The following is a 72,089-nucleotide window of genomic DNA, read 5'->3' as shown; positions in this document are numbered from 1 at the left end:
CCTTGTCGTGCCATTCATCCGCAACCGACACCACATGTTTCAGCATGATAATTCACAGCCCCACGTCGCAAGGATCTGTGCACAATTCCTGGAAGGTGAAAATGTCCCAGTTCTTGCATACTCACCAGACATGTCACCAACTATTAAGCACGTTTGGGATGCTCTGGATCGACATGTACGACAGCGGTGTTCCAGTTCTCGCCGATATCCAGCAACTTCGTACAGCCATTGAAGAGGAGTGGGACAACATTCCACTGGCTACAATCAACAGCCTGATCAACTCTATGCAATGGAGATGTGTCACGCTGCATGAGGCAAATGGTTGTCACACCCAGATACTGACTAGTTTTCTGGTCCACGCTCCTACTTTTTTTTAAGGTACTATATCTGTGACCAACAGATACATATCTGTATTCCCAGTCATGTGAAATCCATAGATTAGGGCCTAATTAATTGATTTCAATTGAGTGATTTCTGTTTATGAACTGTATCTCAGTACAATCTTTGAAATTGTTGCATGTTGCGTTTATATTTTTGTTCAGTGTACATACCCAGGGAGAAGAAGTCACACATTGATATATGACTCGCTGACAGATCCGAAGGGGGATTATCCAGATATTCCGATAGATGCCTGACACAGAGGCGAAGACCTGCAAATTATTGTTTGGTAAAAGACTGACGCAAGAAATGGAACAAGTCCCTTGGGTGTCAAGCTCAATAAGCTCTCTGATTTCCTTGGGCAAAGTCTTATATTACAACTAAGTCAGTAACTTTGTAAAATTAAGTGGGATGATCCATGTTAGTTAAAGTGGATTTAAATATGTTGATCATTTCTCTCAGTTTATTTAAAAAAATGTACAGTAGTTTTTTCTCTCGCTGAAATGTGCTTGGTCAATTGAAACACTTACAGGTTCAATGCAGCCATTTTTTTTTTATCTCAATATCAAATCCTTTCTGGGTAACAATAAAGTACCTTACTGTGATTTTTGTTCAATTAACATGGTCAAAAGGAAACAAAAATTGTTTCTTAGCAAAAAGCAATTTCTCGAACTAAAATGTCGCCAGGACTGTCTGGGAGTGTTCTGTATTTAACCTGAAAACAAGCTGTTATTGGCAGAGAGGTTCTAAACTCTCTTTGTTATTGGTCTATTAACTTCACCAGGCGGTCCAAAACCCCACCCATGCAAAACGACCTGACAATTTTTGTCTGTCTTTTCAAACAACTATTACACTAAAAGGGGATTATGCTGATTTTCACAATTTCACAGTATTGTTCCAACCTCAGTGTGGAAAGACATGGAAAACCCAGGAGAACCTCGTTTTTGACTGCACTGCCACTTTAAGATCATCTTTCACTTCACTTTAACTCAACAACGTATACTCAGTGGCTGTCTCAATGACCGTTTCCTTTTGGAGGACGAACAAAAAAGAAGGAAAAATCTGATATTCTTTCTACATTGTTAACTTGACCCAATGCTCTGTTCCTGATGCCAGTGGGTGGTTTTAGCTGGGAGCAATCCAAGCAATCCATGTCAAGGACATACATGTATATTATCTCAACAACTGAGAAGACTGTAGTTACTGGTCTGGGACACACACACACACACACACACACACACACACACACACACACACACACACACACACACACACACACACACAGCTCTGGTTACCCACACACGAGAGCAACAGTGCCTTTCAAAAATATTCAGACCCCTTGGATTTCTTCAGATTTTATTGTTACAAATTGGGATTCAAATTGATTTAATTGTATTTTTTTCGACACAAAATACTCTGTAATGTAATTGGAAGAAAGATTGAATAAAATAAAAAAAGATTAATAGTCATTAAATAACAAGAATCTAGAATTTACAGGACATTACTGGAAACACAATGGTTAGTAAACAGTTGTAGATTTAAAATTCCGGTAGCTAGTGCCAACAACGGGCAGTATTTCTGTTACATGTATTTGATATAGGTATTTCTATTGATATTACGTTTGATACCAGAACTCCGAGGCATGCTTTGAAATCGCTAAGCAGCTAACTTCAAAGCAGTGTGCTGATGTGTGTTTCCCTTTATCAGAAGTACTGTACTTCTGTATTTTGTACATATAGTTTAACCTGACAAGTAGAGTAGGGAACTACAGAACATTCAGGGTCTTGAGGGGGTATGTGGTTAAAAACCATTGAAGACACTCTGTTTTGAATTATAATATTTTGATCCACACCTTCTGCACTGTTGCTCAAATAATTTAGTATAAGTATAAGCTTCTGTCTTAACCTCTTGGCGCACCGATCCCTTTAGCAGGATCATTTTCGTCAACATCCAGTGAATTGCAGAGCACCAAATTCCAAATTCAAATTAAATTACTAAAAATATAAAATTTTCATGAAATCACAAGTGCTATATAACAAAACACAGTTTAGCTTGTTGTTAATCCACCTGGCGTGTCAGATAAAAAATAAAAAAAACTTTACGGTGAAAGCAAACCTTGCGATTATGTGAGGACAACTTTCCGCAGTAGATTTGTCACGAAAGTCAGAAAAGCAATAAAAATTAATCGCTTATCTTTGATGATCTTCGTATGTTTGCACTTACGAGACTCCCAGTTACACAATAAATGTTTGTTTTGTTCCATAAAGATTCTCTTTATATCCAAAGGCTCGTGCAGGTCACGACGGGCAGACAAAAATTCCAAATAGTGTCTGTATAGTTTGTAGAAATATGTCAAATATTTTTTATAATCAATCCTCGGGTTGCTTTTACAACAAATAATCGATCATATTTCAACCGGACGGTAGCCTTTTCAATAGGAGAGAGAGAGAAAAGGTCTCGCTCCAGGCGCTCGCACATGCACAAATCTGGGAACACCTAGCTATCCACTGACGTGATGTGTTTATTCTCGCTCATTTTTCAGAATAAAAGCCTGAAACTATGTCTAAAGACTGTTCACACCCTGTGGAAGCCATAGGGAAAGGAATCTGGTTGATATCCCTTTCAATGGAGGATAGACTTGCAATGGAACAGAGTAGTTTCAGAAAAACAGCACTTCCTGGTTGGATTTTCCTCAGGTTTTCGCCTGCAATATCAGTTCTGTTATACTCACAGACAATATTTTGACAGTTTTGGAAGCTTTAGAGTGTTTTCTATCCTAATCTGCCAATTATATGCATATTCTAGCTTCTGGGCCTGAGAAATAGGCAGTTTACTTTGGGAACGTTTTTATCCAAACATCAAAATACTGCCCCCTTGTTTCGCATCCTAAATAATGCCATAGATTCCGTACTTGAAAAACAGTAAACTTGAATGCAAAATAGGGAAGTATGATGTAAGATGTAAACCTGGTATTCCAACTGATTATAGGCTACTAAAGCCAACAAATCTTCGTAGCGTCACAGAGTGTTCCAGAACAATTTGGTGAAAGCACCAAAACCTTCAGAAAGCCTAACTGCAGGTATTTCTATACCTGTTTTGTCATCTGTTTTTTACTGGACTGAACTATAATTCATGCTGTCTACTTCGTAAGAGTTGAATTAGAACACACGTATTTTGTATTTTTTAATACAAATATACTTGCAAGTAGCACTACAATGTTCTCGGTAACGATAATGTATTGTTTTTTAACTTACTATGACTGTGGTATTGTACATTCTTATTTACCTTAGTTTAATACATTGACTGTAAGTTTCTCTGGATAAGAGTGTCTGCTAAATTACCAAAATGTAAATATAAATGTAAAAATGAACACTTGCAAAGCACACTGCCGGGTATTATTCTAATGAACACTGCCCACAAACAAAGCCAGTGTGAGGGGTGCGAACTGGCGGCAGAGAAGTCAGACGCAGGAGAGAAATAACTGTGTTTCCAACGGCACAGTTTATTCACAAAAACCCACCGGAAAACAGATGAATAAAATAAATGGGTACATAACCCAACGCACACCAGGACAGACGTGCACAAGCACTTACAACAAACAATCACCCAGGCTCCGTCCGGAAGCTCCATATGGAGGATGTGATGCAATTGTACGCCTCCCAATTTTTGTAACAATGCAGAGGACTCCGTGTAGCTCCACATTGACATGATTGATTGACGGTAGGTTGGGGCAGACGGTCAGTCGGTCTTGTATAAACACAAACTCACTTTGTTGACAACTTCCTTCACAACAGCTCTGCTCTGTGCCTTGAAGTGCAAGAAGTATGAATGCCCTGATTTTTGATTTTGACTGTTCATTACCTTTTATTTGATAAAAAAAATCTTTACAGATAAAATGTAAACTTAAAATTGAATCAACATTATTTTAACATTCAAAATAATAAACATTTCAAAACAATAAGCAATCAATTCAAATGAGGCAAACCAAATGGTCATCTAATCAAACAAAAGCAAAAACATAGCAATCAAAAAACAAAACAATCTGGAGAATAATTCCGTCAGTCAATCAGTCTGTCAGTCAGTCAGTCCACAATGTGTCTGTGTCTTTGTGTTGCGGAAGGGGTGGGATCTGGGCTGGCAGTTGCTGGATGAAGGTGGCACTTGTGGTTGGTCGGCACTGTGTCCAGGGTTGGTGCTGGTGTTGGGGCTGGGGCAGGGAGAAAACTGGGTTGATGCTGGTGCTTGGTTCGGGACTGGAAGTCATGGTAGTACCGGGACTGGAGACCAGGGGTTGGTGCTGGGTCTGGTGCTGGTACTGTGGACCGGGAAACAGGAACCGGGAAGAGGGAACTGGGAACTGGGGCTGCTGCAGGTTCTGGGAGTGGAGAGGAAGGACAACCTGAGGAGCAAGCCGACACATAAGGGAGCCCCAGGGGTCAGTGGTAGTACTCCACTGTGGACTGCCAGCTCTAGGTGAAAGTCTGATCTGGTCCCTCTTCCGTGCCTTGTCTGGTGGTCTGGTGCTGGAAACCGGGATCTGGTTTGGTGTAACTAGACCAGGACCAGCAGACCGCCACCCCCCCGGAGCAGACCAGACAGTATTAGCACCATATTAGCCTCCCGGAGGTCAGTGATGGTACTCCTCTCTGGCCTGCTGGTCCACCACACCTCTCTGGCCTGCTGGTCCACAACACCAGAACAGGCATGGTGGAAGGACCAAAGATCTAGACCTACGCCCAGAGCAAGCAGGCCAGAGAGGAGTACCATCACTGACCTCTGTGTACTGACCCGGTTCCTGACCTGGAGGTCAGTGATTGTACTCCTCTCTGGCCTGCTCGCTCTGGGAGTAGGTCTAGATCATTGGTCTTTCCGCCACGCCTGTTCTGGTATGGTGATGAATAGTTCCTGGTTCTGGTCTTGGTGTTGTCTAGTCTGGTCGTTGTTCTGTTCCGGTCCTGGAAGGGGAGGAAGTGTGAGCAGTAAGCAGACACACCTGGAAACCTGTGACCCGTAGGTCAATGGAGGCACTCCCCTGTGATCTCCTTCCTCCGTGCCTCTTGTTCTGGTGCTAATACTGTCTGGTCTGCTCCCGGGGGTTGGCGGTCTGCTGGTCCTGGTCTAGTTGGTGGTGGCCTGAGCAGGGTAGATGGAGAAAAAGAAAGGTAGGGGAGTAAGGCTCATCTAGGCAGCCGTCCGTTGTCTTTTCCTCAGGCAGCTGGTCCAGGGCTAGTTCTGAATGCTTGGGGAGGGGGGGGGGGGGGGGGGGGGGTCTGGTTACCTTTCCGTCTTCTCCAGTCCTTCTGGAGAGAGACAGGGCCATTCGCGATCAAGCCACTATTACCGTTGCAGACTCCTGGTCCATCCATTCCAAAGACAAGGATAGAGAAAGGGACACCAACCCAGAAAATCTCCACCAAGCAGAGATATGCAGAAAGAGAAACCATTTACAGTTTGAGACTTATTAGCACTCTGATTTGTCCCCTATATACATTTGATTTCTGGGCATCTACTACCACATATCACTTAAATTGGTACAGCACTCTCACTAACGGGTGCAACAAGTACAGCCTCCAACAAGGCACGCCTCAAAATGTGTTAATGAGCCACAACAACACTATGCACCCACAAAAGGTTTTTGGCGCCAAAAAAAATACAATTTGATATTGTATTCTGTGGGGGTGGTACTGAATTACAGTAAATTGGCAGCACATTAGCCAGTAATTTGCTGTTGAATCACAGGAAATGTTTTTTTTATTTTTTTTTATGGTATTGTTCTTTCCACTCTGTCATTTAGGTCATTATTGTGGAGTCACTACAATGTTGTTGACATTGAACTCTGTAGCTGTTTTAAAATCATCAACGTCCTCATGGTAACATCCCTGATTTGTTATTGATTTGTTATTGTTACCCATCTACCAATCACTGCCCTTCTTTGTGAGGCTTTCGAAAAGTTCCCTGGTCATTGTACTTGAATCTGTGGTTGAAATTCCATACTAGACTGAGGAACCTTACACATGTTTGATGTATGGGGACAGAGGAAGGGTTAGTCACTCAAAAATCACATCAACCCCTATTATTTCACACAGAGTGTGTCCATGTCACGTATTATGTGATTTGTTAAGACAAATTCAGTGGTGTAAAGTACGTAAGTAAAAATACTTTAAAGTACTACTCAAGTAGTTTCAGGGGTATCTGTACTTAACTTTACTATTTATATTTGTGACAGCTTTTATTTTTACTCCACTACATTCCTAATGAAAATAATGTACTTTATACATTTTACCTGACACCCAAAAGTACTCGTTACACTTTAAATGCTTAGCAGGAGAGGGAAATGGTCTAATTCATGCATTTATCAAGAGAACATTCCTGGTCGACCCTTCTGCCTCTGATCTGGCAGACTCACCAAACACACATGCTTCGTTTGTAGATCATGTCTGGGTGTTGGAGTGTGCCCCTGACTATCCGTCAATAAAATAGTTAACAAGAAAATGGTGTTGTCTGGTTTGCTTAACATAAGGAATTTGAAATGATTTACACTTTTACTTTTGATACTTAAGTATATTTTAGCAATTACATTTACTTTTGATACTTATGTATATTTTTACTCAGGTAGTATTTTGCTGGGGGACTTTTACTATCTTTACTTTTACTCAAGTATGACAAGTATTACGTACTTTTTCCACCACTGGCCTAAATGTAGGATTGCCTAAACAAAGGGGTCGAATTCCTATGCAACGTCTCTATTTGATTTATGAATTTCTTTTCTTTCCATTTTGACATTACAGACTGTTTTGTGTAGATGGTTGACGAAAAAAATTACAATTAAATCCATTTTTGTAACACAATAAAAGACAATACTTTATCCTTCAATTCTCATTTTCTGTTAACGGGGCCTCCGTTACGACACACCTGTCTTTGCGCGCTAGGCTCTTAAGACTTACAGTCCTCAAGAAACTTTCGGGCTGACGCAGGTCGGCCGCTGCTTCAGAACTTCTCTTGGTCAAATCTCAACAGATGGTTGGCACCATCAGGTGGTTTATACAAATAGCATTGGACGTGATAATAAAGGACCTCGTTAGGCATGAATTATTACCGTGGGTGTGAAGGTCAAACATACTGGTTGGGGGACACAACTATTTCGGGCACTCTAATTGTTGGGCTTTCAAGTGTAATCCTCTACTGATATTTCATTACCATTCTCATTCCTTTTTCCTTTTTAAGAGGACAAATGAGCAGCGTGTTGTTTGGCAACCGAAGCCACTAGAAGAATTGCCATTGATTGCTCAGCAAACAGCCTAACTAGGCTCCAGCTTTCAGAGCTCACAAAGATAATGCTCTTGCTTGTGCTTTTCTTTATTCATGGGGCTGGTGGGGATGAGGGAAGCATCCAAGCCTGATCTTGACATTTCAAATTGTTATTTATTTCAGGGGATGAACTGATGCTCTTCAATTTAGTTCAACTGTGCCTGGGTGAATATGTCCTTATAGCGTTTAATTTCTGTTACATATAGCAGACACTCAACCCAGAGGGACATACGAGGCAGATGACACCTGCTTTAACAATCTGTGGCATGTTAGAAATTTGCAACAGCCATCACAATAACACACGAAAGCACAACTCTTGTGATATGACACTGTTTTGTTTATGTCATTACCTCTTTTATAAGGGCACTGCAATATATATAAAAAATATATTTTTTAAAATGTATACCTTTATTTCAACAAGGAACATAGACTGAGACCAAGGTCTCTTTTACAGCTGGGCCCTGCGTACACATGTTTACACATACAGTTTAGGTACAATGATTAAGAAACTACACAAGACAAACAAAATGATCACAGATAACACAAAAAAAAATAGAGCAACAGATTACATTTACACACAGGTTATTCCCCTAACAGGTTATTCCCCTAACAGGTTATTCCCCTAACAGGTTATTCCCCTAACAGGTTATTCCCCTAACAGGTTATTCCCCTAACAGGTTATTCCTCTAACAGCACACGAACTTGCATTACCCAAAACAGTTACAAGCAATACAAAAATAAAAAAAGACAAGAGTCTTTAAGTTTAAGTTTAGTCTGCAGACTATTCCATAGGCAAGGAGCGTAACAGGAAAAGGCAGCCATACCCAACTCTGTGGAAATCGCATTAATCCATGCTTGAGACCTGGTTGTAGGAATTATAATTATAATGTTGATGAGTGATGATAAATAAGAAGGTAGCTTATTCAGAAGTGCTTTATAGACAAACACGCATGTTGTCCTCGTCTCATGGACAGCGAAGTCCAACCCACATTTTGATACGAAACGCAATGGTGAGTTCTGTAGCTAGCACCCATAATAAACATAAGTGCGCAATGATAAGTAGCATCCAGCGATTTAAGTGTTGATACCGTTGCATGCATGTAGATAATATCCCCACAATCTATAACAGACATAAAAGTAGCAATTTGTCTTCTCTTTATAGAGGACAAACATGTCCTGTTTCTATAGAGGAAGCCTAGCTGGATTTTTAGCCGTTTACAAAGTGTGACAATATGCATTTTAAAAGACAGTATATCATCCAACCATATCCCTAAGTATTTATATGCAGAGACCTGATTCATTTGAGAACCATCTATAATACATGTATGTGACCTGCACACTGATTCAGATAACATACAGGCTTAGTATAGCTGCTCTGTGAAATGACAAACAAAGAGTGCATTGCCGTGGTCACCTCACCCCAAATCCCCCTTGGGTATTTCCCAAGGCACGGAAAGACAAATCCGACCAACCTGACTCTTCTTCGCAGCTGTGACCCCTGCAAAGGGACAGAGGGGTAACGACCGAACACCCTCTCAAATATCAGCTCCTGTCCCTGTTGTGTTTCCGGAGAGGGGGGGGGGCTGTGAGGGGAGTAACGAGACAGAGCGAGAGAGAGGAGAGTCCTACTCTTCCCAGAAAACCACGGTCAACCAGTAAACAACACCACGACCACCAAGAGTGCCCCCACGTTGATCCAACTACATTGACAAGACCATCCTCCCCAAGAGATGTGGTTCAGAAATGTGTGAGGTGGATTGTAATTTGAAAGTAAATGCATTAGGAGTACAGCAGCTTCTCTTATTAGTTTCAGGGTTACCATCTGTTTGGTTTACTTCAAAAGGTCCCACACTTAAGGAGACATATTATCAGCCAATTGGTCATTGATTTGGTTTGTGAGGATTCTGATCTATACCATTCGGCCTCTTCTATACCATTCCAGACACAACCAATTAAAGAGGGAGAGCTATTGAGTCCATTAACCCATAAGAGTCTAGGCCCTGTCTTAGCCAGAGGAGGGGGGGAGTACTATATGGATTTTTTTTAAGAAGGTCATACCAAGGATCATTTAGCTATTTGATTTTTAATGATAAGATCCCTTGATGTATAAAAATCTATACAAATTATTTGATGAAAAAATATTTTTGGCCTTACTGCTATTAGCCCATACAAATGCTCAAAACAATAGATTCACTACATGGAACAACAGTCCCCCCAAAAGTATATCTGGAAGATATATGAAAGACCAGGAAACATTTGGTATATTAGTTTTAACATTATTTAGCATTTTACATTTAACCCCTTATTTTTTTGTCAGTTAACAGTCTCCATATACTGTATACTTCCATAAATGTTTTCAACTGGTACCAGAGGTCCTTCAGACAAGTCTTACGAGGCCTGTGGGCATGCTAGAGCAAAACAACTGACATGTACGTGTTCGAGAGAGTCTAACCTTCACACAGAGGGCTCATATTTTTGGGATGCTACATACAGAAGTTGGCAGATCGGCATTACCGACTTCATAGAAGTCCCAAGACGTCTACTTTTGTAGGCCAAACTGTTCGAATGATACAGACGATTTTGTGAGGAGACCGATTTTCGGGATGTCTCATGGTCTGCCAAACATCGCTCAAGCTCTGTCACCTTTCACCACGGAAGTGTTACATAGACGGTGGGTTGAGATGCATCTAATGCAAAAAAAACAGACATCTGTAGCTTAAACTGACCGATTTCTATGCTTTAAAAAATAATTATGCTAATTCGATTTCTGCAGGGGTGCAGACATCGACCTTTGGGAGGGTTTAATGTGTCCTTACAAAACCTCTCAACCCTGCTTACATAATGGCTAGATCAGCCAATCAAAAGAGTCCAATCATTAGTCTAACAGTTGCTGAAGTCCAGTTGCACCCAAGCCCGGCGATTGCTGTTCTTGCTCAAAAAAGTCTTGTTCACTTTGCATATAACCATTTCCAAAGTTCCGCAAGTAAACAGACCTTTCTCTCAATAACAAGTTGGCTCAGTTCCTAAGGATACATTGGAGCTATCAGCACAAGCCTTTGTAATTATTCTTATTGAGCAGAGACTCTCCCTTCACCCCATTTCCTCTTCTATCATAGAGAGGGGGTGATTAGATAGGAAAAGCATACACGTTGGCTCCTTCCTATCCTGTGTTTCCTGCCTTGCAGCTCTCAAGAGCCTGAGCAGGTCAGGACCTTTTTAGACGTGTTGCATAAAATCAAACTCATGGTTTGTCCTCTGTGTTCCACTGCGTCCATGTACAAAAGGGACTCTAGTAGAATATATTTTCCAAAATTAGACAAAGCAAAACAAGGAAAATGTCTCTACGGGTTTTAAAGCCATCCTCCTTATGGTGTGTCAAAAGTGATTGATGGCATTTTACTGAACACGTTTCACCACTCTTCAATAGATGATGTCATCCTGAGTCTCAGTAGGGTTGGACCGCTCTCCGTTATCCTCACTTAAGTGGTGGCCAGACCATAAACACTGGGTTTTCCTGGCACCGCCGTTATGGTGTTGCCCGATTGTTGATGGAGGACACCGGCGGTTGGTTTTCTCATGAGATCATGTGTTTGGTTTGGCCAATCGTCGACAGGTTCATCTCTGTCAGGCCAGAGTATATAGGAAGGTCAGTCTATCATTAACTACTAATCAAACACCATGCACATGGAGAGGCCATGCCTAGTTAGATCATTTCCTCACTGACTTGTACCCAGGCATCTTGTTTTATATATGGTCCTGCATTTTTTGACATTTGTTTCGGCTTGCTTTCAGTTAAACATCATTTTCTAAAATAGAATGTTTGTTCATGTTAAAATTATATATAAGGACGCAAGTCATCAAAACAGGTTTTGCACTACTTTCAACTTGAAAATAAAAGGTCTCTAAAGCAATCAACATCTCAAGCCTCAAGTTCCCCATTAACTGCAATGGATTTATTTGATATTCAAGAATGAACCACAGAATCCGTCAATACTATTTCCTCTTGTCCCGTCATCTCCAAAGGCCCCAAATTCATACTCTTAATCGGGGGGCAATATTTAACAGATATGTCAGTGGTACCATAAAGGTCAGAGACAGTCTCCAATGCACAGCTCTACAGACATTTCTCTCTTGGCACTTTTCCACACCTCTGGATGTCTCTCTTTTCCCCCTTTCACTCATTGCACCCAGCGATCAAGGCTCGTTAGGGAGCCGTGGGAGAATCAGAGCACTGATCCACGAGGGGAGAACCGTGGCTCTTTGACACGTTTCACTGGCGCTCATAGCAGGATGAAAACAGCCTCCAAATGGAGTGCACTGAGAACAATAGGAAGTTGGATAGGATGAGGGCAGCATTTTGCCATTTGGTTGCATTGGGCGCATGTGTTTTTTTGGCTGTTTCAGCAGCAGTGCGACATATGCTTTGTGTCTGTTTTAAACCTGTCGGCTATCACTAACAATACAGTCAAAGGTGCATCTCCTCCCTTTACTGCACTGTACCTATCAAAAGCTGTACCTATCAAAAGCAAGCCTACTTATATCCCACGCTGTGGCTGAATTTCTTGATGTTGCGGCTTAAAATGGGGCTGTTGGAGGACACATCGTTTTGGGAAATGATCTCTTGCAAGAGGAACACATTTGCAATGACATGAGGTAGAGCAAACATGAAACAAAAGAATGGGGCGCTGAGAACTGTGTTTGTTGTACCAAATCTCATCCCACGCATCGCTCTGTCTGTGGGTATCTGAGTCACTGAAACAGAATTTGCTGAGTTAAACAGAACATTTGGAGAACTATTTAACAGCAAAACGACGTGTACTGTATATACCTATGTGGTTTGAAGAGCAGGGAGACATCTACACTGAGCCTGTAGTTGTGGTTTGTGTAACGCCTGTTACGATCACATTTTGAAGCTAAGCGCAGGTGACAGTGGCCCAAAGTCAACCTTGTCCTGCTATAACCAACCATCGGTGTGGCAGTCCTGCTATATTCAGGTCATTCTGCAGGAAGACAAGTTAGCAGCAGGAGCATTGAACTGACATGAAAGTATTATCTCTCACGCAATAAATATACTGTAGAACTTTTTGCTTTATGCGGCCATTTAAAATGAAAGAACTAAAAACCTTCAATTTTGGACTGGTGTGAACACATAAGGAAGTGTTGAATAATGCCTGAGTTTCCCCTCCCATGCTAAAATCTCACAAACGGTCATTTGAAATTTCAGCCGTCAACTCCAGCTAGTCGTGGCCAGTCAAGCAGCAGTAACCTAGCTGTACAGGGGAGTTATAATTGGATAACGTGTGATATTGAAAGGGATTGGTGGTGAATACATCTATTTTGCCATTTTGGAAGAATAACTTTAAGCTAGTGTAGTAGCAGACATGGGTTTAAATACTATTTGAAATCTTTCAAATAATTGCAGCACTTGCTTTAGCCTGCCGTGAGAGCCAGATAGGCGGTGTTTGCATTTTTGTGACTATTCTATTGGTCCCACTGCACCAGGCAAGCTCAAATCAAGCCCAGCTATAGTATTTGAAATGATTCAAAATGGTGTTTGAACCCAGGTCTGTGTAGGAAGGTGTTGAACTGTTGAACTCCTCAGATAACTATTTGTGTAATGAAGATTAACCATTTCTAGCAGTGATTCTAACCCTAACCCTAATTCTAACCCTAACCCAAAACATAAACCTAACCGCTAAATCTAAATTAGCCTTTTTCAAGTGATGACATTTAAAATATCCTATATTCTCAGAATTTTAATTGGTTTACTATTCTTTTGGTACTCATAAATATAGTAAAACGTGTACAGACGCACACACACACACACACACACACACACACACACACACACACACACACACACACACACACACACACACACACACACACACACACACACACACACACACACACACACACACACACACACACACACACACACACAGTGAAGTTCAATTGATCATAACATGAATTATCATTCAGATTTTGTATTGCAAACCTATATGACAATGTGTATTATCTTCTCTTTCCACGCTTGATTGATTATACCCGAGGCATGGAAAGAGAGAACACATACAGTACAAGGAAACGGCTTGACAATGATCAGTGCTTGTGCAGAGTGATTTCATCTGGAACTTACATTGATGACAGTGTTTCAAAAAGCTAATTAGAATAATTTGTAGCAAGTGCATGGTCTGCCCCAGAAATAAGGTTCAGAGAACCATTTTGTAACTCATGAGGTATATTAAGTTGACTGTTAGACTTCCATTTGGCTTGTATTCATATCCCATTTGCAAATAACTGAAATAACAACCAGTAAGTTATTGGGAAATGAAACGTGTCCTCAATGACTTACTAGGCTAATGCTAATAAAAATTGAATAAAGTTGCATAAAGTACTGGATTGGATTGGTTAGTGTGATGCTTCAAATCTACCTATTGCCTTTGGCACAATCCAATACTGACTAGCTCAAAACCGTCAATAGCACATAATAGTCCATTTTTACCGTAGGCATAAAAAGAGAGAATTGACGCATGCCCAAGTTGTTGAAGCCCCCACAACTCCTCTGGTTACAATAAAACATACGGTGAAACAATAGCCTGTGGGTAGCAGGAAAGGCACTTGTTCTCCATTTGTCAAGCACTCTCTGTTTGTCACATCACCTGTTCAAGTGTTCCATTCTTTAAAAAATGGCTATCCACATTGTTGATAAAGAAAGTGGGAAGCTGGTACGTTACTGTACATCTAGCTTGAGTATGTGTTACTACAGATGTAGGATCTTAATTGTACCACTATTTTGTTGCTGAGAATTTTCTGCACAGCAGGAAATACAAACTTGTGGTGTATTTAGGTTTAAAAATGCTTTTAAAGTTTGTAATTTCCACAATTTCCACTTTTAAAAATACTTGATTTACTCTAACAAAAAACATACATTTCCTGTTGCTGCAGGATTATTTACCTGCTGTAGAAAACTGGCTCAAGTTAAGACCCCAAATCTGTACCAATCAATTCCCCTCTACAGAGGCAGAGCTGCTCATGAGAGCTATGATGTGACTGACAGTCAGTTACCAATCATTGTGTAAACCAGCAGTACACAGCTCCAGTCCTCAATGCCCACACCAGCATGCACTCTCCAGCCAATCAATAAAATTCATTGATCAATTGAGTGCAGAGGACGTAACTGAAACCAGCAGGACTGCAGAACTAGAGTCAATCAATCAAATGTATTTATGAAGCCCTTTTTACATCAGCCGATGACACAAAGTGCTATACAGAAACCCAGCTTAAAACCCCAAACAGCAATTTAATTTCAATTTCAATATCCATGAACACCCATCTGTTAAGTGAATTTTTCCGATTTTTTGTTGGTTTCTAAAACAATCTATAGGGAACTCAAAAACAGTGTGATCATGACAGGATTATTATAAGAATAATCCATCTGAAACAAAAATCTAAGTTAAATAATAGGACTAAATCAAATCAAACGTTAAATGGACTTTAAATAAAGTTTAATTTGATTTAGTCCTATTCATTTACTTACATTTTTTGTTGAGATGGAGACGTGAATCCAACAAATCAATTATTCATTTGTAGACAAACTGGAATTAAAGACAGACTACGTCAGTGGAACAGTTGGAACTATCCAAGCAGAAGATACCTCTCCTTCAAACATTGATACTTCGAGAGTTTAGGATATTAAGATGATTCTGAGAAAAATGGCTTTAAAGTTCAGAACCCTCATTGGTTTGAATAGTGTCAGCAATTTGTATATTGCCCAACCCTGGGCAGCAATGCTGCCCAACAATGCTACCCAACCCTTTATTTTTTCTGATAGTGGGATAAAACATTGAAAATCTGATATTGTTTTAAAGATACAAATTCAACATATTTTATACAGGGTTTGTCTATGTTGAAATGTCAAAACAATAGTTAACATTGATTTAAAAAAATTAATCCAATGTATTTTTCACGTAGATTCCATGTCACAATACCTTGACATTACGTGACTTTCCTATTAAATAAAAAAACGTCAGTGTATCTTATTTCTTCTGTTGAAATAGAGAATATAAAAGATAACAAAGAAAAATAAATGTTTCACAAATATATATTTTCACATCCAAAGAATAAAACACATACAAATTACACCCATACAGTCAAGTGGAGTCAGGGTGTGTAGACTTCCAAATATATATACACAGTACATTTTTAACATATAACACAGACATTATCCTTGAAAATACTTTTCTTCGTAGTAAGTGCTACTTCAAATGTCAAAGTCGTCTAATATGAAAACACCTCTGAATACAGTTTTAAGATATCATTAAGTTCTTCAATAAGAAACTGTCCTGCAGTCCACGTCACATTCTAACAAATGTTACGAAACAGGATGCATGGAATTTACTTGCCAGAAGTACTGGCAGCTAATATAGAGATGTATCTGAGAGTTGGTATTGACATGTCTTCTTGTCTCCATGCCACACTACACACACACACACACACACACACACTTGTGCTGTGTAATAGTATCTGTTTAGTTACCAACGGTCACTGTATGATTATGATTATAATGTTCAAGTGGTAGATGCCTGGGACGGCCAAAACAACTTTCCTTGTTAGGAATTTACAGATGCAATTCGGGCATCATTCACCCTCTATCAGAGTGCACTGGCAAAATGGAGGAATGGCTTTGTTTGTACCCTTGTGGAAAGCTAGCAGAAATGGCAGAGACAATTCATTTGAATGTCAGTCCGATGGCTAATGATCAGTAAAAGCATCAAAATGGTAAAAAACAACTTCCTGCTGACAACCTCCCACACACTTCTATATGACAGCTGCTTCATATTTGAATACCTCGTATACACCCGTAAATACAGCGTAAATATATACAGTATATGTACATAAAGCACTCACCTTAATTGCATTTCTGCACTGCAAGATTTACAACATACAAAAGTATGTGGACACCTGCTTGTCAAACATCTCATTCCAAAATCATGGGCATTAATATGTAGCTGGTCCACCCTGCACTCTTCTGGGAAGGCTTTCCACTAGATGTTGGAACATTGCTGCGGGGACTTGCTCCCATTCAGCCACAAGAGCATTAGTGAGGTTGGGCACGGATGTTGGGCGATTAGGCCTGGCTCGCTGTTGGAGTTCCAATTCATCCCAAAGGTGTTCGATGCGGTTGAAGTCAGAACAAGGTGCAGGCCAGTCAAGTTCTTCCACATTGATCTCGATAAACCTTTTCTGTATCACTTTATGCCCAGGGGCATTGTCATGCTGAAACAGGAAAGGGCCTTCCCGAAGCTGTTGACATAAAGTTGGAAGCACAGATTCGTCTAGAAAGTCATTGTATGCTGTAGTGTTAAGATTTCCCTTCACTGGAACTAAGGGGTCTAGCCCGAACCATGAAAAATATGGTTCCTTCGCCACCTAACTTCACAGTTGGCACTATGCATTCTGGCGCGTGGCGTTCTGCTGGCATCCACAAAACCCAGATTTGTCCGTCGTACTGCCAGATGGTGAAGTGTGATTTATCACTCCAGGGAACGTGTTTCCACTGCTCCAGTGTCCAATGGTGGCGAGCTTACCACCACTCCAGCTGATGCTTGGCATTGCACATGGTGATCTCAGGCTTGTTTGCGTCGGCTCAGCCATAGAAACTCATTTCACGAAGCTCCCGATGAACAGATCTTGTGCTGACATTGCTTCCAGAGGTAGTTTGGAACTCAGTTGTGAGTGTTACAGCCGAGGACAGACCATTTTTACTCACAAAGGGCTTCAGCACTAGGCAGTCCCGTTCTGTGAGCTTGTGTGGCCTACCACTTCGCGACTGAGCCGTTGTTGCTCCGAGACGCTTCCACTTCACAATAACAGCACTTACAGTTGACCCGGGGCAGCTCAAGCAGAGCAGACATTTGACGAACTCACTTTTTGAAAAGGTGGCAACCTGTGACGGTGCGACGCTGAAAGTCACTGAGTTCTTCAGTACGGGCCATTCTACTGCCAATGTTTGTCTATGGAGATTGCATGGCTGTATGCTCGATTGTATACACCTGTCAGCAACAGCTGTGGCTGAAATAGCCAAATCCACTCATTTTGAAGGGGTGTCCACATACTTTACATAATCTGATTGTGAGTCGTTTCCAGCATTTGGATGAAAACAATCATTTAAAAAGTAGTGAAATTCACATGAATGATTCCGATAGTGAACAGTGGCAATTATATGGAATTTAGAATATATGAGCATATAGTATGTGCCAGACATATAGAGAACACAATGTTTTATAGGCATACCGTTTGCCACTGAGTGGAATGTAAGGTGTAACCTATAAATATTTATTCCATAGATTTAAAACAGTGCCAGAACCAAACTTCATAATTGAAGTAACATTCAGTTGTACAGGACAGATATTGGCATAAATGACAATAGTTGATCATGGTAAAGCATGTACCTTTTCAAAAGTTATTATCTACCAACAAGGGACTGTACTGTATATCTGTGTAACTTTGCCCTTAACTTGAGCTTAAATTCAGCTAGAGAAACACAGATAATAGCCTCAAAGAGCCTAGTTCTTAGTGGCATAGATTGTTGTGTATAAAAATAGCCGACAAGGGTGGTTCTTGGCTTGGCATATCACAAATAATACTTTTGGGCAAACACCCAGGCTTTATCTGAACTGATAATATCTTAATTTGGATTGTCAAACCTCCTTTTTACATTGTTTATGTACAGTCATGTTAAAAGGACTGCGTAACACTTGAATGCTTTAAGATAAATTATCAGAATATAAACATTTGGCTTCCTCTGAAAAGCAGCAAAGAAGCTTCATACATGGATACTTGAAAAAGGTTGGCAAAAAGTGATTCTCACTAAGCTGATAAAACGATTAAGTGCCCATTTCAATGTGTTAATCGAAGGTAGCAAAAACATTTTTTCCCCAGTGCGTATACAAGTGTCCGAACGTTTCTGTTGTTTATCCCTTCTTTCTCCCTTCCCTCGGTTAACCCAGGAAACCTAGTAACAAACTGCAGCCTCCCCTTCCCCACCATTCCGAAAAAGAGTCATCCTATCCTCAGGTGAACGGGTTCTCTGATTTTAAGATGGAGGTCTCGATTTCGAGGCAGGCCCCCTTGCCGTTCAAGTGTTCTGTGTGGCTGTCGATGCTGTAGCAGCCCTGGACCTCAGTGATGGACGAAGCAGTGTACGAGGCAGACCGCATGGCATCTGAGTGGGCGAAGGTGCTTCCAAACTGGATACGGTACTGGTTCCAATGTCTCCTCAGAACCCCTTGCACCTACCAAGACACGATGTCGACCATAAGATTCAGCACACAGAAAATAAATCAATACATTTAGTAATAAATTACTAGTAATGAATGAACCCTAATTGCAAGACCGTATCCTCACACAGTGTTTTCCTGGCCCTCTCCCAGGCATTCACAATTACCATATTAACCCTTGACCACTTCATCTGTTACATAAAGCAACCCTAATCCAAACACAAATAACACATTTGGTAAGAAACCCTCTCAATTCAAGGAAACGTATAGTATTATGCAGAGTCATGAGTGCATAGAACTCCCTTCCATCTTATATAGTGTAAGGGAACAGCAAACCTGGTTTCAAAAAACAAATAAAGCAACACAGCCTCTCCCCCATGTGACCTACTTGTTGTGTGTATGTACTGACAAGTACAGTTGAAGTCGGAAGTTTACATACACTTAGGTTGGATTCATTAAAACTAGTTTTTCAACCGCCCCACAAATTTCTTGTTAACAAACTATAGTTTTGGCAAGTCAGTTAGGACATCTACTTTGCGCATGACACAAGTAATTTTTTCAACAATTGTTTACAGACAGATTATTTCACTTATAATTCACTGCATCACAATTCCAATGGGTCAGAAGTTTACATACACTAAGTTGACTGTGCCTTGAAACAGCTTGGAAAATTCCAGAAAATGATGTCATGGCTTTAGAAGCTTCTGAAGTCTGGTTCATCCTTGGGAGCAATTTCCAAATGCCTGAAGGTGCCACGTTCATCTGTACAAACAATAGTACGCAAGTATAAACACCATGGGACCACCCAGCCGTCATACCGCTCAAGAAGGAGACACGTTCTGTCTCCTAGAGATGAACGTACTTTGGTGCGAAAAGTGCAAATCAATCCCAGAACATTATCTCTGGTCTGATGAAACAAAAATAGAACTGCTTGGCCATAATGACCATCGTTATGTTTGGAGGAAAAAGGGGGAGGCTTGCAAGCCGAAGAACACCATCCCAACCGTAAATTACGGGGGTGGCAATATCATGTTGTGGGGGTGCTTTGCTGCAGGAGGGACTGGTGCACTTCACAAAATAGATGGCATCATGAGGCAGGAAAATTATGATGCAACATCTCAAGACATCAGTCAGTCAGGAAGTTAAAGCTTGGTCACAAATGGGTCTTCCAAATGGACAATGACTCCAAACATTCTTCCAAAGTTGTGGCAAAATGGCTTAAGGACAACAAAGTCAATTTATTGGAGTTGCCCTCACAAAGCCCTGACCTCAATCCCATAGAAAATGTGTGGGCAGAACTGAAAAAGCGTGTGCGAGCAAGGAGGCCTACAAACCTGACTCAGTTACACCAGCTCTGTCAGGAGGAATGGGCCAAATTTCACCAAACTTTTTGTGGGAAGCTTGTGGAAGTTCAACAATTTAAAGGCAATCCTATCAAATACTAATAGAGTGTATGTAAACTTCTGACCCACTGGGAATGTGGGAATGTGAAACTGAAATAAATCATTCTCTCTACTATTATTCTGACATTTAACATTCTTAAAATAAAGTGGTGATCCTGACTGACCTGAGACAGGGAATTTTTACAAGGATTAAATGTCAGGAATTGTCAAAAGCTGAGTTGAAATGTATTTGGCTAAGGTGTATGTAAACTTCTGACTTCAACTGTATATAGGGGACAAATCAGAGTGCTAATAAGTCTCAAACCGTAAATGGTTTCTCTTCATTATGCATACCTCTGCTTGGTGGAGATTTTCTGGGATGGTGACCCTTTCTCTATCCTTGTCTTTTGACTGGATAGACCAGGAGTCTGCAAAGGTAATCGTGGCCTGACCGCGAATTGCCCTGTCTCTCTCAGCGGACAATCGCCGGAAGGATTGGAGAAGACTGAACGGTAACCGGACCCCCCCCCCCCCCCCCCCCCCCCCCCAAGGTGCATGTAAACGTCCGACTTCAACTGTATGTGTAACTGACAGATGAATACACACACTACATGTTAATGTTTTTAAATGTATGTAAATTGTTCAGTATTTTGTCTGTAATGTCTTTTTTGTTATACGTCAGACCCCAGGAAGACGAGCTATCGCTATTGGCTATCGGCTAATGGGGATCCTAATAAATCAAATCAGCACTGCTCATACCACTCTATGGACTGTCCCGTGACTGTCTCTGGATGCCTGCCAATGCTTTAATGATCTTCAATCTGAGAGAATCATCTCCAGAGGCCCACAAGCTCCCATGAAATGCTTTGGAAGGTCAACTTCCCCAGATGCATCCCCAGGTCAGGTCACCTCTCGGGGAGGGTTTGCACAGAGGAAGTTGCCTAACCTTGGCTTGATCGCACAGGGAACTGAGGACTCAAATGTACAGGGGAGGAGAGGGTCGCAACATTTCTGAAAAGGTCCCAAAATGTCCTGTGAATAAGCTGCAAGGGAATCCTCCGACCTAAAATTCTATATCTGGGATTTCAGAAAACCTGATAAATGAATGTGGGTCAGAATCTTACCTCTCCGTTGAAGAAGCAGAAGATGGTGGCTACCAGCAGACCCTGAGAAAATAAAGCAAACAAAGGAGCCCAGTCAGTGCATATCGGTTATAAACCCATCGCTTTAACACCCTGGGAGAATGTCTCAAGCTCTCAAACACCCAAAACAGTCGAGCCGTGGGGCTGATTTTGCCAACTTTGATGCATTTTGGCAGCAGACCTTTCGAGGAACATGTAAAACGAGGGCGAGAGAGAGGTACAGAGAGAGAGAGAGTAGGGACAGAGAAAGGCGTTGTAATGTATTATTTATTGAGCTGATTCAGCCTGGCACCAGAAGGCACTGACTGTACCTCAACATGAGTTGCAGCACTCAACCCTCCTCCTCCTCCCCTGCCAGACAATGACATATACTTTCTTCCACAGGCCATGAGATAAAGACACAGGAGTCAAAGGCTAATAAGGCGCCGACCTGGTCTTAATCCAATAATAAGAAACGGTGGCTGCAGATGACTACTTCAGTTTTATTGTGGCAAAGGAAATGTTACTGCTGCTTACTTCAGAAGGGTTATGGTTCTCTTTTTCTCCCCCAGACACCTTAGTATGCACTTACCGACAGTACGTCACTCTGGACAAGAACATCTGCCAAATTACCATGCACAACATACACGAAAGTCACCCTAAACTTGGTTGGAAACATGAAAGATACATTACTGTAAGCCTAGAAAGTATAATGTTAGAGTCATATGTGAGCTAGGGTAACTAGCAGAGAATAGATAGTCTTACCTGATAATGCATTAAGATGTGCATGATGTAGTCGTAGATCTCAGAGGAGACCCGTCCCTCTGGTTTGTAGGGCAACAGGACGTACTGGATCCCCAGGAGAGGTACCAGAATCAGGGTGGCGCGCACCGCCTTCATGTAGAGACTGGACTCAGCCTGGTGGGTCACCTTCAGCTTAGTGATCAGGACACGCACAATGTTCAACAGGAAGAACAGGTTCACCTTGGAGGATATAGAGAGGAAAAGGCCACATTTGTCAGAATATAGCCATTGAGAGGAGATGTTTATCCAAAGAACCCTCAATCACCAAACATAAAAAACAAGGAATACTGTTCACGACTGTAAGCAATAGTGGGTTTACTTCTTGATGTCATAAAATGGTGCATTATGGGTAATACATACGTTTCTGAACCACAGATAAGTGTATTACTGGAGAGCAGATTAACATAACATTCATTATAATTCTCAAATTGACTAAACAAGGAGAAATCAGGCAGAATTCCTCAAAATAAAGAAACATCAGCACATCTGATAAGACATGCAGCTCTAAACCAGATTGGACCCAAAGAAAATAATTGCAAACTATAAGAGGATGCTTGATTGTCCGGTTTCCTTTGAAGTCAGACCAATGGTTTTATCAGGTCATTCCTAGAATGCCAAAGGCACGTGGTTCTGCCGAATGACTAATGGGCGGGTCACTAATCTATCAACCTACAGGATAGTTCTGTGAAATTACTTATCTAGATATTTGTTTCCTGGGCTAGTTGAACAAAAACAAGGTGTGGTCTCTTTTTGTCCATAGACTACGTTCAAGGTAAGGCAACAAAAATGAAAACAATATCCTTGAACACTGCAACCCCTTTCCACTTAAGTTTGCACTCAAGAGAAGCAGGAATATAGATCGATATAGATATTTGCATGTACTACAGACTTACCAACAAAGCAGCACAGATGGGCCCATGGATTATGTAGAGGAGTGAAGTGTTGGAGCTTATCCAACAACTGTAGGAGGGGAAGAGACAAATTAGCATTCAGGGTCTGCCGCCTTCTTTTATGGTTTAAATTAGATTTTTACAAGAGCTGCTTACAGGAAACATATTCATAAAATTGGATTGAAAGCTCTAGAAGTGTGCCAACAGGATTCTAATAGGCAATGGATACATGGTAGGGAATACTTGTAGCTGTAATAGAAACTAATTACAGCAAGATGTGTTATGCTGTATGAATAGCTTGTAGTTGAAGAAATGATAAATTCACTGAAAACAATTGTGGTACAAAATACAGTATCTGAACGTAACTCACTTGTCATTGTAGTAGTAACTGCGAGCGATTGCATGTATAGATGCTGGAATTAGAGGAAAGCCTGAAAAACAACAGATATCCATTGTCCGTGACAAACAGTGTTACTTCCATGAAATAACATCCAAACTTCACATCCAAATCATATACGGGTATACGGGGGGTATCCCCAAAAACCTACCCCAGCCGAGAAGATAGTACCACATCAAGTGCTGTTTCTCAGCAAACACAGCAACAACGATGAGGGTGTGCAGGTATATCCCTTCACAAAGCATCCAGAAATAGTTGCAACCAAAAAGATAAAGATGGATAAACTGGGACACTTTACAGCTTGTCTGGAAAAAAAGAAAATAAGGATGTTGCACATGCAGTTCTTCTGTGTTTTACTCTTTGAATATCTCGAAAGGCAGCAGCAAATTAGCAGTGTGTATACTGCCATTGCATTGGTGTGTGGCTGTAAAATGTACATCATACATCATAATACACATATAAAATGATCAATCACATAATATCCATCCACCCACCCACCCATCCACTTACAGGGTTTCTTTGTACTAGCTCCTGGTTATTCGCCACAGCGGTCAGCCAGATGATGGTAATGACCGAGTTCAATACAAAGGAGAAGAAGAGGTTTTTGTGGAGAGTGATTCGCTGACAACTTAAACTCCTACACGAAAGGGGAAAAGGTGTAGACTTTTTCATTGTGGCGTTAAAAACCGAAAGTCATTTGGCATCAACTGTCCGTGTCTAATAACAGATCCAGGAACAAAAACTTTGAATATTCAATTAGTTTTATTGTTTGGTTCATTTATACTCACTTGAAATAGAAAAATATTCCCAGGGAAATTAATAGGGATGTCAGTGATAAGCCATGACCAATGAGGGCCAAGTAGAATAAATTCATGGCAGTCTGAAAGAGAATAGACACAATAAGCCTCATATTGCCCTAGCATATTACTGTATGTGTTCTGAACTCCCTAAACCCAGCTATATAATGGCAATGCTTTGATGAATCAATACAACATTATAATGCAAGTCCCATAGCCCTTATAATCAAAGAGCAAAGAGTATTTTCAAGTACTTAATGTCCATTCAATAAAAATTTCTGCAGGAGGTCAAAGTGACATTCCTCACATGCAGCAAGCACGTGCGTTTGAATTAACAGAACATCCATTTGAGAGTTGTTGTTTTTTGGACCGCAACATACCATTCTGCCTTCATTAGTATGCTCGTTGCATCGTGTGTAGTTGGTCCATGTTCGGTTGCTCTCGGGATGCAGAAACCAGTGGCCGTTGTCACTGCATATTTTTGTCACCAATTCTGTAGAGCATTACATCAAAATGTATGTAGATGAATCTATAAACACATCAAATACAGTCTTCAAAATGCAGAGACTTGAAGTTGCTTTTTCTGAAGTCATCGTTCCTCTAAGTAATATAATTTGCAAGTGCTTTTAAAGCAACCTCTTCCTGGAGATCTACTGTCCTGTGGGTTTTCAGTCCAACCCTAACACACCTGATTCTACTTATTAGCTGCTCAACAAGACCTTAATAACTAGCTGAATCAGATACGCTAAATTAGGGTTCAACTGAAAACCTACAGGACAGTAGATCTCCAGGAAGACGGTTGGGCATCTCTGCTCTAGGGCTTGATTACAAAGGAAAGTACATTGGAAAAGGCATTTGATCTGCCTTAAACCCAGTGTTTTTCAATGTTGATCCTGGGGGACCCACTGTAGGTTGAATTTCACTACCACTGATGTCACTCAATTAGACCAAGGGTCTTCTACTCCCGTCCTGGAGAGGCAGCCTATAGGGAGGTTGTTAGGGACCTGGCAGTGTTGTCAGCAAGACAAAGGAGCTGATCGTGGACTACAGGAAATGGAGGGGCGAGCACGCCCCCATCCACATCGATGGGACTGCAGTGGAGCGGGTCGAGAGCTTCAAGTTCCTTGGTGTCCACATCACTAAGGAATTAATATGGCCAACACACACCTATACAGTTGTGATTGGGCCACAACTGTGTGGGAGGCTGAAAAGATTTGCCATGGACCCTTAGATCCTCAAAAAGTTCTAGAGCTGCACCATTTGATTTATTTTAAATGTTTATTTTACCTTTATTTTACTAGGCAAGTCAGTTAAGAACAAATTCTTATTTTCAATGACGGCCTAGGAACAATGGGTTAACTGCCTGTTCAGGGGCAGAACGACAGATTTGTACCATGTCAGCTCGGGGATTCGAACATTGAGAGCATCTTGACTGGCTGCATCACCCTTGGTATGGAAACTGCAAGGCTCTACAGAGGGTGGTGAGTACGCCCCAGTACATCACTGGGGCCAAGCTCCCTGCCATCCAGGACCTCTGTACCAGGTGTCAAAGGAAGACCCCAAAGACTCCAGCTACTCAAGCCATTGACTGTTCTTTCTGCTACCACACAGAATGTGCTACTTGGGCTCCACATCCAAGACGCAGCGGTCTAAGGCACTGCATCTCAGTGCTAGAAGTTTCACTACAGACTCTGGTACGAATCCAGGCTGTATCACAACCGGCTGTGATTGGGAGTTCAATAGGGCGGCACACAATTGGCCCAGCGTCGTTAGGGTTTGGCCGGGGTAGGCCGACATTGTAAATAAGAATGTGTTCTTGTTTGAACTGCCTAGTTAAATTTAAAAAACAGTGCACCAAGTCTGGGACTGTGAACAGTTTCTACCCCCATTGCTAAATAGCTAATCAGATGGCTATACAGACTACCTGCATTGACCCGTTCTTGCACTAACTCTCTGGTATTGACTCTATGCACACACACTGGACTCGACCCACACACTCACACATACTACACACATACTACACTGACACTCCAACACACACATACACACTACATACACCCACACACATAACACATGCATACATGCATACTGACGCCACACACACACTCACACGCACTTTCACACTCACCACATACCCTGCTGCTATTGTGTATTTTCTATCCTGTTGCATAGTTACTTTACCCTTACATATAGCTACCTCAATTACCTCGTACCTCTGAAAATGTACCCGGTACTAGTACCTACCAGTATATAGCCATGTTATATTTACTCTTTATTTTTACTGTTTATTGTTATTCGTTATTCACTGTGTATTTATTCCTTGTGTCACTATTTCAATGTATTTATTTTTATCTTTATCTTTCACCCTGCATTGTTGGAAAAGGACCCGTAAGTAAGCCTTTCATTGTTCGTCTACAACTGTGGATTACAAAGCACGTGACAAATAAAATGTGATTTGATTTGACATGGTGTGCAGGCCTTTGTTCCAGCCCAGCACTAACACACTGATTAAAACTGGTCGTGGTCCAGATTTATGACCATGATTAGATTATAATTTGAAACAGATGTGCTAGTGCTGGGCTAGAACAAAATCCTGAGGTTTATTAGTACAGCATATCTACTTGGTACCACTGAACTGGAACACCCTGAGTCTGCAATTTTAGAAGTATTCTAAGACAGAACATGACACAGAAGTCACAGAATAAGTTTGAGGAAAAACTAAAAGAAATGGAGCAATTTATTCATGAAAGATCAAGTGTAATATATTCTAAAAATACTAAACTGGATGGAAAATAGGGAAAAATGCACCAAATATTTTTTTCTCTTCAACATCGAACGAAAAACTATTTACAGAAACGTACAAATGATGGTGGTTACAAATGATGGAGTCATCCATGATTCACCAAACAACATTTTGAAATACAATACAATAAAAAAAGAATACAACCTTTACATTACCGTGTAGTTTACCAACTGTGAAGTACTTAGTATATATATACCGAAAGAAAGAAATGATTTCACTACAATATATTTTAATAGAAAGTTAAATTAGATACAATTTATGCTACCAGACCTGTCTACATAGCTGGTAAATTCGCTCTGGCTATCTACTCCGATTTCAGGGCACGGGTAAAATAGTCTAGCTAGCTACATTTTCAGATATTGCAAGTTTCTAATTTTGACAGAAAGTAATTTTCATTTCAAGTTAAATTGTACAGTTAGCTGGCTGTCTCACTGGCTAAAATTATGTGTATGATCTTATTATTCGTATCTCAGCACAATTTGTTTTTGCCAGTTACAGCCTAATGTTAGCTAGCTAATATTGAACCTGATTGGTTAGCTCCCTGCAGATTCATACAGGGCTGTAACGTCATGAGTTGGGATTATGGTTTGTTGTTTACCTAGCTAGCTACATGTCTTAACAAAAGACTCTACTATGCAAGTAACCATTTCATTAGAATGTCACTGCGACAACTGTTGACAGCCAGCTGGTTAATTCGCAAAGAAAAATTGTTGCCAGCAGCACAGTTGCAGTCACCAATGCTGTGGATACCACAAAAACAGCCTAACCAGCTCTGCTAGGGTGAGTAAAATGGTCAGTGAGCTGTTCTCTTATTTGTGTCTGGAAGTTGCTAGTAAGCTAGCTAACATTAGCCAGTTAGCTTGGGTGCTTGACTGTTGTTGTTGGGACAGAACGCTCGGATTAACCCTTGAAGAGTGGGGGGGTATAAAGCTTAAGAGGGTGTGAACGATGCTGAATGGGTGTAGACAAAGACCTCTCCTGTATGTAGGTACTAAATAATTCAAAGGCCATTTTCTCAAAAGTGAGGTTACAAGTTTATCAACTTTCAAAGCAGAATTACTTTCCCATTGTTTCTCAAATGCAGTGTATGATATAACACAATTTCAAATTTTGCTACATTAGACCGAATCAAGGCGGTCGGTCACAATTGTGATAAATAAAAAAGAAGAGACAGAATCATTAGATCACTTGTTTCGGTACTGCTCATATGTAGCTTGTTTTTGATCGCAGGTTCAGGAATAGCTGAAAAAAATTCAACATTTAGCCAACTCTGCAAATAGCACTGCTGGGTGATTTGATAATCATAGTCAATCGATCAGTAATATAATAATACTCTTAGCAAAGGTGTTTATCTTAAATTTACAATCTGTAGAAACTATGAAAAATACAAGATTCAGAACTTCTGTGAAACATCACAGCACAATGGAAAAATGGATGGTCTTCAGAGATAGATGGGAGGGGTTGAGGGTAGCTGTAGGCTGGGACTAAAAACAAACAAAAGATAACTAATGTAAAATATACCTTCTGTGAAATGTATGTAGTATGTATACGCTGGAAGTGGACGCCTAAGTATTGTTGTCCATTAGTTTACTCCAATCAGGGGAGGGGTGGTAGGGTTAGAGGAAAATAATAAAAAAAGGAAAATATCTTTAAATAATATATATTTACAAAAAACTATATTTGGGAAATTGGAAATGATGCATACAATTACATTGATAGCAGCCACAATCTTCGTGGGCTTCGGAGGTTACCTGAGGGGTCAAAGTCCTGGAAGTAGTCAGGGCAGTACTGCTCTGAAGTGAAGCCTGCCTCTGTGTCGTCCCAGCACAGCCACCCATCCCAAGTCCGGTTACACACTGGTCCTGCAGCATAGAAACCATCAGAGAAGAAACCTGTTCAAATAAAGCAGGAGCACTGCGAGGTGAGGTCACTGACACTGTCTGTTACACTAATCAACACTGTGGTTCACCGAAGCAGGTCAAGCCAATACTCAGTTTAAATCAATATGTGATGTAAGTACATACAGTGTCTTCAGAAAGAATTCACACCCCTGCACTTTTTCAACATGTTGTTGTGTTACAGCCTGAATTAAAAATCTATTACATTTTGATTGTTTTTGTCGCTGGCCTACACACAATTCCCCATAATGTCAAAGTGGAATAAAAAATGAAAAGCTGAAATATCTTGAGTCAATAACTATTCAACCATTTTGTTTTGGCAAGCCGACATAAGTTCAGGAGTAATAATTTGCTTAACAAGTCACCGAATAAATTGCATGGACTCAATCTGTGTGCAATAAAAGTGTTTAACATGATTTTTTCATGACTGCCTCATCTCTGTACCCCACACATACAATTATTTGTAAGGTCAACAATGGTGTTGGAGAAGAGGCTGAAGTTTTACGTGTCCCCAACTGATTATGTTTTTTGTTTGTTTATTTGTGATGTTTTTGTAACTTATTTTTTTACTTATTTTGTACATAACGTTGCCGCTACCGTCTCTTATGACCGAAAATAAATTCTGGACATCAGGACTGCGATTACTCAACACTGGCCGGCATAATCCTTTTTCTCCTTTAACGAGTCTGACAAGGCCAACGCGAATGACATACTGCTTTCTTGGGAACAGGCCCAGATCCCCGTGACTTGTGTGAAGAGGAGGCAGAGAAAAAAGGGCCAGAAGGCGGGCTGCCTTCTGAGAATTCGTAGGCGAACCTCCACTTCCTTCCATTCTGCTAGCAAACGTGCAATCTTTGGAGAGTAAAATAGATGACCTATGCAGAAGATTAAGCTACCAACGGGACATTCATATCTTATGCTTCACGGAGTCGTGGCTGAACGACAACACTATCAACATGTTGCTGGCTGGTTATACGATGTACAGGCAGGATAGAACAGCGGCGTCTGGTAAGACAAAGGGCGGCGGACTATGGATTTTTGTAAATAACGGCTGGTGCACAATATCTAAGGAAGTCTCAAGCTATTGCTCGCCTGAGGTAGAGTATCTCATGATAAGCTGTAGACCACACTATCTACCTAGAGTTTTCATCTGTATTTTTCGTAGATGTAGCAGCCATGAAGTGCTTTGAAAGGCTGCTCATGGCTCACATCAACACCATTGTCCCAGAAACCCTAGACCCACTCCAGTTTGCATACCGCACTAACAGATCCACAGATAATGCAATCTCCATTGCACTCCACACTGCCTTTTCACACCCGGACAAAAGGAACACCTATGTGAGAATGCTATTCATTGACTACAGCTCAGCGTTCAACACCACAGTGCCCTCAATGCTCATCAATAAACTAAGGACCCTGGGACTAAACACCTCCCTCTGCAACTGGATCCTGAACTTCCTGACGGGCCGCCCACAGGTGGTAAGGATAGGTAACAACACATCCACCACGCTGATCCTCAACACGGGCCCCTCAGGGGTGTGTGCTCAGTCTCCTCCTGTACTCCATGTTCACTCATGACTGCATGGCCAGGCATGACTCCAACACCATCATCAAGTTTGCCGATGACGCAACAGTGATCACAGACAACGACGAGGAGGAGGTCAGAGATCTGGCCGTATGGTGCCCGGACAACAATCTCTCCCTCACCAGGCACGACAAAACCTATTCCCCCTCTGGAGACTGAAAAGTTTTGGTATGGGTCCTCAGATCCTCAAAAGGTTCTACAGCTGCACCATCGAGAGCATCCTGACTGGTTGCATCACTGCCTGGTATGGCAACTGCTCGGCTCCGACCACAAGGCACGACAGAGGGTAGTACAAACGGCCCACTACATCACTGGGGCCAAGCTTCCTGCCATCCAGGACCTCTATACCAGGCGGTGTCAGAGGAAAGGCCCTACAAATTGTCAAAGTCTCCAGCCACCCTAGTCATAGACTGTTCTCTCTGCTACCGCATGGCAAGCGATACCGGAGTGCCAAGTCTAGGTCCAAGAGGCTTCTAAACAGCTTCTATCCCCAAGCCATAAGACTCCTGAACATCTAATCAAATGACTACCCAGACTATTTGCATTGTCCCCCCTTCTTTTACACTGCTGCTACTCTCTGTTGTTACCATCTATGCATAGTCACTTTACAAATTACCCCCCCCGCACATTGACTCTGAACCGGTACCCCCCTGTTACAGTATATAGTCTCGTTATTGCTATTTTACTGCTGCTCTTTAATTACTTGTTACTTTTATTTATTTTTCTTATCCATATTTTTTAAAACTGCATTGTTGGTTAGGGGCTCGTATTCGGCGCATGTGACTAATACAATTGGATTTGTTTTGAAGGTCTCTCAGTCGAGCGGATAATTTCAAACGTAGATTTAACCACAAAGACCAGCGAGATTTTCCAATGGATCGCAAAGAAGAGAACCTATTGGATTGGTTAAAAAAAAGTATACAGTAAATCCCCTTTGAGCATGGTGAAGTTATTAATTACACTTTGGATGGTGTATCAATACTCCCAGTCACTACAAAGATACAGGCATCCTTTCAAACTCAGTTCCCGGAGAGGAAGGAAACCACCCAATAGTGACTTTAGAACATTTACAGAGTTTAATGACAGGAGAAAACTGAGGATGGATCAACAATAATGTAGTTACTCCACAATAATAACCTAATTGACAGTGAAATGAAGGAAGCATAATAAATTTAAAAATCCAAAACATGTATCCTGTTTGCAACAAGGCACTTAAGTAATACTGTAAAAAATGTGGCAAAGCAATTAACTGTGTTATGTGTTATGTTACGTTATGTGTTATGTTAGTGTTGGCTGCCTCATGTTATGGGTATGCTTGTAATCATTAAGGACTGGGGAGCTTTTCAGGATAAAACATAAATGGAATGGAGATAAGCACAGGCAAAATCCTAGAGGAAAACCTGGTTCAGTCTACTTTCCACCAGAGACTGAGAGATGAGTTCACCTTTCAGCAGGACAATAACCATGAACACAATGCCAAATTTACAGTTTTGACTTAAATCTGCTTGAAAAAAGACTCCAAAATGGTTGTCAAGCAATGATCAACAATCAATTTGACAGAGCTTGAAGAATTTTGAAAATAATAATTGGCAAATGTTGCACAATCCAGTTGTGGGAAGTTCTTAGAGACTTACAGCTGTAATCACTGCCAAAGGACTTGTGCAACATGTCGTGTGAATATTTGAGATATTTCTATATTTCGTTTTCAATACATTTGCAAACATTTGAAAAAAAAAAACATATTTTCACTTTTTCATTATGGGCTATTGTGTGTACATTGGCGACACAATAAATATATTTAATACATTTTGAATTCAGGCTGTATATGAGTATATGACATATTTTAATGTTGTTTGTTGACATTACATACAGAAGTTATTGGAGACATCTTCTGAAATATCTTGTTGCTAATGTCTTTGTGGTTTTTTGTCTACTTATCAGTTTGTTATGTACAAAACTAACGAATGAACAACTATTGATTCTGAATAAGCCCCTAATTGTATGGTGGCAATGAGATATTACTGTGGAAACCCAGATAATGAAACATCTCACATCAGACTGATTTCTAAATATAGAACTGCTTCCTGATACTGTCTTCCATCCACCAAAAAGTCCAGTTGACTAAAATCAATCTTAGGGAACAACATTGAGTCAGAAAGGAATACAAATGCCCTTTCTTGGGTTTGAATTAGAAAAAACAAAAATACCCCTGCTTGTCTCACTATTTACTTTTCTTCACTTTTATCTAATAGTCGGGAGTTTCAGACTTTGTTTTTGACAACAGGGTGGGATGTGGGTTTGAAAGCTTTGGATTGAAATTCACAATCCCCTGGCATGTGGTGACAATAACGCTTGAAATAATAGAAGAGCTAGACGTTGCTCTTGATGGGGAGACTTATTTTAGAAAACATTTCCCTGACATAGATTGGGCCTTCTACTGAAGAAAATGTGTCATACCTCCTACTGTAGCATCCACCCACACAAACATTTTAATAAATCAATATAACACTAAAGTCAAAAGCATTATTGAAAAAGGAAAAGTGGCAAATATACTTCCCCAAATATCTCCAAACGTTTTGTTTGAAATAGTCGGTTAAGTATGTTTAGGGTCTTTAAAAAGTTTTGGTATTACGCCTGTAGGGTTACCCTAAAATTAAATACGGATTATACGTGTGATAGGACTGCTAATTAGCCAAGACTCCAAGCGAACATCCCCTAGCTGATTGCTGGTGTGACTGAATGGTAATTAGGATTGGGCAGTATCCAGATGACCCTACCGTCATACCATTTATGTACTATACCGGGGTATACAGTATTACAGGAAGTGTAGACAAGGGGCACTATTTTAAAAATATATATAATTTCGGCCCCAGGGCAGTAGTGGAAAAAGTACACAATTGTGATACTTATGTAAAAGTATTGATACCTTAATAGAAAGTTACTCAAGTAAAAGTTAAATTCACCCAGTAAAATACTACTTGAGTAAAAGTCTAAAAGTATTTGGTTCTAAATATACTTAAGTATCAAAAGTAGATGTAATTGCCCAAATTTACTTCAGTATCAAAAGTAAAAGAAAATATAAATCACTTCAAATTCCTTATATTAAGCAAAGCTGACAGCACCATTTTAATGTTTTTCAAATTAAAGGATAGCCAGGGGCACACCCCAACACTGAGACATAATCTACAAATTTTGCATTTGTGTTTAGTGAGTCCGCCAGATCAGAGGCAGTAGGGATGACCACGTATTCTCTTGATAAGTGTGTGAATTGAACCATTTTCCTGTCCTGCTCAGTATTCAAAATGTAATGAGTACTTTTGGGTGTCAGGGAACATGTATGGAGTAAAATGTTGATTATTTTCTTTAGGAATGTAAGTGAGGTAAAAGTAAAAGTAGTAAAAACATTTTTTTGAGTAAAGTAAGGTGCAGAAAACCCAAAACGCTACTTTTATTTTTTATTTTTTTTATTTTTTTCACCTTTATTTAACCAGGTAGGCTAGTTGAGAACAAGTTCTCATTTGCAACTGCGACCTGGCCAAGATAAAGCATAGCAGTGTGAGCATACAACAAAGAGTTACACATGGAGTAAACAATTAACAAGTCAATAACACAGTAGAAAACAAAGGGGGGGTCTATATACAATGTGTGCAAAAGGCATGAGGAGGTAGGCAAATAATTACAATTTTGCAGATTAACACTGGAGTGATAAAAGATCAGATGGTCATGTACAGGTAGAGATATTGGTGTGCAGAAGAGCAGAAAAGTAAATAAATAAAAACAGTATGGGGATGAGGTAGGTGAAAAGGGTGGGCTATTTACCAATAGACTATGTACAGCTGCAGCGATCGGTTAGCTGCTCAGATAGCTGATGTTTGAAGTTGGTGAGGGAGATAAAAGTCTCCAACTTCAGCGATTTTTGCAATTCGTTCCAGTCACAGGCAGCAGGGTACTGGAACGAAAGGCGGCCAAATGAGGTGTTGGCTTTAGGGATGATCAGTGAGATACACCTGCTGGAGCGCGTGCTACGGATGGGTGTTGCCATCGTGACCAGTGAGCTGAGATAAGGCGGAGCTTTACCTAGCATAGACTTGTAGATGACCTGGAGCCAGTGGGTCTGGCGACGAATATGTAGCGAGGGCCAGCCGACTAGAGCATACAAGTCGCAGTGGTGGGTGGTATAAGGTGCTTTAGTGACAAAACGGATGGCACTGTGATAGACTGCATCCAGTTTGCTGAGTAGAGTGTTGGAAGCCATTTTGTAGATGACATCGCCGAAGTCGAGGATCGGTAGGATAGTCAGTTTTACTAGGGTAAGCTTGGCGGCTTGAGTGAAGGAGGCTTTGTTGCGGAATAGAAAGCCGACTCTTGATTTGATTTTCGATTGGAGATGTTTGAGATGAGTCTGGAAGGAGAGTTTGCAGTCTAGCCAGACACCTAGGTACTTATAGACGTCCACATATTCTAGGTCGGAACCATCCAGGGTGGTGATGCTAGTCGGGCATGCAGGTGCAGGCAGCGACCGGTTGAAAAGCATGCATTTGGTTTTACTAGCGTTTAAGAGCAGTTGGAGGCCACGGAAGGAGTGTTGTATGGCATTGAAGCTTGTTTGGAGGTTAGATAGCACAGTGTCCAAAGACGGGCCGAAAGTATATAGAATGGTGTCGTCTGCGTAGAGGTGGATCAGGGAATCGCCCGCAGCAAGAGCAACATCATTCTATAGTACTTCGAATAGTACTTTGAATAGTACTTCAAAGTATTTTACTTAAGTACTTTACACCACTGCACCAGGGATCAGGAGGGGGTTGAATGTCTCTGCTGTTGATCTTGACATCTCGCCACTTAGCTAGCAAGTTAGCAAACCAGATGCATAGCTGGAGCCCTGACTTAGATATAACATACTCAGCTGACCCCTCCCCGGATATTGTGTTAAACGCTCTACAACAAAGCTTGCTTAGTGTCCAACAGGTTTTCTCTGCCCTTAACCTTGTTCTGAACACCTCCAAAACAATGGTCATGTGGTTTGGTAAAAAGAATGCCCCTCTCCACACTTGTGTGATTACTACATCTGAGGGTTTAGAGCTTGAGGTAGTCACCTCATACAAGTGTTTGGGAGTATGGCTAGACGGTACACTGTCTTTTTCTCAGCACATATCAAAGCTGCAGGCTAAAACTAAGTCCAGACATGGTTTCCCCTATTGTAATCGCTCCTCTTTCACCCCAGCTGCCAAACTAACCCTGATTCAGATGACCATCCTACCCATGCTAGATTGTAGAGACGTAAACTCTGGGACACTGTAAAGTCCATAGAGAATAAGAGCACCTCCTCCCAGCTGCCCACTGCACTGAGGCTAGGAAACAATGTCACCACTGATAAATCCACGATAATTAAGAATTTCAAGAAGCATTTATCTACGGCTGGCCATGCTTTCCACCTGGCCACCCCTACCCTGGTCAACAGTCCTGCACCCCCCACAGCAACTTGCCCAAGCCTCCCCCATTTCTCCTTCACGCAAATCCAGATAGCTGATGTTCTGAAAGAGCTGAAAAATCTGGACCCTTACAAATAAGCAGGGCTAGAAACTCTGGAACCTCTCTTTCTAAAATGATTATCCGAAATCCAATTACTAGCCTGTTCAACCTCTCTTTCGTTCCTGAGATCCCCAAAGATTGGAAAGCTGCCACGGTCATCCCCCTCTTCAAAGGGAGAGACAATCTAGACCCAAACTGCAACAGACCTATATCTATCCTGCCCTGCATTTCTAAGGTCTTCGAAAGCCAAGTTAACAAACAGATCACCGACCATTTCCAATCCCATCGTACCTTCTCCGCTATGCAGTCTGGTTTCCGAGCTCGTCGTGGGTGCACCACAGCCAAGCTCAAGGTCCTAAACAGTATCATAAACTCCATCGATAAGAGACAATACTGTGCAGCTGTATTCATAGACCTGGCCAAGGCTTTCGACTCTGTCAATCACCACATTCTTATCGGCAGACTCAACAGCCTTGGTTTGTCAAATGACTGCCTGGCCTGGTACACCAACTACTTCTCAGACTTAGTTCAGTGTGTCAAATCGGAGGGCCTATTGTCCGGAACTCTGGCAGTCTCTATGGGGGTGCCACAGGGTTCAATTCTTGGGCTGACTCTTTTCTCTGTAAACATCAATGATGTCTCTCTTGCTGCTGGTGATTCTCTGATCCACCTCTACGCAGACGATACCATTTTGTATACTTCTGGCCCTTCTTTGGACACTGTGTTAACTAACCGACAGACGAGCTTCAATGCCATACAACTCTCCTTCCATGGCCTCCAACTGCTCTAAAATGCAAGGAAAACTAAATGCATGCTCTTCAACCAATTGCTACCAGCACCTGCCCGCCCGTTCAGCATCACTACTTTGGACAGTTCTGACATAGAATATGTGGACATCTATAAATACCTAGGTGTCTGGCTAGACTGTAAACTGTCCTTCCATACTCACATTAAGCATCTCCAATAAAAAATGAAATCTAGAATCGGCTTCCTATTTCTCAAACAAAGCATCCTTCACTCATGTTGCCAAACATACCCTTGTAAAACGGACTATCCTACCGATCCTTGACTTCGGCGACGTCATTTACAAAATAGCCTCCAACACTCTACTCAGCAAATTGGATGCTCTAGCAGGTATATTTCACTGGTCATCCCCCAAAGCCAAATCCTCATTTGGCCACCTTTCTTTCCAGTTCTCTGCTGCCAATGACTGGAATGAACTGCTAAAATCACTGACGCTGGAGACTCATATCTCCCTCACTAACTTTAAGCACCAGCTGTCAGAGCAGCTCACAGATCACTGCACCTGTACATAGCCTAATTAAATAAAAGTTATATAAAATGAAAATGTATTGAAAATCATACAGTCGGTATCTTTAAATACCCAGGTATATGGTATAAATGGTAGTTCACTCATGCCTAAAGCTAATCAGACACAACACTAGCAGATTAGCATCCAAATAAGAGGCTGATTAAAGCCCCTTGTGTAAATGACACCAAATTACTGCAGCACTGATATATTGGCATTCCTCTCAGTCCCTCAGCACCTTTTCTCTCCTCACCTGCCGATTGGCTAATGTTAATTCCCTGGATACAAATAAGACTGGTGGGATTATCAAACCTTGTCAGCCATGAACTACACAAGCTTTTTTTTCTCCCTATGAAATACCTCCTCGTTGGACATCAGTTGCTCAGCTCGAGTGCTTGTGTAACATGAATCGAACCCACTTAGGATTCAAACTCATACATGAGCACAAGCACTCGATAATCAAGTTATCCTACCTGGTTGAGGATGTTGCCATTCACAATGAGTGGTACTAGCTTCAGAATTTTCTACAATAAAGAAAAAATAAGTATGTCAATGTAGCAACCTAATTTTGCTACAAGACAACTTTTCCCTATTTGGGATTCAGACGCTCAATTTCCCTCACACATATAATAATTTACCATGACCCACTATGCCAATGACAGTGGTGCCTGTACACAGGTCATGCATTTTTGATCATTTTACCTATTTTGTTGTGGTCGTTATCTTTCATGATTTTCTGGTAGCACTCAAACTGGGCGGTCACAATCTTTTTCCTGGTGACGTCTGTGTCGTGGTAGACATTCACCGGTACGTACTCCTGGGTCTCGTTCACCTCTGGGCTAGCCACAACAAAGATCTACAAGTAAGAGAGCCCAGTGCATTACATAACATAACATACCACATATGCATTACATGGCATCACACAACAGAATAAATATAGAATATCCAAGGGTCAGTATCAAGTTAATTGCAGAAAATCATATGAATCATATAAATGCAAAGCTTAAGTGGAATTAATAAACATTATTAATTTCACATTTTTGCTAATCCAAAATTAAAAAGGCCTCATTCATATTTGATAGAAGTAATCTTAAGCTAAATTAACTGGACTGTATAGAGATTGTCTGTCATCTCCATCATTAGTTTGTCGACTCATTTGTCTGTAAGCAAATAGCTAAACAACACAGTATATTTTTAAAATGTGTCTACACCCAGGGTTGTGTCTGAATTCTATATTTGAACTCAACGGGGGACCGATTAAAAACGCTCAGTCACCATATCCTCATTTAGGACACAGGAAGAGGCCGTAATGTAGAGCCGAGCGACTCCCTTTAAATCCATGTGAGCTCCATGGAAAATTAAACAAAGTAAATGGTGTACAAAGACATGTCAAATCACCCAATTAGAACCCAAATACCATGGGGCAATGTTAAATTGCAAGTCTTAACAAAATGTCATGCCAAAATAACAAAATTGTGGGTGTTCTATTGCTGAATCATTAGGTGATCACTGGACGCAAAAGCAGGATGCACTGCTTTGTATTCAATGATTTTAAGTTTGTCCTACTCTTTTTTTGTACAGATCAGTCCCCCAGAGAGGGATAAATGGATGGGGACATTAGTGACAAGAATCAGTTAACAAGTTAATGCATGTTAACCTACCAGTGTCTGGACCTATATGCCATCATATTGACCCCTTGCCAATTTCACATGCACTTTATTGAATATTCATCAATATAAACGTTCACCTAAGTTATTGAGATTTTCTGCATAGATAATTCACTAGAATTAAAAAGGATACAAACACCATTTCTTCCCAGCAAATGGTGGCGTTCTATTACTGGGCATGCCTTTTAAAAATGTAAACATACACAGTATCTTATACGGTGTATTAACCCACCAATGAGACAGTAGACATGAAAAGAGCATTTCTCTGCACTTATGTGGCCCTGCACATATGTGTGTGCGTGCGTTTGTATGTGTGTGTGTGAGGGACAGAGAAAGCGACAGAAACACAGACAGACACAGAGAGAAAGAAAAAGAGAGAGTAAAGAGATTAAATTCTTACATCAGTGGGAGTGCACAGTAGGAGACAGATGACCATCCAACACCAGCCGAAACCGTCCATTTTCTTTCTCGGCATGTCAGACGATTCACTCTTTAATGGCTATCGAGCTGCTAAGGGGAAAAAAGCCCATTAAAATACCGATCCACATTTTCTCACTTCAGCAATCAACATCATCCCTCCATCTCCATCCCTCTTTCATCACTCATTCCCTCCAATATGAAGATGTACACCCATTTGCTGCGCTCTACCTAAATCCTATGCAATCGATTGAGCGCCTTCATGGGATTATTTCCAACCACGGACATCACATCGGCTCCTTAGTGCAGCTGTGGACTGTGCTGTGCCATCACCAGTATTTATGGCAACAGAGCATGCACATGTACTCCAGTTCAGTTCAAATTGGCCAGTGTGGATAGTAGCGAGGTCAACACAATCCCAGAGGATGACCAGAGGAGACTGGGGAAGAGTGAAGAAACACCTGATCTCTAATATGTTCAGACGTTACAGGCTTGGAGGCGTATTTCTTGTACAGCTGCCATTTGCTCCTCTAGTCCTGATCCTGTAGTCCTGATGTATTTGTATATTGTAAATATATAAACAGCAAAATACATTTACTACTCCAAACAATCTTTGAGAAAAGTCTTTATATTGCTCTATTTGTAATTTGAAATTCACATAGATCGTTTGCATGTAAATTACATGTTGAAATTCCCAATGCATACAGTGGACACAATGCTTTGTCAGGTGGATTTGAACACAGAGTCTTGGATGCTATGTCAATCAGTATCTAGAAGCGTTGTCCGGACACTTTGTTTGGACCGGACATCCCACGTACTGCACACATAATGTAAGTGTTTGTAGAATTGGGTCTTGTCAGGACCACGAAATACTACACTGCTCAAAAAAATAAAGGGAACACTTAAACAACACAATGTAACTCCAAGTCAATCACACATCTGTGAAATCAAACTGTCCACTTAGGAAGCAACACTGATTGACAATAAATGTCACATGCTGTTGTGCAAATGGAATAGACAACAGGTGGAAATTATAGGCAATTAGCAAGACACCCCCAATAAAGGAGTGGTTCTGCAGGTGGGGACCACAGACCACTTCTCAGTTCCTATGCTTCCTGGCTGATGTTTTGGTCACTTTTGAATGCTGGTGGTGCTTTCACTCTAGTGGTAGCATGAGACGAAGTCTACAACCCACACAAGTGGCTCAGGTAGTGCAGCTCATCCAGGATGGCACATCAATGCGAGCTGTGGCAAGAAGGTTTGCTGTGTCTGTCAGCGTAGTGTCCAAAGCATGGAGACGCTACCAGGAGACAGGCCAGTACATCAGGAGATGTGGAGGAGGCCGTAGGAGGGCAACAACCCAGCAGCAGGCCCGCTACCTCCGCCTTTGTGCAAGGAGGAGCAGGAGGAGCACTGCCAGAGCCCTGCAAAATGACCTCCAGCAGGCCACAAATGTGCATGTGTCTGCTCAAACGGTCAGAAACAGACTCCATGAGGGTGGTATGAGGGCCCGACGTCCACAGGTGGGGGTTGTGCTTACAGCCCAACAACGTGCAGGACATTTGGCATTTGCCAGAGAACACCAAGATTGGCAAATTTGCCACTGGCGCCCTGTGCTCTTCACAGATGAAAGCAGGTTCATACTGAGCACGTGACAGACGTGACAGAGTCTGGAGACGCCGTGGAGAACGCTCTGCTGCCTGCAACATCCTCCAGCATGACCGGTTTGGCTGTGGGTCAGTCATGGTGTGGGGTGGCATTTCTTTGGGGGGCCACACAGCCCCCCATGTGCTCGCCAGCGGTAGCCTGACTGCCATTAGGTACCGAGATGAGATCCTCAGACCCCTTGTGAGACCATATGCTGGTGCGGTTGGCCCTGGGTTCCTCCTGGGTTCCTCCTAATGCAAGACAATGCTAGACCTCATGTGGCTGGAGTGTGTCAGCAGTTCCTGCAAGAGGAAGGCATTGATGCTATGGACTGGCCTGCCCGTTCCCCAGACATGAATCCAATTGAGCACATCTGGGACATCATGTCTCGCTCAATCCACAAACACCACGCTGCACCACAGACTGTCCAGGAGTTGGCGGATGCTTTAGTCCAGGTCTGGGAGGAGATCCCTCAGGAGACCATCACTCACCTCATCAGGGGCATGCCCAGGCATTGTAGGGAGGTCATACAGGCACGTGGAGGCCACACATACTACTGAGCCTCATCTTGACTTGTTGTAAGGACATTACATCAAAGTTGGATCAGCCTGTAGTGTGGTTTTCCACTTTAATTTTGAGTGTGACTCCAAATCCAGACCATCAATTTGATTTCCATTGATCATTTTTGTGTGATTTTGTTGTCAGCACATTCAACTATGTAAAGAAAAAAGTATTTAATAAGAATATTTCATTCATTCAGATCTAGGATGTGTTATTTTAGTGTTCCCTTTATTTTTTTGAGCAGTGTATATTAAAAGCTACATGGTAATGCTTCAAGGGTTGCAGCATGGCTGGTGCATAGTTTAAGAGACAAAATTCAAACGTTCACATGCCCCTCAGGTCCAACAAATGTGCTTTTCAAAATCAAGGGAAGATGAGGGAATTTCAATCTTAACCAAATGTGGTTGCCAAGAGGAAATGTCTGTACAAACGTCTGCTCTGGATTCAGAGTCTAATGCATAGACCCAAGGGGAGCCCATCTAGCACTTGTAAGCAATAATCCATCCGATTAACAAGACATAGATGTACAGATATGTTTGCAGAGTCAGAGTTCTGCATGATGCATTGGCTGAACCTTGCAGTAATGTTGCTAGCTGTTAGCCGGAACAGACTTTTCTAGTGAGACAGTAGGGAAGAGTGAGCATTCCTGACACACTTGCCACCATTGTGTAGACAACTGTTATATCACAATATGTTAGCTAAATATGTCTATTTAGCCTCAAGTGCTATGGGAAGGGAGAAGTGCTATACTTGAGTGGCAGGGTTAAATGAGCAGAAATACCCTTAATGGCCTAAAGGAGTAGGACATTTTTATACTTCAAGTTGCATGGCTAATTATATTAAACTGTAATGCAATTGACCCAGGATAATAGGAAATATAACTGGGAGAAAATTGCTGTTTTGTATTCAAGAACTGCTGTTTGCATTCAACAACATCCAGCAAACAATTAAATGTTTTTGTTCACAATACGACAGAGGTTAGTGACCACTACGCATGCTCAATAGACTCGGTGTGCACAGAAAGAAAATCACTTTCATAAAGAATTCCCAACAAAAATATATCCAAGGCCTACTTCCGACTCAAAGCCCAACAAACATGGTCATGTGAAACTTCACTTTATCCTGCGCTGTGCTATCCACTATTCTAGAGACCCTAAATCCAAGCCAGGGGAATGGATGCCCGCCTCCCAAGTCTGCTAGGAATTAAAATGCCATTACACCAGGGAAATGCTGGAACTGGGATTGTAAAAAAAGTATGGCTAAGTGCAAATTGGAAACAGACAGGAAACTATCAGCTGCACTGTCACACACTAATGGTCCTCTGTGCCAAATCTCCCAGCTGTACTGGAAGGGCTGACTCCAACCTTTTACAAACTGAGACTAAAGCCAAGGATGGATCTGTCCAATGACAATATTAAACAGACATTACAGATGTTTTATTTATTAATTTTATTTCACCTTTATTTAACCAGGTAGGCCAGTTGAGAACAAGGTCTCATTTACAACTGCGACCTGGCTAAGATAAAGCAAAGCAGTGCGACAAAAACAACAACACAGAGTTGTGCAAAGGTACAGTCAATAACACAATAGAAAATCTATGTACACTGTGTGCAAATGTAAAAGAGTAGGGAGGTAAGGCAATAAATAGCCCATAAAGGCTAAATAATTATAATTTAGAATTAACACTGGAGTGATAGACGTGCAGATGATGATGTGCAAGTAGAGATTCTGGGGTGCAAAAGAGCAAGAAGGTAAGTAATAATATGGGGATGAGGTAGTTGGGTGTGCTATCTACAGATTGGCTGTGTACAGGTGATCGGTAAGCTGCTCTGACAACTGATGCTTAAAGTTAGAGATGGAGATATAAGACTCCATCTTCAGTGATTTTCGCAATTCGTTCCAGTCATTGGTAGCAGAGAACTGGATGGAAAGGCGGCCAAAGGAAGTGTTGGCTTTGGGGATGACCAGTGAAATATACCTGCTGGAGCGCGTGCTACGGGTGGATGTTGCTATGGTGACCAGTGAGCTGAGATAATGCGGGGCTTTACCAAGCAAAGACTTATAGATGACCAGGAGCCAGTGGGTTTGGCGATGAACATGAGGGCCAGCCAACGAGAGCATACGTGTCGCAGTGGTGGGTAGTATATGGGGCTTTGGTGACACTGTGATAGACTACATCCAGTAGAGTGTTGGGGGCTATTTTGTAAATGACATCACCGAAGTCAAGGATCTGTAGGATAGTCCGTTTTATGAGGGTATGTTTAGCAGCATGAGTGAAGGAGGCTTTGTTTTGAAATAGGAAGTCGATTCTAGATTTAATTTGGGATTGGATATGCTTAATGTGAGTCTGGAAGGAGAGATTACAGTCTAACCAGACACCTAGGTATTTGTAGTTGTCCACATATTCTAAGTCAGAACCGTCCAGAGTAGTGATGCCAGTCAGGCGGGAGGATGCAGGCAGCGGTCGGTTGAAGCATGCACTTAGTTTTACTAGCATTTAAAAGCAGTTGGATCCATCCGACTAAGGCCTAAAAGCAGTTGGAGGCCACGGAAGGAGTGTTGTATGGCGTTGAAGCTCGTTTGGAGGTCAGAAGTATGGAGGGCCAGAAGTATGCAAAATGGTGTCGTCTGCGTAGAGGTGTATCAGAGAATCACCAGCAGCAAGAGCAACATCATTGATATATACAGAGAAAAGAGTCGACCCGGGAATTGAACCCTGTGGCACCCCCATAGAGAATGCCAGAGGTCCGGACTACAGGCCCTCCGATTTGACACACTGAACTCTATCTGAGATTACAGAATGCATCCATGGTTAACTTGGATTAGATTCAGATATGCAGTGCTACTTCATGACACATCTCTGAGGGTAAAACTGCCCGCTGGGGTATAGACTGAGAGGTTTGCAGAAACATGTTATCTAATCAGCAAACCAGCTTAAGATACCAAGAGTGAAATGCTTAGCTTTATGTCAAAGACTATCTGCAAAAGCCATTTGGATGATTAAATCATTGTTGGACATTCTAAATAAATATTCAGTTGTCGTATGTTTTCAAGACGAATGACCATGACTCAAACAATTCATTTAAAAAAATGTTATTGTTGGGGGGTTTACAGGTACAATATCAATATCAAATCATATTTTCATTTTATATAACATGTACCCGTTAGCAGCCACTCAAAATAAAACAAAAGTAAGAAATACATACAGAGAAACTATCACATTAATCAAACAGGATTTTGTAATAATACATTTGGCATGTAAAGAAAAATAAACAAAAAGAGATAGGCCTACATCCCCAAATCCCCATCCCATTCCCCCCGCATCCTCCCAACCCGGACTCCAACAATTCTAACAATATATCCCTTCGTAAGACATTCAAAGGACTGTTTGAGATTGAGAAGAGGGATATATTCGGCACCAATTTAGAATTATGCTTTTTAAAGCGTTCATAAATGTGCCATACCTGTGTCATAATCACCAATGACAAAGATGACATAACCCACTATGTTGAATATGACATAAACATGTGCTTTATAGATGGTGACATGTTGTGCTACAAGATGACATAGGCTCTAAAGTAGGAGTGGGCAACTCCAGTCCTGGAGGGTCTGATTGGTGTCACATGGTTTTCCCCATCCCTAACAAACACAGCCGATTAATCAACTGTTATTCTAAACTGAAGATCATGATTAGGTGATTATTGGAGAGGTGTGTTAGCTGGGACTGAGGCAAAACTGTGACGCCCACCCCTGCTCTAAAGAGAAGTCATGTTAGTCACATTACACCAGGCACCAATTACCCCGATGAAAGTCCCCAACATCAGGAAATTGAAAGTGTCTTTCTTCTAGAACCAAGTTACATGTTCCACAGTACACAAACACGCACACAACAATATAACAAGCCATACCGCAGGGTGCTGGGCCCAGTCAGGTCTTTGACATAACAATATAACAAGCCATACCGCAGGGTGCTGGGCCCAGTCAGGTCTTTGACATAACAATATAACAAGCCATACCGCAGGGTGCTGGGCCCAGTCAGGTCTTTGACATAACAATATAACAAGCCATACCGCAGGGTGCTGGGCCCAGTCAGGTCTTTGACATAACAATATAACAAGCCATACCGCAGGGTGCTGGGCCCAGTCAGGTCTTTGACATAACAATATAACAAGCCATACCGCAGGGTGCTGGGCCCAGTCAGGTCTTTGACATAACAATATAACAAGCCATACCGCAGGGTGCTGGGCCCAGTCAGGTCTTTGACATAACAATATAACAAGCCATACCGCAGGGTGCTGGGCCCAGTCAGGTCTTTGACATAACAATATAACAAGCCATACCGTGGGGTGCTGGACCCAGTCAAGTCTTTGACATAACAAGCCATACCATGAGATGCTGGGTCCAGTCACATTCACTCACTCCACCGCTGAAAGGTCAGCCACAAAATGTTGGCACCATTGTAACAGGTTGTAATCAAGCCCTGGTCTCCAGTATGAGAACAGAAGAGGTATACCTGGTGCGGTAGTCTCAGGTTGGACTACTCCAAATCATCTCGGCTCTGACACACACACAACACACACACACACACACACACACACACACACACACACACACACACACACACACACACACACACACACACACACACACACACACACACACACACACACACACACACACACACACACACGTTGCAGGTCCATCAATCCATCTAAGTACCTCTCACCCTACAGTAATATGTGGATCATGAGAACATTCATAAATCAGCAAACAGTTTTTCACCAATTTATTCACACTTTATGTAGTGTCCTGTAATACTTTGTTTGAATTGAGACACCTTTGGTCATTCATAACACATCCATAAATACTTTATATCACATGAAACTGTACTTACTTTAAAGTCAGATATCTTTGGTCATTCATAACACATACAGTACCAGTCAAAAGTTTGGACACAACTACTCATTCCAGGGTTTTTCTTAATTTTTAAAAACAATTTTCTATATTGTAGAATAACTATGAAATAAGACATATGGAATCATGCAGTAACCAAAAAAGTATTAAACAAATCAAGATATATTGTATATTTGAGATTCTTAAAAGTAGCCACCCTTTGCCTTGATGACAGCTTTGCACACTCTTGCACACAATTAGTCCCCCCCCAAAACATACTGATTTTAAAGGGCCCAACCAATGCTTTTTTGGCTGTGCATGATTGCACTTTAGAGTATGTCATCCTGCAGCACAGCATTTTGGGTCAAGCTGAGGTCAGGTCCAATATTGGCTGGGCACCCATGAGGGAAAGAGGTTGGGCCATCCTAGAAAGGGCTTAGAGTAATGGAATGTGTACAATTTATCCAAAGTGACTAATAGTCATGTGTTAACACACCATCCTGGTGTTGCAATACTCTACCAAGATGCATAACAGGGTTATAAATGCTTTGTGAAGCCTCAATTTAATATCATTTCTAAAGCCTTTATTAAGCGGCACATATGCCACCCTTTATAAAGCACAGGTTTATGTCAATATTGACATAGTGGGATATGTCACACTTGACAATGGTGGTTATGTCACACAGTTACTCCACATTTATGAACCCTTTATAGAACATGACATATGGTCACAGATGCATTGTAACACATTTATGAACCCTTAATAGAACATGACATAGGGTCACAGATGCATTGTAACACATTGATGTAGCTCTTATGGAGTCTTTATGAAGCATTTATGAGCTGAATGTAATTTGAAGCGGGACTACGCTAGGTTCACCAATTTTTCACATTTGTCTATTTTCTTTATCAGAAATGATTGGTTATGGGTACCTTCAATTGTTTGTAAAATAGTACTGTTCTCAGATTTTTTATTAATAGATTTTAGTGTATCCATTGCTATGCATAATAAAAATGTTGAAATCCTGATTATTTGACTGTGATATGTGGGTCTCACCTAACTATTTTAAGATGAATGCACTTACTGTAAATCGCTCTGGATTAGAGCATCTGCTAAATGACTAAAATGTTAAATGACTAAAATGTAAATGTTTTACATACAGATCTCATTACACTGTATTAAGTGATAAAGAATAAAAAAACATGTTTAAAATATTGATAAATAATATAGTTATTTATTCAGTGTTAAATTAAACACACTGCTTAGTGTAAAGTCTTATTTGCATTTTTCCCAGTGCCTTGACTTTTGAGTGAATTGTAGCGTAAGAGACATGGTTGTTGCATTCGTCAATTTTCAGTCCTGTGTCCTTCACCAAGTGTGATCTTAAAATAATATGTCATCTTTAAAATTAAATAACAATATAACAAGTACTTAATTAGGCCTTATTTTGGGGGCCTAGTTTTCAGGCATGAAACTCACATTATAATGGCTTGCAAAGTGATGTGTAAATCCTATTAGAATTCAGCCAGAGTGGGGATATCCAACATTTGACATTTTATTCACCCACAACATGCATTCAGGATGACTGCAAGGTTGGAAGGACTAAGATATGAAACTGCCTAAAGCAGGGGTGGGGAACCTTTTTGCCATCAAGGGCCATTTGGATATTTATACATTAATTTGGGGGCCATATTATGCTATTTTCTGCTTTCTTCATGTTTTAATGTGACTTTAATCACTGACATTGGTTTTTCAGTTTATATATGACTTGTATGTATCTTGTGTCCTTGAGTATTTAGAAAAGTGCTAGTCCTATTTAAATAAATGTTAGTATTGTAAATAATATTGTTGTTGTTTTTATGATTAATTGTTCAAACTCTAATGCGATGGCTGAAACTGCTTATCTTTGAAGAGGCGTTTGATGTCAGCTGGCAGTAAAGATGACGCTACTCGCAGCTGGTTTTCCAGGTTTTCCCAGGTTCCAGTCAGTCTTGAGCAGAATCGAGTTTTTACAAGAGTCAGTTTGGAAAAGAACTGCTCACAGCAGTAGGTCGTCCCGAACACAGATGCACATTTAATTGCATGTCTCATCAGAACAGAAAAAATGCTCATCGCTAAAGTACATTTTGTAGAACTCAAGGAGAGGGAGGTTGTTGTACCTGGCATTGAACTCGTCATTGCTTTGCAGCTCAATGACTTCATGTTGTAGGCCATCCGGCACATCCGCTGATTCAACAATAAACGGGGTTGCAAATATGTTCAACTCCAGTTGTTTACTTTTCACATCCTTAAACCGCTCACAAAATGCCTTGGCGAGCTTTCCACACTTACCGTCATATTCCAACGTAATTTCAGGCTCTTGTCCTTGCAGAGTAGGAAAATAACCCCTTTCTAGTTGGACTTGCCACAGCTTTAAGTTCGCTTCAAATGATGCAATTGCATTCAATTAAATCACTTGGACTGAGACAACTCATTTATTTTTTCACTAATGCAGTTAATCCCTTTTTGCTCATGGCCGAGACAAGTCTCTCAAACAAATTCTCATCTCTGGTCGTGCCATGCTTGGCTTCCAACGACAGCAATTCCTCCCTTGCGCCAAACTCAGCGGTAATCTCATGCACAAAAATGGCAAATTGGGCCGTATTTGTGATGTCAGTCGTATCATCACATGACAAAGAGGGAAAATCGACATTTCTTGCAGTCCTTCAATGTTTTTTCGATATCTTGTGCCATGCCACTTATCCGCTCCGTGACGGTTCTTCGAGACAAACTGACACTTTGGAATTTTTTTTTATTTAAATTTTTTACCCCTTTTTTCACCCCAATTTCGTGGTATCCAATTGTTTTAGTAGCTACTATCTTGTCTCATCGCTACAACTCCCGTACGGGCTCAGGAAAGACGAAGGTTGAAAGTCATGCGTCCTCCGATACACAATCCAACCTAGCCGCACTGCTTCTTAACACAGCGCGCATCCAAACCGAAAGCCAGCCGCACCAATGTGTCGGAGGAAACACCGTGCACCTGGCAACCTTGGTTAGTGTGTACCCGGTCCGGCCCTCCACAGGAGTCGCTGGTGCGCGATGAGACAAGGACATCCCTACCGGCCATTCTTCTGACGTACAGGTGCTCGATGATGACGAGCTGCCTGGTAGTGCCAAGGCTTTTGGGGGAGGTGGGTGGGTGGATGTTTTACATGTTATTTTTGAGGAAAAACGACATCTAGAGCTTTTTAAAATAAAAACAATGTTTTATTTATGAATTGGCATTGGGAGCCTGATCAAACACTCGTACGTCTCGTACGTCCCCCGCCCCTGGCCTAAAGCATCTAAACTGGAATAACCTAGTAACAAATGGGATTAGTTTAAAATGTTAAAATTTATATTTGAGTAGCATACAATTAATTAATCAGTCAATGTACATGCAAAAACACTGATATTGAAACAAACTATTTTAAAAATCAAACCTCAGTGCCTTGTTCAGTGGCAAAATGACAGCTTTTTACCTTGTCAGCTCGGGGATTCGATCTAGCAGCCTTTACAGTTACTGGCCCAATGCTCTAACCACTAGGTTACCTGCCACCCCGATGATTGTCAATGCTGGGGTTCTTTTACACAGATGAGTGTTAATTTAACACTTACAGAGATAATGTAACACCTGAATTACAAATAGACACTAGGTAACACTGGCCAAATTACTGTGTAGATTTGAACCTCTTGAAGCTAGGGGGCACTATTTTTATGTTTGGAAAAATAACATTCCCAAAGTAAACGGCCTATTTCTCAGGACCAGATGCTAGAATATGCATATAATTCACAGCTTAGGATAGAAAACACTCAAAAGTTTCCAAAACTGTCAAAATATTGTCTGTGAGTATAACAGAACTGATATTGCAGGCGAAACCCTGAGGAAAATCCAATCAGGAAGTGCCTCTTATTTTGAAACCCTTCTGTTCCTTTGCATGCCTACATTTAAAGGGATATCAACCAGATTCCTTTTTCTCTGACTTCCCTAAGGTGTCAACAGACTTTAGACATAGTTTCAGACTTTTATTTTGAAAAATGAGCGTGAAAGATCACATTGAGTAAGTGGATAGGTGGGGGCTCTCAGAGTGAGTTTTTGCTCTACAGAGTAAAGCCGCCATTATTCCTCCCACTGTTATTGAAAACCTACACACTCGGTTGATATATTATCGAATATATATTTTCTAAAACTACCTGAGGAATGATTCTTAAAAACGTTTGACATGTTTCTGTGGATATTATGAAGACTATTTGGAATTTCCGTCTGCGTTGTCGTGACCACTCTTTCCTGTGAATTTCTGAACATAACGCGACAAACAAATGCCGGTATTTTGGGTATAAAAATCATCTTTATGGAACAAAAGGAACATTTGTTGTGTAATTGGGAGTCTCGTGAGCGAAAACATCTGAAAATCATCAAAGGTAAATGGTTAATTTGATTGCTTTTCTGATTTTTGTGACCAAGCTTCCTGATGCTAAGTGTACATAATGCTATGCTAGGTTATCGATAAACTTACACAAATGCTTGGATTGCTTTCTCTGTAAAGCATAATTTCAAAATCTGAGACGACAGGTGGATTAACAAAAGACTAAGCTGTGTTTTGCAATATTGCACTTGTGATTTCATGAATATGAATATTTTTTAGTGATATTATTTGACTGTTGCGCTATGCTATTCAGCATTTGCTGACGAAAATGATCCCGTGACAGGGATGGGTAGCATCAAGAAGATTTTAAACAAATACATGTCTGTCATAAAAACACACCAATCTCTTTCATAACTTTAAACAATAAAATATAATTTATCAACATTTCTGAAAGTGGATATACAGTACAACATTTTGGAATTAAACTCTTCCAGCACAACTCACAGGAAGAAGTGTCTGTAAAAGTGTTTTTCGAGGACCACCCTGTCCCACCCTCTCCTGTCCTAATACACATAATGCCCCCGTGAATCATGTTGCTATGGACTACAGCTATTATTTACAACTAAATCCTATGTCTGGGGCCGCACACTATAAGACAAATGGAGGAACACTTAAAACATGTATTACCTCCTAAGTGACCTACAGTTTATAGAGATCAAGAAGAGAGAACTCCGCTTATCATACAGCTCTGATTTTTGGACAGGACAAGATACCACAAGTTACTCATTCAGTAGTGTGAAATGTGCATTGCAGGTAGAATTGTGTTTTAATATAACAAAACAGATATGATTATTTCATCACGTGGAGTAGCCAATCATGCCCTCTCCATCCACTACATTTTTAGCTACAACAGAACGTTTTCTCTTTCTGAACGCAGCCCATGGATAAGCTAAGCAGGTATCAGGTCAGTTATTGATCTATTTGGGTAATACAACTTTTATCGTTGTTTAGACATATCTGTGGAAGGGGAAGACAGTGGGTGGTCTTCTACAAGCCATACATCAGAGTAGTAGGGAGGGAAGAGGTTAGTCATGGGCCTTTGTAACAAGAACAACATTACTTCTTCTACATCTGAAGGCCGAGAGAGATCCCTTGGAAATATGAAGAACAGCTGTGAATTCTCGCCTGCCACAACAAGCGAACTAAGGAGCCAGAGAGTGAGCAGTCTTGGCTTATCAACTCCATTGTCCGTTGATGCATTTGTGCGTTGTAAACATCCTACTGCCCGCACAGGATGTTTGCGCCACCATCCTTCCCAAGTTTCTTTGTATTGCATTTAGAGAAGCAATTTATTTCCCTTTTTAGAGAATGCTAAAACATTGCAGTCTTTTTCTCACAATATGACCTGCTGCGATTACACTTATCGTTCAATAGCACACCAGCTGCAGACCAATCGCAAGGACACAACCGTAAACATTGGACAATGCAATGTTTACATAATTCCCAACACTGTTTAAGAATTCAAATAGAAAAAGGCTACTGAAGCACCTAGATAAGAGCTGTGTGTGTGTGTGTATCTGTAAACAAAAATACAGTCCACTGGCAAAATATTGAAGTTGCTTATCTTTCTTTGTGGAAGCATGCAGTATTCAGCACTGTGGGTGTATTTTATAATTCACATATTTCAAAAACGACTTCACCATTTACAAGTTTGGACATTGAGTTCAACAACTGTGTAGGGAGGATCCTTGGAGAGACAAGGAGGCCGTTGTCCCATTTCTTAAGGTCATTGTTGCAGTCAACATGCAGCTTTAAAACATTATACTAGTGGGAGATGTCACCTGGGAGCCAAGGGAGGACAGTCTGACTTCTGGCTTCTTTTGGGCCTGGAGTAACCCAGATTAAACCTTCTCCTGGGCCCGTATTCATAAAGCGGCTCAGAGTAGGAGTGTCAATCTAGGATCAGGCCATCCCTGTTCATTCATTATAATCTAAAAGGCATAACTGAACTGAGATCAGCACCACTACTCTGAGACACTTTATGAATACAGGTCCAGGACAAAACAAAAACACTCATTACAGAAGCTCAATGGAGAATAGATGATTCTCTTTTCCTTCACTGTATTACAAAGACAAGGGACACCTTCTCTTTGACACAAGCATGGACCTTGATGAAAAAGTCCCCTCATTTTCCCTGATAGTGTGCAGGTGAATGACGTGTGGCACTCTTTCCTACACAAGACACAGCACGTGCCAGGGCAGTTATTCAAGGAAACAGGTGGCTGAGTGCATAGGCATTATCAGCTGTAACCATAAAACACTTTTCTACGGACCTGACATAAGGATTCCAGGCGAATGATGTGTTGAATGAATTTGAGTCCAGCTTCATTGAAAGCAGATAATGTGCATCCAGCTGGGCTGGGTTTATTTGCATATGCACATGCTGGGTTTAAGACCTGCTAACAAACCCTGTGTAATATCAAGGGAATGAATTCGGCGAAACACTGTTCAAAGCCCATTTTTTGCTAGACCCATCTCTATGTTGTAATGAAATATAGTGAACACTATGTCTAGGAGATATGGGACCCTTGGATGGCAAAGGGGGAGCAAATCAATCACCTTAGGTTCCTAGAATGTCTCTTGAAGGGAAACGATCTTTGGTTCCTGGAATGTCTCCGGACGTTTTCAGCATGGTCACATTCCAGGAACAGACCACAGGGGGAGGGGGAGACATATGAAACGACTAAATGAGAGCCTGGTGAGTAATATACTGTGTGTATATATATATATACATATATATATATACATATATATATATATATATATATATATATATATATATATATATATATATAATGTAATGTCAGTGGGGAACCTTCAGAGCATTCTTCAGAGGATCTCGTCACGGTATCTCTGAGCATTCAAACGACCATCAATAAAATGCAATTGTAGATTGTAGATATTATATTTTTGTTCAGTGTATATTGAGACAAATCACAAATAGCAAAATAGAACTCAACTGATTGAACATGAACTGTTTTTCAATATGATTGAAATAGGGCTATAGCCTACTGTTTATATTTTATTGCAGGCATCTTGGTTTTCATTTGAAGCAACATTTTATACTTCACTTGTTTGTAACATTGGCGACTTTGTATTTGTAGTCAGCTATTATACTGATAAACAGCCAATACAGTAGGTTGCAGCAATACACTAATAGGTTGTAGTCTGTCATAAAACCTTGAAGAAGAAGAAGACAGAGCAAGAGAAAACAGTCATGTAAATTTAAAGGTCAAAGTAAGCATAAGCTGATTAAAACACCTGGTTTTCTGAGCAATCTTTCGAATGATGAAGACATGTAAACCCCTTAACCGGTATTCCAGAGGGTGTATTTGATCTGTACATGTGCTCGCACCAGCCAAGTGAGCCTCCCTCGTTCGCTTCGAGTGAAACAACTGAATGTATGTGTCCCGGAAGTTGTTTTCTCATAAAAACTTTAAATGTCCAAACTCAGAATCAAATATGCTTCCCAAAAATGACATGTTCACTGTGGTAAAATTTTCATTTTGATTGTGCCATCAGGTAGCCTGATTTCAGATGTGCCCATGTAAACAGAGCTATGAGGGAAATCGTTCTTCTTGCAAAGCATGTCATTGTTTTAATATAACTATTATATGAATCTGACTATGCACAATAATCGCATTTTTGTGTGCATGAAACCACACTCTTTGTTAGGTAGCTTGTGTTGTGATAGTGGGTCAATGGCGATGGCGGCTGCAGCAGCTGTTATCAACTTCAAGGTGGATGTTGTTGCTGAAAAGTATGTAATAAAATATATTTCCAATGGAAAGGAAGATTTGGTTTGTTCATTTCATTTTGGACATGAAATGGTTTTGCTTTTGTATTGGTATGATTTCATGGGGCCTACTGGAGAAAATGGGCTGCTTATTCTTTAACATTATTTGATGCTATTTGTGACTGCTGTCGTATGTCTATCAGCCGTGTCTGTGTTTGACCTAAACGGGCTCCCCTTCAGCGCCATGGAGTGCACAGGTATTACGGTCGCTGTCCTTTCATCACCATGAGCCTGTCACCTTTGATGTGACACTGTTCTTGTTGCTGTTGGTGATAATATGATAAGGGTGTTGGCTACCATAAATTGTGTAAACAGTGCATTATTTTATGCTGTGTGTCATGATGTCATGTCCATGCCGGTTCTGTATCTGTGTGCTGCAGCCCGAAGCGCGGCCAGGTCTGTTTGATTCATTCATCATGTCATCAAAAAGGATTCCTCCTTCTTCACCAGAGCTAGAATGGTCTGACTAAAGAAGCTATAATGTCGGGCGCATTAATTAAGTGATGCTATGTTTTCTGTTATTTCCTAGATTTTTTCCTAGATCACCTGCAGAGATAGAGCACCTTATGTACTCGCCTATGTTTCTAACTGGTTATAACTAGGTATGACCATGTACAAAATCTAAATGACCTTACATATATGCTTAGTTGCAGTCAAAACAACTCATACAAGTCTATCAACGGCATGAATACTTCGTAGAATTGTCATACAGAAACAAGCGACTCCCTAAATGTGCACATAGTGACGTATTGTATTCTCAGAAAAATTGTTGTTCTACAGGAAATGTTTTATAAATACCATAATTCCTGTATTATCTCCAATATTCCATATGCAACATTTAAACATCCTACCAATCCCATTGTTTCACTAGCAGCAATGCTAAAGCTGGCTGTGGGGTAAGCAAATAAAGCTAAGCCATATTTTTGGTAATTGTCTCTCAGGATCATTGGATTAATTGCTTTTTGTCAATAAAATAAAGTATATTTAAAATGTTGGATGTAGCACCCCTGGCCGTTGTTTTTTCCACATAAATATGACAAAATGTATATTTACTTCAAAATTCTAAAAATGATACTGACATCAAATGATGGTGAATCCGCTTTTTAGTATGTTGATTGTATTTGGATTGCACTTGGAAGAAACCGCCACATTATTTAAGGGAACAATTTAGAATTACATTTGAAAAGATATGCAAATTAACTGTAATTTTGCTCAAATAACAGTCTGTTTTGACAACAAAGAAAAGTCCGATAACATTATTTGCATGTGTAAGGATGTTTTGATATGAGATAAGTTGATATTTTGCTCTGATTGTTGCTTTTTCCAATGACCCCTGTTGTTAATTCATGTACTGTGTAAAATATGTTGGTAGTATGAGGGTTAATTTCTTCAAGAATCCTGACTAATTAGTTACATTCAGGGAACATTGTCTCTGAACATTATTTCATAACCAACCCAGAAGCAAAGGAGCAAACAAGAAAATGTTCTCAGAACACTCTAGGAACATTCTTGGAACATCATTCTGGTTGTGCAGCAACTCTGTGTTATCAGACCCTATCGGTAATCCCTCCCATATGACCATGGAAGTTCCTGGCCTCACATTTCAGGCGGCAGCCATATAAGCAGGACATGAGAATGGACAGACCACATCATGTTGACTCGCAGTTCGCCTTGGGCACTACCAGATGTCAAGGAAAACAATAACAAACGCACACAGATGCTAGGGAGGAGCCATTTCCCAAATGGACATGCGAAGAACCAAACGTCTTAGGCATGAGTGTTATGTTTACCCACCATAATATAGGAAGGACATGCATCGCATAAACTGGCTAAATTGGCCCACAGAGACATGCAGTATAATTCTGGAGATGAGCGGGAAGCAGACACTTGTGTTGGGGGAAGAAAATGTGCTTCATGTTGGCACTGCAAGGGGGAGTAGAGGATCTTATGTCAACTTTCCTCTTCACCCAAAATGACAAACCCAGATGCAAAGCCTCTGTCTCTTCCCACACCACCTGCAGATGGTTTGCCAACCCTACCAAAGCTTGGCATGCACAGTCAAGATTCTTCCCACCATTGTATTACTCACTAGAGGCTAACTAAGACAAGGCCAGTGAAGGCATTCCCAACATTTGCTGGCAATGAGGAAGTCTCAAGGAGGTATCCCCGCTGCTAAATAACAATTGGACACACAATGGTAAAGCATGCTGTTAGTAAGGCAGCATTTCAAAAACACATCATACTAATGGCCTTGGAAAATATGCAAATTCCGTGTCAAGAGAAACAAGTTTTGACATTTTGACGAGATTAAAGTGCAAACGTCTACAGTACTATGTAATGTACCTTGCAGAAATATCAGGACTGTGCCTAAAGTAAAATGAGGCACAACACAGTCAGGGCCCGGTTTCACAATAGCGATGGAACTTAGGCTTACAAGTGTTTTATTGATGCATCTTTCCTACAGCGGCTGTAGATGTAACATGCGTTTCCCCAAACACCAAGCTGACATATCATGAAATTCAACAAAAATATAAATGTAAAGTGTTGGTCCATGTTTCATGAGCTAAAATAAAAGATCCCAGAACTTTTCCATGTTCACCAAAAGCTTATTTCTCTAAAATGTTGTGATCACATTGGTAATCCATCCACCTGACAGGTGTGGCATATCAAGAAGCTGATTAAACAGCATGATCATTACACAGGTGCACCTTGTGCTGGGGGTGAATAAAAGGTCACTCTAAAATGTGCAGTTTTGTCACAAAACACAATGCCGCAGTTGTTTCAAGTTTTGAGGGAGTATGCAATTGGCATGCTGACTGCATGAATGTCCACCAGAGCTGTTATCAGATAATTTAATGTTAATTTCTCTACCATAAGCCGCCTCCACATCCTGCTTCCTCACCTGCAGGATCTTCTAAAAACGGGCACCTGGACAGCTGATGAAACTGTGGGTTTGCACAAGCAAAGAACTTCTGCACAATCTGTCAGAAACCATCTCAGGAAAGCTCAACTGTGTGCTTGCCATCCTCACCCATGGTCTTGACGTGACTGCAGTTCGGTGTCGTAACCGAATACAGTAGGCAAATGCTCACCTTCGATAGCCACTGGCACGCTGAAGAAGTGTGCTCTTCACGCATGAATCCTGGTTTCAACAGTACCGGGCCGATGGCAGACAGTATGGCATTGTGTGGGCGAGCGGTTTGCTGATGTCAACGTTGTGAACAGAGTTCCCCATGGTGCCGGTGTGGTTATGGTATGGGCAGGCATAAGCTACGGGCAATGAACACAATTGCATCTTATCGATGGCCGTTAGAATGCTCAGAGATACCGTGACAAGATACTGAGGCCCATTGTCGTGCCATTCATCTGCCGTCATCATCTCATGTATCAGCATGATAATGCACAGCCCCATGGTGCAAGGATCTGAACACAATTCCTGGAAGCTGAAAATGTCCCAGTTCTTCCATGTCCTGCATTCCAGACATGTCACCCATTGAGCATATTTGGGATGCTCTGGATAGACAGCGTGTTCTAATTCCCACCAATATCCAGCAAATTTGTACAGCCATTGAAGAGCAGAGGGACAGCATTCTACAGGCCACAATCAACAGCCTGATCAACTCTATGCGAAGCGGATGTATCACGCTGCATGAGGCAAATGGTGGATTTCCTTATATATGAACTGTAACTCAATAAAATTGTAGACAGTGTATATTGAGACAAATCAGAAATAGCAAAATAGAACTCAATTGATTGAACATGAAATGTATTTCAATATGATTGAAATAGGGCTACAGCCTACTGTTTATATTTTATTGCAGGCATCTCTGGTTTTCATTTGAAGCAACATTTTATACGTCACTTGTTTGTAACATTGGCAACTTTGTATTTGTCGTCAACGTTATTCTGAAGTTATCGGCGATCACAGAGAGACGGATAAACCTTGTGATTCTATGTTTAGCGGAGATCTTTAATGTATAAAGTGAGGTTGCAGGACAAAAATAAGTCAGGCGTTAGATTACGAGCGTCTTCAAGTGCAACGTTAATAACGATGGTTTAGGATAAACAGCTCTGAGATTTAGCGACACTCCTACGAAGGTTCTTACACCTTACTTAGCCCTAAGATACTTTTGGGAAACCGGGCCCAGGATAATAAGACAATACAGGTATACAGTTCAGAGTTTGATTTTACTATAATTAACATCACTATGGCAACTATATATCCTAATGCATCTACTTATATTCATACTTGAACGTCCAGTTGTACCTCAATTTTGCACTGATATTCTGAGATTTAAAACAACGTACTCTGACCGAGACTGACGTCTTGTATTTAAATCATAGATGAAAAGTTGACACGTTTCCCTTGTGTCTTGGTAGACTAAACTGAAGTTTTAATATCAACTTAAACACGTATTGCCTTGGAGTAGACCGTTTTAAATTACTCATGCAACAACAGTACGTAGTTACTTTCTTAATTAAGAAAAAAACAATACAGACATTTCTGCCTGAAAACCACTTATCTTCTCACTGCGGCTGTGAGCTGCCTACAATGTCATGTCATCCTTGAACAAGGCAATGTGTAATCATCTAATTTGTTTACCAGGCGAATATGAAAAACAAGGGGAAGCTCAAAAGGGAGAAACACACACACACACACACACACACACACACACACACACACACACACACACATAGGAAAGAATCCGGTTTCAAAGGTTTGCTATGTTGGGCAGCTGGAAAAATATGTGTAAAAATACACAGGTATAAATACAGCAAGGACGAGTAGCACCATACACAGCACTTGTAGTGTTAATAAAAGTTCAACTCTATATTGGGGGTATGATTTCAATGTAGACTTGAATTACACAATAGGTTAGTTTAAATAGCCTAACCAAGCAAGCATGAGCCTACTTGTTTAATAAGTTAAAGAGCCTGAAGCAGTAGCATGTAAGAAAACTAGTTCTTATTCCATCATACTTTCCACTTGGCCAGACCACATTGTAAGGTCAGTTGATGATCAAATGCAGTCAAGTGCATTGGGCAAACATGCACACGCATGTAGTGTTGTGTCTAGTCATTACATTGACATTCATTCCCTAGGTTTTTTTTTAGGCCAAAAGCCACTGTGGAAAAGTTGTTTGTTTACCTTTATGATCTAATCTCTATATCTGTGGTCTGTTTACTTCCACAAGACATCAATTACATACTGGGCATGTAGCCCTTCATCATGGCTTCCCATGGGATACCATTCCCCAAGTTCCCTATGGGAAATATAAAGTTATTCTATTATAAATAATGGTCAGTGAAAGAAAAGACCCGTGGTGAGTGGACCTCTCAACCCACTGGAAGAGGACCATCCCTTGTCCCTCTGTAGTCTCAGAAGTTCATCATGTCCATCAAAGTGTAACCCCATCCACCCCACTGCCTGAGACCAGCATACAAAAACCCCATCCGCAGACTAGCATCCCCATTCTACGCCAATAAAAAGGGATTCCAAGGGTATGGGGGCTCAGGCTAGACGCTGTCCTTGTTGATCCTAGGACCTACAGATCTAGGGTCATGCAACCCAAATCTTAACCATAGTTATTAGAGGTGGTGAGAGTGGCTGTGAAAACGAATTAGGGCAACCTTACTGGACTGAACTGGTGGGGGCACTTTTAGTAGCCCACCCTATTTATGACGTTTGTTAGGACAGGGACAGTGTACAACAAAAACAAAGGTCTCAGAGCGCTTATAAGTGATGTATTGCTTCATATTTAGCTGACAGATATAGAGCAGATTCAAACCATGTTTAGCCCAGCATCGCTCGTGCTAGCCTGGCTTGGTTTGGCTCAGCAGTGTGAAAGGGGTATTCATCTCTCGTTGCATCTGAGACTTTCTGACAGATCCTGTCCTGATCTCTATGGAGGCTAGCTGGCCTGTGAACTCGACCTGGGGGGCCAAAGAATCCTCCCACACGTGCACACCATAGGCCCTAGACTTAACCTCTGAGACCATTCCCCTCACACACATGATAGACTCATGTAGGCTACTGTAGCGTTAGTGTGTTCACATGTCAACTGGAAAAGAACAAGACATTTAAAGTATGCAAATACAGACTTGGAAATGAGATGTACAGGCAATGTACAAAGGATTACAAAGGGTAGTAGTGTACAGAGCATTGCAAAATCAGGGATGTTGTGACGCACACAGGCAAATGTTAAAACCACAATATTGACATCTAAGTGGGAGGACAGCTATTGAAGATCATAAAAACAAGATGACTATATGACTACGGTATCTACTATGCAGACACACAAGCTAGCTCTCTAAATATGTTGAATCTTATGGAAATAATAGGCCTGACACAATAAATTGTTTCCCTTGTGCTATACTGCCCAGGGCAGGAGTGAGATAGTATGCGTATCCGCCCCATCCAGTGTACTAACTCCTAGGGACCCTTTGTCTCTCTCTGTGACCCATCAGAAGCCACCTCCCGCCCTCTAAATCAGGAAGGTTGTGTCAGCCGCTGACAGTTTGTTTAGCACGCATCGACATGGAACACCCCTGGAAATGGCCACAGATTATTTCCACTGTCCTATATTCTTCAAAAAGCCCTCAATCTCAGATAAACGTTAGCCCAAGCACACACACGCAAGCATAGAAGATGCTGTCCAAAGGGTCTGACTGTTGCAATAACACACAGTAAGTCCAGTTAACACGACAGGGCTGTCAGTGAAACATACATAGTTCAAATCAACGGTCACTCACTAAAATAATGGTCTGTAATACATGAGTGTGTATGTGTGTTGGGGGGGGGGGGGGGGGGCTTTTTAATGTCATTGGGTTTCGACTCAGTATTAAATATAGGGACTAGAGGGAGGTTTGAGAGAGTGATGCATATCAGCACCATTGTAGTTTAGTGTAATGTGATAGCCGAAGCCTAGGGAGAGCGGAACACTAAACATATGATGTGTGCCAAGGTTGTTGTTTAAACAGGGGGATTCAATAATGGCCCGATGCACTTGAATGCATACGAAGGGTAATAAAATATGGAGACAGGATGTGAGATGATGGGGTTATTAGCCCGCTCTCAGATTAATGACTAAACCACAGGCTGGTGAGAAATAGAGAGACAGAGAGACAGAGAAAGATAGAGAGAAAGATAGAGAGAGAGACCAATGAGAGGGGGAGAGAGTGTATGTGTGCATGTGTGAGACAGACAGACAGACAGAGACAATCAAGGGCCTCCAGCATGATGAAAGCATCACAATGCATTTGTGTTTGTGTGTCCCGACTTCAAAACATGGGAGATGATTTATTGGAGATGGTTTAGCAGTGAGCAGCATCATCTCTGCAGATCAGCAGCATGTATCCACAGCATCTGCTTCCTGAGAAGATACCCTGGCTAACATATCTGCCTGAAGGTGTTTACTTCTTCTGGGAGAGAGGATGCTGTCTTAAACTGCGTGGCAGCTGTTGGTTCAGATGATGTTTAGATATCGGAAAAAGTAAGCGGCCATTTGTGTTGAGGGGACATTTATGTTGAGAATTTGTTCAGAACCTCATCTATTATGCAGACCAAACTATGAACAATGTCAGATTCGATGGTAGCTCTTGGGATAATGCATCATATTCGTCTTTGAAGAATGGTATTTTCTTATTTTATTCCTCCCATGTTGTGGATTTTTTGCATACTTTTTCATAACATTGTGAGCAGTGAGTTCATATTCAAATGTAATGTGAATATCTAGGTAAGACAATAACGACTGATCTTAACCTATACGAAATACAGTCCATTCTGTAGCTAGACCAGAGTGAGAAACAGACACATTTTCAATCTTCAACACTGTTCTCCTTGTTGACTTTTTTGGATGCCTCAGCATAATCTGTGCCATGGAGATGGTTGAGCATCTAAAGACAATGTTACCAAGTCACAGAGGCACCTATTATACACTGACATGTAATATCCCACTTCGACACAGCATGCAATGGCCACTCTACAGGACTGCTCGCTCGGGTGTGGAATCCAAATCCAATGCTTTACAGTTCAAAACAAACACTCCCCTTTTACTGTGTGAGCTCATACAGATGACGGATCTTAATTTAATCACACTTATCTTTCTACACATTTTCCTGCGCTGCAGAAAATGTTAACTTGCAGTAAATTCAAGGTTAAAAAAGGCATCTAAAGTTTGTAATTTCAACTTTAAAATGTCAGACTTGATTGGCCCTAACGAAAAATATATCAACCCCTACAAAAAAAGTCCATTAATTATATTATGATCCCAAAAATAAGTTCCTGTTGCTGCAGGATTCTTTTCCTGCTGTAGCAAACTGGCTCAAATGAAGATCCTACATCGGTATATTTACTGCGAACACTTGGCCATTAATCCTTGCAGACTTATTAGAAACTCCTGTCAGTTGGCATCTCATGAGATATTCAGAATGAAGAACCTTCTTCGGCTGTCCTATATCCCCAGTCCATGCAGTGAAACAGCATATTTTCCTCAGCACGCTTTTAAATGGAACACAAAAAAATCATGAAAAATGTCATAAATGTTGAAAGAAGCAATAATATTTTGCGTCATGTTCTTTTCTTCATGCTAGTGGGTTATTGTGAATGTGTCATAAGTAATTAGACTTGTGAGAGTGCTTGTGAGTTTAAAAGGGTGCAAATTATGGACGTTGGTGGGGGGGGGGGGGATGAGGAATACAGTGTCAGCAAAATGCATCTGGAAAGGCTTTACAATGTCTAAAGTGTCCTGATGGACTTATAGTACTTGGTTTTTACATGTCTACTCTATCCTCTCCTTGAAGGAGTAATATCTCTGCATTTCTCATCGTATTGTGCCAAGATCTGATGTGAGCATCATCATCTTCATCATGGTCTTCCCTCTAGCTTCCCCACAATATTTCATCATGTCCAATCTGTGCCTTACATAACAATGCAGCTGATTCAACAACAACTTGAGATAGCACTGGTGCCAAACAGTGTTCGGGTACACCAAGAATGACACCGCTGCAATGCTGTCAGTAAAAGTTCAACTGTATGTGCTGTGCCATGTAAAAATAAATGTCTGCATTTCATGTCTGTTTTCAAATGTAACAGTGTCTGTGGAAAACCCCATTTTCCCTGTGTCTGAAGACAGTGGATGATATTACAAGATCTGTAACACAATAATTCTCATTCATTTGACTCAATGTTCAGGCCAAATATAAAAAGTCTCCAGTCAACTCATTCTCAAACAGCAATATGCATACACTTACGGAATGCCCAGTAAATGTTTGTTTAGGAATAACATGGTTATGATGTCAATTTAGGATATATAGGTTACCTACCATATCATGGCCTAAATTAAAACGAATTGGTTGCCTAACACTTACACTTTATGTGCAGCTTCCACTATAAAGTTTGAAAAGGTTCCATATAAGGACCCATACAAGGTTGTAAAAACATATCTTGAATAAAGCCTGAGTTAAAAAATAATTACATATTGTAGGTTGTCTTCCTTATAAACCTGTAATGAAGCATGTTGCAGTGCAACCTTAATGATAGGCTACCTCCCACTAAGCATTTACCACCAGGCAACATCATTTGGACGTCTTTTTTTGGTCATGTCCTCGGACGTTGATTTCTGGTCCGGATCGGAACCAAATCTGAACCAATCATAGACGTCTATATTTGGTTCAGATTTAGACCGGCTTTGATTTCAATGTCTGGACCAGCCTACGTTTGTCCTAAATATAGGCCGAGATAGCACTGGTGGACAGCACAGTACAGTTTGGACAGCACAGTACAGTACATTACAGTTCACGATAAAGAAAAGTACAGTACACTACCACAGAGTACACTAGAGTTACAGTAAAGTAAAGAAAAGTATATTAGTGTACTGTATTGTACCCTACTCTACTCTAATGTACTTCACTGAACTAAACTGTACTGTACTCTACTGAATTAAACTATACGGCACTCTACTGTACTGTACTGAATTAAACTGTACTGTACTCTACTGAATTAAACTATACGGCATTCTACTGTACTGTACTGAATTAAACTGTACTGTATTGCACTGTACTCTACTGAATTAAACTATACGGCACTCTACTGTACTGTACTGAATTAAACTGTACTCTATTGTACTGTACTCTACTGAATTAAACTATACGGCATTCTACTGTACTGTACTGAATTAAACTGAACTGTATTGTACTGTACTCTACTGAATTAAACTATACTGTACTCTACTGTACCGTACTTTACTGTGTCTACTGCACTCTACTGTACTCTAATAAATTCATCTCAACTGTACTGTACTATACTATACGGTACTTTAACATACTCTACTGAATTAAACTCTACTGTACTGTACTATACTGTACTGTACCCTACTGTACTGTAATGTACTGTACCCTGAATAAAACTCTGTCCTGTACCGTATTGTACTTTATTCTTGTGTTCTACTGTGCTGTACTGTACTAAACTGTTCCCTACTGTACTGTGATTTTCAAACTTGTAAAACATAGCTTAGACGTCTATGATTCGTTCAAATTTGGATCTGGTCCACACCGACCAAATTTGTACTTGTTTGGGTGTGGAGTTTATTAGAAAATAAAACCCAGCATGCTTTGCTAGTGTTTGTTTTACATTTACATTTTGGTCATTTCTAACCTTTCATTCTGCACCTGAAATGCAGGTGATGTCAACGTCTGGAAAATATTTCTAAAATACACATTTTCAACAAATTTTGCTTACTGGGCTTGCATTGTTTTCTGTTCCAATCCTTTCGATTCCTTTAAAATTACAACTCTTTATTGGAAAGGTTGTCATAGATTAAACAAATCCGTTTAACACTAACATAACCTAATGATTAAGTATTCATAGGCTATTCCAAGTCATAGGCTATAGCCTCGATATTGACCTAATTCCTGATCTTCTTCAATACTGTCTCACAGGGGTATCGACCAAGCCTTCTCTTGATTGTGTTCTCATTTCCCCATGGAATTATGCTAAATATTACTGCAAATGACTAGCCTATCTGCGGTGCGCAATTGATTTTTGAGTACTACAAGAAATACAGTAGTCTATCCATGTAGACAGTGCACTGAAATCCAAAAACCGATTTCAGGACAATATTAATCCGACAGAAATGTAACTCATTTACAACAGACTCTTTCCGATTATTATGGTCTTGAATTGGATATTCATAGGCTATTGATTTGAGAAATGCAAATGCCTATGCATGGATAAAACTGGAAAATAGTCATCTTAAAATAGATCTGTAAATATGGCCATCATAGGCTATTCGAATATTTCTTACCTGATGACAAGAGCTTAAAATCCAATGACAACGTGACTTAGAAAGTCACATAAACCGACCAAACACTCCAGAGACAGCTTTCCAAATGCAACCTTCCGGGCGGTGATAGTGAACCAAACCCAACGGATCCCAACGCTCAATGAATAAAGTGTCAGACTAGGACTGCTGTCAGGTTGTTGGAAGCCACCCACTATTGTTAGCCGACTTCCTTTTACATCACGAATTAGCCTACAGCGCTTCGGGAGAACCCACCAAGCTTTAACATCATTCACGCGTAACAGACGCCGACGGCATGTAGGGGAGACCGGGTTGGTTGTCTCGCGGGTTGGGCCCGGTTTCCCAATAGCGATGGAACTTAAAAAGTGCGTCGTTGAGGCATGCGTCGATACTGTTAGGATCGAAAGAAAGGCAGCGCTGCTCTCGGGTCATCTGTCTCCACCCAAATCTTATTTTAACATTAGAATTATTCCACAATACTGACGACGGATCAGCTCCTAGAGAAATAGTATCACATCTGGCTGCAAATATTCAGGCAGCTTATTCTAATGCTCAGCCTATAATAATGCACTAAATCAACATTTTGCATAACATTGCGCACATGTTAAGCTACACATAATGAAATATATTTAGGCAGAAATTACAGTAGCCAAATAGCAAAATAAAACTAAATTGAATGAACATGAAATTGATGTCAATATTATTGAAATATTTAGGCTTATATGTAGCCTATAGGGGAGACTAGGGATGGTGCACACTTTTTGCATTTTTATCAATTTCTCTGAGATTGTTTGAGCTACAACATTAAAAATGTGGCATGAACAACTTACATTGGTCTTCTACAAATTGGTATAGGTAATATATCTCTAAATTAAACGGACAAGGTGTGACTTTGTCTCAAATACAAGGAGTGAAATGTTACAATTTACCCCACCAGCAAACCCCTGAGATCAGTTGTATAATAGGGCTTGGGTTGAAATTTTAAAGTAAAAAAAAATGCATAAATCATGACATATAACAACATATTGAAAGCCTTTATTGAGAACATGAGAACAACATTGTCATGTTTAAAATTCTGTTTGGAAGAAATAATATTATTACTATTTTTACACTCCACTAACTGGCCATTTTCAACAAAACAATAATGTCTGACTACTAAACAACACCATCTGAAGTAAACAACTGAATGTTTGTTTGTGTGTGTGTGTGTGTGTGTGAGTAAGTCAGTTGCGGTAGTGGTATGGTAGTCCTGGGGAACAGGCTTGGTGGGCCCATAATTCACATTCCCAGTACTGCACCCAGACCGCCTTAGGCTTGCTACAACTAACCCTGACCCTTGAAGCCATTAGCTACACAGCAAATTCTCCTGTGTTAAATTAACACCAAAAATGTGGATCCGAATAGCATAGGAGGTTGGTGGCACCTTAATTGGGGAGCACGGGCTCGTGGAAATAACTGGAACAAAATAGATGGAATGGTATCAAATACATCAAACAGATGGATTCCATGTGTTTGATGCCATTCCATTTGCGCCGTTCCAGACATTATTGCGCCGTTCCAGACATCCTCCCCTTAACAGCCTCCACTGCCTTATAGGACACTGAACATTGCTAAATCAACACACTGCTTAATGTAAAGCTTCATTTGCATATTTCCCAGAGCGCTGGACCTTTCAAGTGACTTTTAATGTTACAACACATGACTGAATTTGCTAGTGACAGAGAGATGGTTGTTGCATTCATCACCTTATCACTCCGACAGAATTCAAAAAGTGAGATTCTATGTGAATATGTTGTCCTGGAAATGTTAATATTTGACACATTACAATGTTTTTCATGAGGCCTTATTTTGAGGGCTTACACTCAAAAAAAATATTGGGTTGTTTGGATGACCCAACTGCTGGGTTGCAGGCATTTGTAAAAAAAAAAAAGAGCAAGGTTGATTAGTTGATGCTGTGTAATTGAGATAGGACCCAACGGATCAGATCAGAACACTAGAGGCGTGGCATAGTAGGGGTGTGGATTTAATTAAGCACTTTTTGGCCACCTGTGAGAGTAAATGTCATTCCGGTTCATCTGTTCTGTTGAACTGGTATCCCTAGTTAGGGTTGAATTGTTTTTATTGCTTTAATGAACTGTATAAAAGTGTATGAGTTTCTTAAAAGCTTACACAAATCCCAAAGTGATAGTACCCACCTTGTTGAAATATGTAAAAGATAATGTACATATTTTTCTACTAGAATATGTATTGTGCAATAATATTTAAAGAAAATTATACATTGCAGTATACAAACTTAACAAAATCAACAGAAATAGCAAAAAATGGCTATCTAAAAGCAAGTTACTGCCTAGTTAGGTCTTCAGCCAGCATAGAGCAAAAGGGGGTGAAGGGTCGTTCAAAACTCTGACAGTTGTCAAGTCAACGCATCACAAGAAACATGCCAAATGGGACATGTATAATTATTGATGCAATTGACTCTGGTTTCTCTTCATTATGCACAACCCTGCATGGATGATATTTTCTGGAGTTGTGTCCCTCTCTCTATCCTCTCTCTCATTATCCTTTTCTTTGGATGGACCAGGAGGCAGCAAAGGTAACGGTGGCTTGACCACGGCTGGCGCAGTCTCACTGGTCCAGCGGACAAGGCCGGAAATCCTGGAAGGACTGGGGAAGACAAAAATGTAACTGTGGCATGACCACGGCATGACCTAACTCCATGGACCACCCCAAATCCCAGCACCAGACCAGCTGCCTGTTGAGGAAATGACGGACTGCAGGCCTTGAGGCGAGGAGAGTGCTGCCGAGGCGGGCCTTACTCCCTCTACCCTTGGCCTGCAGCCCTCCTCCCCTGCCTTTCTTTTTTTACATCTGCCCTCCTGTCCAGAACCAGCAGAAGACCAACAGAAAGAGAGAAAAGACCAGACACTATCACCACCAGAACCAGAGGCGTGAAGAAAGGATCAAAGACACCAACCTATGCCTGGAGTGAGCAGACCACAAGGGAGTGCCTCCATTGACCTAAAGGTCACAGGCTTCCAGGTGTGTCTGCTCACTCTGAGGTTTGTCCTTCCTCCCCCTGCAGGACCGGAGTAGATCAACACCGCCCTTCTTCAAACCCCCCCCCCCCCCCCACCCAACCTGAACAAAATGACCGAGATGAACCCAGGAGTGATGTACAGCTACAACGCGGTGAGGCTGGCACTAATCCCCATCGAGGAGGCTGCCAAGGACGGAGCGCCGCCAATCGCTGGGGAGCAGCTGGAGCAACTTGAGCAGCAATAACAACCGCCAGACCAGAAACCATGACCCGCCTGGAATTCAGCAGGGCAGTTCTACAGAGAGGTATGGGCTTTGAGAACTGCCTGGTGAAACCTCCAGGGCCAGGAATAATTTGAAGCCAGTTTCAAGACCCCCCAGTTACTAGAACAGTTTAGATTAAAATACAGAAATAAAAAGTCCCATTTCACAGTAATTACACTCTCAGACACATAATCGGCCCGTCTTTGGACACTGTGCTATCTAACCTCCAAACAAGCTTCAATGCCATACAACACTCCTTCCGTGGCCTCCAACTGCTCTTAAACGCTAGTAAAACCAAATGCATGCTTTTCAACCGGTCGCTGCCTGCACCTGCATGCCCGACTAGCATCACCACCCTGGATGGTTCCGACCTAGAATATGTGGACGTCTATAAGTACCTAGGTGTCTGGCTAGACTGCAAACTCTCCTTCCAGACTCATATCAAACATCTCCAATCGAAAATCAAATCAAGAGTCGGCTTTCTATTCCGCAACAAAGCCTCCTTCACTCAAGCCGCCAAGCTTACCCTAGTAAAACTGACTATCCTACCGATCCTCGACTTCGGCGATGTCATCTACAAAATGGCTTCCAACACTCTACTCAGCAAACTGGATGCAGTCTATCACAGTGCCATCCGTTTTGTCACTAAAGCACCTTATACCACCCACCACTGCGACTTGTATGCTCTAGTCGGCTGGCCCTCGCTACATATTCGTCGCCAGACCCACTGGCTCCAGGTCATCTACAAGTCTATGCTAGGTAAAGCTCCGCCTTATCTCAGCTCACTGGTCACGATGGCAACACCCATCCGTAGCACGCGCTCCAGCAGGTGTATCTCACTGATCATCCCTAAAGCCAACACCTCATTTGGCCGCCTTTCGTTCCAGTACTCTGCTGCCTGTGACTGGAACGAATTGCAAAAATCGCTGAAGTTGGAGACTTTTATCTCCCTCACCAACTTCAAACATCAGCTATCTGAGCAGCTAACCGATCGCTGCAGCTGTACATAGTCTATTGGTAAATAGCCCACCCTTTTCACCTACCTCATCCCCGTACTGTTTTTATTTATTTACTTTTCTGCTCTTCTGCACACCAATATCTCTACCTGTACATGACCATCTGATCTTTTATCACTCCAGTGTTAATCTGCAAAATTGTAATTATTTGCCTACCTCCTCATGCCTTTTTGCACACATTGTATATAGACCCCCCCTTCGTTTTCTACTGTGTTATTGACTTGTTAATTGTTTACTCCATGTGTAACTCTTTGTTGTATGCTCACACTGCTATGCTTTATCTTGGCCAGGTCGCAGTTGCAAATGAGAACTTGTTCTCAACTAGCCTACCTGGTTAAATAAAGGTGAAATAAAATAAAATAAATAATCATAAGTATATAGTTACAGTCCAAATCCACAACAAAAGCATCCAAGAGTATGACATAGAAGTTCGGTTTACACCATTTTGCCACTCAAGGCAGTGGCTAGGAGGGTCCTGGACGAAGACAATGTCTGGACTGGGGCACGAAAATGACTGGTTCAGTTGAACCAGACCCAACAGGAGTGGGTGGAGTCTAACATCTCCCAGTACCATCATGCTCTGGTCCACTACATGGCATTCCCAATCGATGCAGGAACTGCGGCCAACTTGGCCGTCTGGGCTCTACCTGCATGGCCATCTTCTGCAGAATCTGTAACATGATCCTGCAACCTGAGTGGGGAAGGGGGCCACTTCTTTAAAACCTGCCCCAATTCCTATGCTGGCAGGGCAAGGGCCACCACCACCAACCCAAATCCCAACCACTCCACCCTCAATCCCAACCCCTCCACCAGACAATGAAGTCCCAGACCTTTCCACAAATGCTTTTACTTTAAGTTTGAGCATTTATATGCAAAACAAATTTTATGGGTGATATTTTAGTCACTCAAAAGGCTATTTTACATGGGAATCAGAATGGCTGTTCGGGACCTTTAAAAAAAGGACCGGCTGCTTGATCAAGCCAACATGAATGAAAACCCAAATTATGGTTAAAACTAACTTGTGTTGGGTTATTTACGGAACCTGTTACATTATGCTGGCTTGCAAAGTGAGGTGCAATTCCTATTGAAATCCAACCAGAGTGGGGATTTCCAACCTTGTGAATTTGTAGGTTATTTTATTTTGTTATGCATACATAATTAAAATGACATTCAAGTTACATTTTTTTAAAGCAAGGTATTAAATAAATTCATATTTATAGAATTTATATTTAATAAATATAAGTTTAATTGTTCAATCAATGCACATGTAAAAACATAGATATTGAAACAAACAATTCCTAAAATCAACCTGAGCATGCTGGGAAATATAATGATGGCAGTGGTTTCAGCTCAAGTCTAGTTATAAACGGTCCTGTTTATCATGAAATTGGATGATATTTGAAGGAAACCAGATCAAAGTATGATGTTAATATTTTTATACATCTCCCGTTTGGTAGGTCTCTTGTGACGTGGTTTTCAGCAGCACCGACGGATGTGCTGACTTGACAACTGCATTTAAGTTTTGAACGAGCTGTCCCCTCTCGTTCCATGCTGGCTGAA

The 72,089-nt window shown here is 41.1% G+C and overlaps 1 protein-coding gene across 6 annotated transcripts; it reads right to left on the bottom strand.

The window, feature by feature from the left end:
* Positions 1 to 15,774: 15,774 nt before the first annotated feature.
* Positions 15,775 to 66,611, bottom strand: LOC109871401 (calcitonin gene-related peptide type 1 receptor). 6 transcript variants are annotated; one of them, XM_020462259.2, is made up of 14 exons: positions 66,217 to 66,611; positions 39,551 to 39,660; positions 38,186 to 38,339; positions 37,957 to 38,007; positions 28,914 to 29,024; positions 24,740 to 24,852; positions 24,351 to 24,442; positions 24,073 to 24,199; positions 23,714 to 23,867; positions 23,536 to 23,596; positions 23,169 to 23,235; positions 22,237 to 22,455; positions 21,475 to 21,516; positions 15,775 to 18,983 (listed from the first exon to the last, which is right to left on the bottom strand). In XM_020462259.2, the coding sequence occupies exons 2-14, from the start codon at positions 39,623 to 39,625 to the stop codon at positions 18,762 to 18,764; spliced, it is 1,488 nt and encodes a 495-aa protein (XP_020317848.1). In that variant the 5' UTR covers positions 39,626 to 39,660; positions 66,217 to 66,611; the 3' UTR covers positions 15,775 to 18,761. The 6 variants fall into 6 exon arrangements, with proteins under 6 accessions (XP_020317848.1, XP_020317849.1, XP_020317850.1 ...); XM_020462260.2 differs by having other exon boundaries at positions 39,551 to 39,657; XM_020462261.2 differs by lacking the exon at positions 37,957 to 38,007 and having other exon boundaries at positions 28,914 to 29,054; positions 66,217 to 66,610.
* Positions 66,612 to 72,089: the final 5,478 nt, after the last annotated feature.

This window comes from Oncorhynchus kisutch, linkage group LG26 (assembly GCF_002021735.2).
Source record: "Oncorhynchus kisutch isolate 150728-3 linkage group LG26, Okis_V2, whole genome shotgun sequence".
NCBI lineage: Eukaryota > Metazoa > Chordata > Actinopteri > Salmoniformes > Salmonidae > Oncorhynchus > Oncorhynchus kisutch.
This window is presented reverse-complemented; position numbering and strand designations above follow the sequence as displayed.

Excerpts from the sequence above, each read along its gene's own strand:
- LOC109871401 (XM_020462259.2), bottom strand. The coding sequence starts at position 39,625 with ATGCCGAGAAAGAAAATGGACGGTTTCGGCTGGTGTTGGATGGTCATC. Across the intron at positions 38,008-38,185 it reads TAACGACCACAACAAAATAG|AAAATTCTGAAGCTAGTACC; the intron begins GTAAAATGATCA and ends TCTTTATTGTAG. Across the intron at positions 23,236-23,535 it reads AGTTACTACTACAATGACAA|TTGTTGGATAAGCTCCAACA; the intron begins GTGAGTTACGTT and ends CCCCTCCTACAG.